This window comes from Lampetra fluviatilis, chromosome 24, assembly GCF_964198595.1.
Source record: "Lampetra fluviatilis chromosome 24, kcLamFluv1.1, whole genome shotgun sequence".
NCBI lineage: Eukaryota > Metazoa > Chordata > Hyperoartia > Petromyzontiformes > Petromyzontidae > Lampetra > Lampetra fluviatilis.
The window spans coordinates 2,810,111-2,882,199 of record NC_136298.1 but is presented as its reverse complement, the minus strand read 5'-3'; the positions used below and the strand labels follow the sequence as shown (position 1 = coordinate 2,882,199).

The 72,089-nt window shown below is 48.2% G+C and overlaps 2 protein-coding genes and 1 non-coding gene across 3 annotated transcripts; 2 read left to right on the top strand and 1 right to left on the bottom strand.

Moving 5' to 3' along the window:
- The first annotated feature begins 34,443 nt into the window (after positions 1 to 34,443).
- On the top strand, positions 34,444 to 36,568 carry LOC144941044 (complement C1q tumor necrosis factor-related protein 5-like). Its single transcript, XM_078867467.1, has 3 exons — positions 34,444 to 34,615; positions 35,160 to 35,231; positions 36,078 to 36,568. The coding sequence occupies exons 1-3, from the start codon at positions 34,444 to 34,446 to the stop codon at positions 36,566 to 36,568; spliced, it is 735 nt and encodes a 244-aa protein (XP_078723593.1).
- A 1,821-nt stretch (positions 36,569 to 38,389) lies between these two features.
- LOC144941043 (complement C1q subcomponent subunit C-like) lies at positions 38,390 to 40,231 on the top strand (the record flags this gene model as incomplete). Its single annotated transcript, XM_078867466.1, has 3 exons — positions 38,390 to 38,489; positions 38,813 to 38,884; positions 39,741 to 40,231. Coding segments are annotated over 3 exons (663 nt in total), but the record flags the coding sequence as incomplete, so codon positions are not given.
- A 24,578-nt stretch (positions 40,232 to 64,809) lies between these two features.
- Positions 64,810 to 64,881, bottom strand: TRNAP-UGG (transfer RNA proline (anticodon UGG)). Its single transcript has one exon. It is a non-coding gene; the product is annotated as a tRNA-Pro (tRNA).
- Between the last annotated feature and the right edge of the window lie 7,208 nt (positions 64,882 to 72,089).

Here is a 72,089-nt window from a genome sequence, read left to right as displayed (position 1 = left end):
CAACGGACACAGGAAATGGCTGAAATGTCAAATTGTTCCCGCCATCCAATTCGTAACTAAATTAAAATTCATTATTTCATTCACCTGTATAGTTTCAGTGAAGGTGGTAAAGCTGTACATGTTTCAAAGTTTACATATTTTGTCTAAACCTGTGGGGTTTTTTTTGGTCGTTATCTCACTGCACGCTCCGTTGACATTGTATGTGTGTGTTGTGCTTATGGTTTACAACGTGTGTGAGCATCTGTGTGTGTGTGTGTGTGTTTACAGAGCCTTGGTCTAGAGATAGTCAACGTGCACTTCATCTTCCTTGCATTTTTCCCACTCCATGTGGGGTCTGATACCTCCTCCCTCCCTGCTCCTCGCTCTCCACTCACTCCTGCCCTGGCCCATTGTCTCCACTTTATCCACTCCACAGTCCTTCACGTCGATGGTTCACCACCTGGAGCCGCCTCTCTCTCTTTGAGGCCAGGGGCCGGCAACCAAGATAACAAGAAGAGCCATTTTTTTTTCGAATTCGGCAAAACAACTCAATATTTCACGAGCGGGAATCGCTCTTGAAACTGTATTTCCATGGGAAACTCGACTTTCATGGTAAACTGGACTCCCATGGGAAACTGGACTCCCGTGGTAAACTAGACTCACATGGTAAACTAGACTCCCACAGTCAGGGGCCCGCAACCAAAATGACAAGAAGAGTATTTTTTCTTTCTTTCTAATTCAGTAAAACAAAACCTCAATATTTCAAAAGTCTCAACACAATCCTTAAAGAGCCGCATGCAGCTCCAGAGACGCAGGTGGCCAACCCCTGATCTAGGCCCTGCCTCTCGGTGTCCACCCTCGTGCTCCCACATTCATCACTTTACTCTTCCTTCTTTCCAGGTGGGTTCTCCTCTTAAACACGGCACGTGGTGGGAAGGACAGCACTGCATCCCTAGAAAGCCAAGCTCTATTGGCTGCTGCTATAGATTTCCACGTGATAAGGCACTTGGTTGAGCTATCAATTGTGGCCATGTTGCTTCTGAAAAAGGGCTATATAAGTCAGTGGGCCTTAAATGGTAAAGTGATCTTGATTTGAAGCTTTCGTGACTGCAGGAATCCATACTCTTTGGTTCTTTCGGTAAAGTCACGTAGGTATAAAATAAAATAAATCACGACGTTTCGATCATAACACAAGTGGTCGTCCTCAGGCGGAAAAAATAGAATCCACTTGTTTTATTTGATACCTCCGTGACTTTACCGAAAGAACCAAAGAGTATGGTAAAATAATACTAATTTTAAAAAGTTTAGTTTTAATTCCTGACCGTGTACCTCAATGGCAATCGCTTTCCAGAACACCGCCAGTGCTCCCTCCCGCCTAGGTTAGCTCAGCTTAATATGATCACCTTGGCGGGGGATAAAGGCGGTAGGGCATGTGTGATCTGGCCACACATCATCAGAATCTTGACAGGCGCTTGCTAACAGCGTATACCCGAATTTACCCAAGGGGGGGGTATTTTTTTATATTTGTAAATGTGTACTTTGTGTTTCAGAGTGAATGTTGTGCATGTATGAGAACATATGAGAGTGTATGAGGGTATATGAGACTGTATGAGAGTGTATGTGTATGAGGGTGTTAGAGGCAGTCGCCCTCCAGCAACAACAGAGAGCAGAGAAGCGACGCTCACAACAACGAGCAGAGCACCGGGTGGCTAAAGCGCAGAGAGTTGGCACAGTGAGGAACACAGTTGGTGCATCTGCCAACCATCTCAGTCAGTCAACCCATGGCACCTGGGTTTGTTCCTCGACCTCCTGCCAGTGGGCCTTCGACACTTCACGTGGCCTCAAAGTGCACATAGCCTGGCACATGATTGTGTGAGAGCATACGTGTGTGCATGTGTGTGTGACTGGGTGATAGTAGGGATCGGTAGTATAGTGGTTAGCACGTTGCGCCACGAACCCGGCAACCCGAGTTTGATTCCCGCTCACAGCCACACCAGTGACGATTATCTCAACCGGTCATGGACCTCCCCTAGGTCGACTCAGCCTCAAATGAGTGTGGTGTGTAAACATTGCTATTGGGGAGACAGAGGCGATCGGGCCACCCCCTCGTGTGCCGTACCGGCCTTCAAAGGGGGCTGCTACTCGCTAACAGCTCTTGCCCCAACACATCTGCTAAGGCTATACGGGAGGGATCTTTGTCTTTGTATACAGTGCCTGTATAAGTCACGTGTGTGACTGTGGTTATTAAGACTTCTCTCAGACGCTGGCTCAAGCTCTGCCGCCACCCGCAGTCACAGAGAATTGGCCAGACTGAGAGCGACCCAGGTATTTGTACCCCCAGTACATAGCTATAGGGGCTGCAATAGCAATAGCCGTGTTGTGTGTGTGTGCTGTGCCACCGTGCAGGGGCATTGGGGAAAGGAGGGGACCGAGAAGAGGAACGAACGCGGGATGAGGGCATCCCAGGGTCACACACGCAGCGAGTATTAGATATCCGCGGAAGCACCACCGCGCAATCGTTACAGAACCACCACGACCCAAGACAACACCCAACAACTCAGAATTGAACAGGGCAGCATTCGTGAAATAATATTGCTTGCGTTTTAGGTATCCGCGACCCAAATACAAACCCTCAGCAACTCAGAAAATAAACAGAGGAACAGGTAAGGCCCACTAAGCTATGCATCTCTTTTTTCAGAAGCGACCTGGCCACAAATGATAGCTCAACGAAGTGGCGTATCACGTGGAAATGTATAGCAGCGGCCAAATACTCTAAATGCACGTTTTTGTATTTGGAGGGAAAAACCGGATAATCCAAAGAAAAATCCACGCGACCACGGGGAGAGAGACACGCAAACTCCAAATATACAGCAGGCGTCAGGGTCGGGATCGAACCCACGACTTTCTCCATACCAGGCGAGAGAGTTAACACCACGGCACCACGGCACCCTCAATAGGAGGACTTCTTGTTTAGAATAATACCACAGCCTCCAAGTATTTTTGTTTTTTATCATTAACGAATCATCAAAACTTATGGCAGGCAGCCCATACATTACAGTCGACCTGTGTATCTTCACGGCCAGAGATAACTGTTACATCGTCCTTAAACTACTCTCAAGTGCTACTCTATCTGGGGAAAGTTACAGAGTTCCTGCTTACGTGTCACGATCACCATTGCATAAACACGATGGCTTAATGCACTCTCATCATCATCAATCTGGCATCGTCTTTCCGCTGCTAGATGAAGGACTTCCTAAGTCGTCTCGTTGCTGCACACAAGCTGATCGCATCGCTCCATCTCTGCAATGGCCCCGTCGCGTTACAGTATTGGAATGCACTCTCATCTGACTTAAAACCACAATGATCTTATGTAATTCCTGTGACTTGAGATATAGGTCTCATGGCAAAAGTACCTGCTTTACCCCACTGGTCTCCTTTGCAACAGAAACATGTGTCAGTGTTCACGCACACAGACACACACACCTGGCTCAAATAGAGGCGTGATCGTCCGTCGCTCTAAACGCGTACTTAGCACAGGTAACTTACCTTCACAGCGACCAGCGCGGAAGAAATCCGCGGCAGCTGAGGGCTCATTTTCAAAGCACGTCCATCAACGTGCGTCGCCACGGGCTCAACCCCCCCACCCTCCCTCCCCCCGCGCGGCACGCTTCGACTGCGCGCATCTCTCGCCCGAAAAGGGGGCCGCTATCGTTTCCGCAGATTTCCATCTGCTTCTGGATGGATACGCGCGTGCGCGGCGCGGGTGAACACGGCGTGCAGAGATGACGGAGCGACGATAATAAGCGCCCGCTTGGGCCTGACGTGTAAATACCGTAAATGGTGAAATGAGATGTGCACGTTTATACCTTTGCAGCCCTCTGTCAAACTCCGCTGCTGCATTGTCAGTTTGTTATGGGGGGTTGGGGGTGGGGGGTGGAGCGGGGTCGCACGAAGTCGTGGCCGGGAATTGAACTCGGGTCGCTGTGTTGGTGGTGGCGAGGCGAGCGAACCACTTGTGAACCACAGATCCCTAAAACAAAACTTGGGTTCAACCTGGGATTTGAACCCGGGAACATCTCAGAGCGTACGAGAAAATGGTACACCTAAACTGCAGGGGTGGGGAACCTTTTACCTGCCAAGGGCCATTTGGATATTTATAACATCATTCGCGGCCATACAAAATTATCAACATAAAAATTAGCCTGTTATATTTGGTCAAACATTTAATTAACTCACTCCTAATGTGATGGCTGGAACTGCTTCTCTTTGGCGAGGCGTGTGATGTTAGCCGGTATTGATGATGTTGCTACTCGCAACTGCTTTTCCAGGTTTGCTCCTAGATTTATTGAATTTCGAGTCCCGCCTGCGGTTGCCTTGGCAGGGCCACACCAAATGATTTCGCGGGCCTTACACGGCCTGCGGGCCGGACGTTCCCCACCCCTGCGGCCTAAAGCAACGAGCCACGCTCACACACGCTTGTGTGTGCGCGCAATTGCATTCAGGTTTGCAACACACTCGTACGTATTTATGTATGTTGGACGTATTTCGCATCGTACGTAGCCAACTGCTAATCGGAGGCGCGGCATAGTTTCAACGTAATTACAAACACATTTAATTTATAAATAAATACATACGCCGCCCCCTTCAATAAACAATTATATCACGGCAGTAGCCAGCTGGGAGAATGCCACGTGTACTCGATATAGTGTACATCTGTTACACAATTTCTGAGCACAGGCCCAAAGGCCCAGAACATCCATAATACAGCAACAGGCTCAGCACTTATCAAAGTTTTAAGAGCTAAGTGTGCACACACTCCTTTAATTGAGCGAGGTTATTATTTGAGGGGGGGGGGCGGGAGAAACGATGGGATGAAAATTCCAAAGTGGAACAGTGCGAGGGAAGAAGAGGAACGAGACGCGTTGTGACCTATTGTGTGGTGAGTGAGTGGATGAGTGATTGAGTGGGTGAGTTGAGTGAGTGAGTTGAGTAGGTGAGTGAGTTGAGTGGGTGGGTGAGTTGAATCGGTGAGTGAGTTGAGTTGATGAGTGATTGAGTGGGTGGGTGATTGAGTGGGTGAGGTGAATGGGTGAATGAGTTGAGTGGGTGAGTGAGTTGAGTGGGTGAGTAAGTGAGTTGAATGGGTGTGTGAGTGAGTTGAATGCATGAGCGATTGAGTGGGTGAGTGATTGAGTTGAGTGGGTGAGTTTAATGGGTGTTTGAATTGAATGGATGAGTGAGTTGAGTGGGTGAATAAGTGAGTTGAATGGGTGGGGAGTTAGTGATCTGAATGCATGAGCGATTGAGTGGGTAAGTGAGGTGAATGGGTGAGTGAGTTGAGTGGGTGAGTGAGTTGAGTGGGTGAGTAAGTGAGTTGAATGGATGGGGAGTTAGTGAGTTGAATGCATGAGCGATTGAGTGGGTGAGTGATTGAGTTGAGTGGGTGAGTTGAATGGGTGAGTAAGTGAATTCAATGGGTGAGTGAGTTGAGTGAGTGAATGAGTGACCTGCTGTTCCATGACAGGTCAGATAAGATTGTTGTGCAACGCAGATGAAGGGTTTTACTGCGAATAAGAATATCATTATAATAGGATGAACCCTGACATTGCCAGTCTTAAGTGATATTATTATTGTCCAGGCTTTTTTTGTTTGTTAACATGGACCAGGTTTTTGTTACCCCGATCAACAATTGAATTCGTGGCAGTGGTGATCGCGAGTGAGATATCTGGATGTTGGCCAGCTAAATGTCTATGACTTTCCGCCGTGTGATTAAAATGAGTGTGGTGCGTGAAGGGTTAGGTACTGTCGTCTCTAAAGAAGTGGACACACATTGTGAGTGGAAAATAATACATCATCAATAAAGAGAAGCAACACTGTTAGAAACAAAACAGAGGCTCGCGGAACACTCAAGTCAATGGTGAAGGAATCATATTGGTTGACCATCAACTACGGTACATATCGTGACTTATCAATTAAGCAAAGCTAGACATCCAAGCTTGCAGATTATGATGGATGCCAAATGATGGTCACTTGGTAATTAATGCGGAATCCCAGGCACAACGGTAAGCACATGTCCGAGGGGCGTCAACACACGGAGCAGAAATCTCCATCCTTTCATTTCTCAACGCTAGTAAAATAACTTTTGTCATTGAAATTATGTTTATTAAACTCCGTGTGTGTGTGCGAGTTGGAGAAAGCGATCTAAGTGAGTAGCACCTATGCTGGCCGACACAGCACACGAGGGGGTAAAAAACCAGCACCACGCCCGGCCGCATTTCAGAATATATATTTTTCAGAATATTTATTTCTCCTGGAAGAATCCCATTGGCATTTTTCACCGATGTCCAGTAGGACATGTGTCTGCCCAGTGCTGATGATACCACTCTGCACCACACTGGACTCACTTAATTTGCGAAGTTGACCTCGGAGAGGCCAAGGACAGGTTCACATTTACTGGTAGGAACCGCCAGGTTACACCAGCCCACTGGGGATTATTGTGTCCGTCCGTCGTGCAGGGAGGGGCTGGGTGGGGAGGGAGGGGCTGGATGGGGATAGGAGTGGCTGGGTGGCGAGGGTGGGGCTGGGTGGGGAGGGGCTGGGTGGGGAGGGTGGGGAGGGGCTGGGTGGGGAGGGTGGGGCTGGGTGGGGGATGGGAGGGGTGGGGCTGGGTGGGTAGGGGCTGGTCACCCCGTGGTGCCCTTATAAAACTCAACGTTTAACCTACTCACGTCGGCTTGTGCCCGCCCTCACAGTCGGGCATATTTGCGGAATACACCACGCCGCCGTTGACCCTGGCCATTGACCGAGCAACCCAACGTTCCTACCAGCTCCCTCCGCAGGACAATGTGTTTCTCCGGTGTCATTGGCCGTGAGCAGGGAACAAACTTGGGTTGCTGGGTTCATCCAGCCCGTTGTTTATTCAAATCTCTTGGCCCGCAGAACACTCGGACGATGCTAACATTTCCGCGGACCACACAGCCCCCGCCACTGGTGACAAAACGCATTCACTTCTCTCTGTGAATACCAGTACTTACAAAATGATTCATATTATAGGAACACATTTTAAAACGCAGCTATGAGGTTGTTTTTTTATGGGTGGCATTTAGATCTTAGGGTTAGGGTAGTTTCATCAGGAGAGTTTACCTCACTTTATTTTAAAATTAAATATCATGAGTAAAATATTAATTAACGACTGAAACAAAGGGGATAAAAAACGTCATTATTTCCGGATCAACGTGCGTTTGCATCACAGCCACATGCGGACGATCACCAAGAGGACTGTCACACACCACCCGTGGTCCACTGCCCGAGGTGGTTTAAATCTCGCTCTGTGTGCGAGAGGTCCGGGGTTCAAATCCCGGACGAGCTAAGCCCACAAGGTTGTGTTTTGTTTCGCTTGCAACACTACGAACTGGCACGCTTGAGTTTGATTCCCGACCACAACTTTCCTCGCCGCAGCAGCAGCTTTAAGCTAGCCACCCAAAACAGACGGTCACTGCATCGCGCTGCGCTTTCAGACGTGCTTCTGCGGCCGTCTGGAACGCACTGCCTGCCGATATTACAAAGTTACTGTAGCTATGCACTTTCCGATTCGCACGTTTGGCCACGTACGGTGAGAAAGAAGTGCAACATACATACACCCACACTGACACAGCATGGCAACTCCTTTACCCAGTGGTGGATTGACAAGGGGCTGTAAATGAATACGTGACAAACTAAACTGAATATGAAGGGTTTCCTTTCAGTCATTGACGACCTGGCTGAGACCATCAACTCGCTACACTTAACCCTGTTTATTCACGGCTGGCTGAAACCTGGGATTTGAACCCAGGATCTCAGCAGTGCCGGCTCAGCGCTCTGACCCCTGACTCACGTGGCCACTCGTCTCTAGAGATGTTTTATCATCGGTTCACATGCGGCCAAAGTAACTCGGGTTATGATACTCGACATCTGCTGACAATGGCTTCTCTCACCCACTTGATCCAGTATGTAATATTTGACGTCGCTCTACGCAGTATTTTAATATTCTCCATCATCATATTTGTCCACAGGTGTTATAGGCTGAGTGGTTGCAGGTAGCAGAGAGCAGTGCCTCGAAATTAATTGTTGTACTATACTCCTATGCCCGCATGAATATGCTCCACACACCTTCAGCGACCTGCACTCACCAGCATGGTGAAGTGTTGACAAATAACCTCCATGGCGTTGTGAGGCCTTCATCCAGCAGTGGATTGATAAAGGTGTGTACATGCGCACACGTAAGTAAACAAAGACCAGTATTGCTTGCTTGGCAACAAGACGAGAACAAAGGTCAACATATTTGCAATCTCAAGCGAGTGCTGGCAGGTACTCATCCTGGCAGACCTGAGCCAGTTGTGGAAATTCCTCATTCATATGGCGTGATCATGTATATCCATGGGACAATCATTAACACTGCTTTGTCTACAAAGTGGTTGCTCACGATTGGTCCCAGATGGGCTGATTGGAACCCTGTTCCAGGACTTTGAGACATTTGCGAGTCAAACGCCTTAACCACAGCGCCCCCCAGCCTAATCTCGTGTGCGTGCATTCAGGTAAATACAATATTGGTCCAGGTGGGGCCCTAGCCACTGCTCACGCTGCTTCTGGTGTAGAGGCCTCAGCGATTGAGGGCTCGGGAGAAGACCTCTACATTCAAGATAAATCAGCTCCCCATGCAAAAACAAGACAAATCCCCCCCCCCAAATGGGGCAAATCAAATGAAGACCGGCACGGCACACGAGGGGGTGGGTAGCCAGCACCACGCCTGGCCGCCTTTGTCTCCCTATAGTGGCGATTTTTACACAACGTGCCAGGAATTCATTTGAGGCTGAGTCGACCTATGGGGGGGGGTGGGTGCCTGGACCGGTTCAGATAATCGTCATTGGTGTTGGATCCCCGTTCATATCACACATTCACACAATCTTATCTCACACACACGGTCCAGCCAGGGCACCACAGCACAATGCAGCTCTACCTCTCCTGGACCAACACGGACCCCTGCTGTCTACCACCTGTACTACAGAACGGGACGTTCCTCCAATTAGGCCCCCCTCAGCCAGTGTTCCAATCATCCTAATAAAGCGTACGTGGTGCCATTTTGAAGGCAAGTTATCTGTGGGGTGAGTCAATGTAATGTGCATTCCTTTGTCAGCCAACTGCTGGATTAAGTCATCCCAATGATTGTGTGACTACGCTGGCGCTGCAGGTTGAAGAGGAGAGGGGGAGGTCAGATATAACTCGCCACTGATATTAGCAGTGACTGGAAATCAAACTGAGATCCCTAGATGAATAGTGCATTGTGCTAATCACTGCGCCACCGGTCCAGGTTTAGAGTAGAGAGCTTGCTTCATGGAAGACCTTAACAGGGGATTGGTGCGTACACGAAACTGAATGCACCATCATCACCATGCCGGCGTGAATGAGACAATTACGGTGGTCTGGTATACAGGAGGTCGTGGGTTCGATCCCGACCTTGACGCCTGCATATTTGGAGTTTGCATGTCTCTCTCCCCGTGGTCGCGTGGATATTTCTCCAGGTCCCCCAGTTTTTCTACACAAGCCACGTCATTGGGCTCTAATTTGTGGCCAGACCGCTTCTGAAAATGAGCTATGAATACAACAGGGCCTTTGCAATGTAGTGCAGCAACAACGCGCAGTGTTTTAATTTCGTCACTGTGCATTTCGAGGTAATAAAATAACGCACGGATGAGTTAGTCCATCTGTCTACATTACTTCAAGTGCCAATGATTTCCAGCAGCGTATGTGTAAGCAGCGAATCTAGAAATGGGTGCCAACTTTTCTAGGCCTCATCAGCAATGTGTCGTCTTTTTTACAAAGTCTGACGCGTTGCTGGGTGTTATAGGAAAACACCATGGGGCCCGTTCCAAGCAGTACAGCAACAATGCCATCATCCAAGTCACGGACTCGTACAGCTACAGTGATGTGGTCAATTGCATAAAACTCGCTAAATCTTAATTTGCACAGTACCGCTTTGATATAAAATACAATGTAGAAATTCTATCTACGGTATTTTATGGCAACTGCCAACAAGCGGCATCCCAATTCTAGGGGTCACAGAGCTCGCCGTTAATGATCCACCCATGCAGAGCCGGCCCAGCCACTAAGCGACCCTTGCAATTGCAAAGGGCCCCGTGGCCAGCAGAGGGCCCCCTAGAGTCACTGCTAGCTAGTGGGTGAAAAAAAATCATACATCAAAGGGGCCTCCAACCAAATTTTGCTTTGGGCCCCCAAAGGTCTAGGGCCGGTTCTGCACCCATGCAGCACTCGACTCACAATATTAAGGTTGAGAGTTCAAAAAAATCTCTGCTTGATATCAGCTCAGCCCATCATCCCTCTGTTGGTTGATAAACAATGAACACCACTTTGTGGACCATCGACGAGTGGTTGTTCTCTGGATAGACTACCACCAGCCATAATAATGTGGAATTTCCACGACTCTGGCCTAAGAGCTGCCGAGATATATGTCGACCGACGCTCGTTTGAGCAGCGAGACGCTGACTTTTTCTGCAAATTGTGTCCTTTTTAACAATTGTATCAAGGGCCTGCTATTGGGGTAAAGTCTCTAGCAGAGCAATGCATGCATCACTTGATGTTCGAGAACGGCCCACGGAGGCGAATATCAACACAGAACTACTTACGGATCCTTTAAAGTGATCGCTGGTTCGCACAGGCGGTTGCAGCATTCTAATTGCCAACTTTGCTCTCGACTAATAGTGCACGGCAGTCGAATCAATGTGTTTTTTATTGGATATATTTTTTTAGTAAACAAAAGCCCGGCACAGAGCACAAGCGGCGGAGGAAAGAGGTATTATTGATGCGCAAGACGACGAACAAATCAATGTTTTTAATTGTTAAGAGTTGGTATTTAGCTCAGTTAAGCGCAGAACTAAATTTTGCGTTGTGCACTCATGGATGACCGTTCTGATATCGTCATCTAACTATATCGGGCAGCAGAGGGCATTGCCGCAAAAGCCATTGTTCTGCTCTTCTGTAACGGTCTTCCATAATGGTCCCCACAACATCAGCATGGTGACATCAATCCCCGCACCTACTTTACCGGGAGTAGCCCCGCATTATGAGGAGGGACGCGAGGAGAAAGCTGTGGTTGAAGGGGGAGCTATGGATGACGGAGGGAGCTGTGTTTGACGAAGGTGGAATACACGAACTGGAACCGTCACCTGTCTCAGCGTGTCGGCGAGGAGAGTGTCCGTTACACTTCTGTGCCACCGCAACTTTGCCCGCTACCTTCACCAACCTGCACTGACCAGGTGAAGTATGGTCAAAAAGACCTTGACGACCCGTATGGCGTGGAGAGGCCTTCATCCAGCAGTGGATTAACAAGGGGTCGTACACTTACCTTTCCACCTATGCAAATATGCACCAACTTACCTATCTAAAACAACCACGCCTACCTATCAATCGACCAACCTTCCTAATCACCCATTAAAAAATACCTAATATTTATCCACTTACCCAAATACCGACATGCCTACCTTCATGTCGCAGCTCCAATTTGCACGGTTGGCTACTTATAATACGAAAGACGTTCAACATACACACCTATGTCCATTTACCTACCAACTTAACCAGCTAGACATAAAATAAAGTAAATCACGACGTTTCGATCGCAACACAAGCGGTGACGAAACGTCGTGATTTTATTTCTAACTACGTGATTTTACCGAAAGGACCAACGAGTATGGATTCCTGCAGTCACGAAAGCTTCAAATCAAGATTTAACCAGCTACTTTCTAATCAGCACAAACCTACCTACTTAACCACCGACCAAACAACCTACCTCATAACCTATTGATGCAATTACCCAAATACATAATTACCTACCTACGTCTCTTTACCTACCAACCAAACCAGCCACCTACCTATATGCCGACCAACCTATCGACCCACGTACATATCTAACTACAAACCAAACAGACGACCTACTTCATGTATGCACTTACCCAAATAAATACATACCTACCTAAAAGCCTTCTTAGCTACTTACAGTGGCGTAGCGTGGTTGGCATGAGCCCTGGTACAAGGAATGGAACTGGGCCCCTTACTACCCCCCCCCCCTCTCTCCATAGCCCAATGCATGGGCCCAGGTGCAGTTGCACCGCCTGCACACTTAACAGTGACGCCACTGCCTACCTGCTGCTGAAATACCGACCTAACGAGTCAACTTATCCGCCTACCGACATACATACTCAACCATTTACCCAACAACCCAAACAAATCCCCCGTATAGTCTTAACAGACTGTTTGGACAAGTGCTGTAAGTGAGCACCTTTGAAGGCCGGCACGGCACACGAGGGGGTGGGTGGCCAGCGCCACGCCCGGCCGTCTTTGTCTCCCTAGTGGCGATGTTTACACACCCCACCAGGTACTCATTTGAGGTTTAGTCGACCTAGGAGAAGCCTAGGACCGGTTCAGATAATCGTCACATGTGGTGGCCGTGAATGGGAACCAAACTCGAGTCCCCGGATTCGTAGCGCAATGTGATAACCGCTACACTACCGCTCCCTATACTCAACAACCCATCGACCTACCCACCCTCCCTCATGCCTCAATCATGCATTCAAGGTCTCTTCACTTTTACACAACCGGCATCAAAGCGTTATGCTTTGATGCCGGTTATATAACGTGCAATGTTTCAAGTCAGAAACTGACAATTTGTCATCATCATCATCATCAATGGTCAATCCACTGCTGCATGAAGGCCTCCCCAAGCCACCACCATCACCTCTTACGATCATTCTTTGTAATAATCGGCCCAACACCTGCACACAGACCCAGTAGACACCTTCTTGACCGCTTCTATCCCTTGGTTTCCACTCCGTTCGAATTCTTGACCATCGGCCATCATCTATTCTATTGATGTGTCCTGCCCTTGCCCCAATCACTTTTATATTTTGGTTATATTTTGTCATTAACCTGCCTACGTCTCTAATCTATGCTGTTCCTTCGTCTCCCCCTCTCTCTGTCGTTCTCACTGTAATTCCAAACATACATCTCAACTCCCCCGTGCTTCTTTTCTTCAATTTGTCACCGATATCTCTTCAAGTGCACCTTGCTTCGGGACGAGTGGCACACGGGATAGACGGTTCTCATGTGGGGCGGAAAGCCGAGGAGCTGCTCTCGTTGAGGCTGAACACACAACGCGCACGCGCAAAGCACAGTCGCCACACGAATACGGCATCCACACATTTATTTTTGCTCTTCCACGCGGACGAACACACGCCCTAACCAATACAGAACACAGCCCAAGCGTCGTATCGCCTACCAGAAGATAGACACTTGAGCCAAGCCGTCTATATAGATAACACAAACGCAGACGCACAGCTGAGGCCATCGAGGATAATAGGCGTTTGTTCTCATTCATTCGTCAATTCATGCTGTTGTGTCTTTGTGTGTGTGTGTCAATTGTAACCCTGCTAGCAGTTTGACCAAAGGTTGGCTGTCCCAAGTTTAATGTGGGGATGTGTTTTACCTACAGGGTTAACGTGTCGGGAAGCAGAAGTCAGTTCAGCAAAATCCAATGTTGCTCTGTACTTCTATGGCCCCACGTCTATATGCTTTCCGCCAATAGAAACCCACACTGACCATCGTTGTGAAGTGTGGTCAATTAACCCCCACGACCCAAATGATGTGGGGAGCCCCTCGTGGGCTGCAATGTTGGGGAATTTAAGGTTGCACACCACCATGTGTTCAGACGGACATTCAGCAGCTCAGTGGTGCTGTAATTCTTTGATAAACATAGACAAACCACCCGACAGACAAACAGACCACCAAACAGACATTCCGTATTTGGTCCCTGATGAAAGTCGGACCTAGACTAAAACCGATCAAGTTTTTTTTTTTTTGCCACGCACTGCCTAAGGCCAGTAAACATGAAATGGCCAAATGAGCATTTTTGGCTGTAAACTCAAGGAAGAGCAGTTGTTGTGCACTGCATGAATGGGATTGATGATATAGATATTAGGGGGCACAACACTGGAATGGGCCAGATATGAAGAGATCAGGAATAAGGCGACAGTGGTGGTGTCCATCTCAGACCAGTGGAAATAAAATCGGCTCAGATGGCCAGAGGGACATGTCGCAAGAAAAAAAGAAAACCACATCAGGAGAAAAGTGATGAACATGGAAGAGCATGGGTTGAGACCGAGAGGCAGGCCTAGACATAGATGTTTCAAGTGGTGGACCAGACGAGCTTTATTTCAGCCGGGTTTGAAAATACTACCACATCCGGCAGACCACATTTACAATTCATCTCACTCTGGCTGCGGTTGTGAGCTTACATGTCTACTCCATTCTAACGGTGACCTGGATTATATTCGGTGATTTTTTTTTAAATAATCTACACACAGATTATGAAGGGCGATGGAGTGGACGCAGAAATTGTCCAGGACAGGTACATGTGGAGAGTCTGGTCCAGGAAGACACAGATCCGAAGTGAGTGGGGAAAATATCAGGAAGATTAAATAATAACATTTGTGGCTGATACATTCTTAAAAACTAAAAACAATTTTTATTTTTCCAGATAAGGCCCACTGAGCTACATGGCTCGTTTTCAGAAGCGACCTGGCCACAAATGATATCCCATTCAAGTGGTTTATCAAGTCGAAATATATAGCAGCCAAATATTCTAAACGCACGTTTCTAAATAGGAAGGGAAAACTGGAGGACCCGGAGAAAAATCCATGCGACCACGGGAAGAAATTCCAAATATGCAGGCGTCAGGGTCAGGATCGAACCCACGAACTCCTATATAGCAGACGAGGTAGGTGTTTGTTCATAATTTTGGAAATATTTTTGGTTACCCCTGCTATGTATGGCAAGGTGATGGTTTTGATTGGATCCTCAGATGGCTCCTTTCTCACGGTTGGGGTGATGGCTTTGCGGATTGTGTAGTCAGAGTATCCATTCGCCTTGAGAGCCTGGTGTACGTGTTTGAGTCCACTGGTTAGGTGTTCATGGTCGGAGATACATTGAGCTCTATGGTGTAAAGTTTTGATGAGGGGATTCTTCTGGGATGGATGGTGGTGGGAGTCAGGTTTTAGGTAGGCATCAGTATGGGTTTCTTTCCTTTAGACAGAATGGCTCATTGAGCCATCTGGTCTCTTTTGATTAGGGAATCCAAGAAAGGTCACTTGCCATCCCTTTCTACCTCCATTGTGAATTTGATGGCTGGGTGTATGGAATTGATGTGGTTGAGGAATTGGTTCAGAGCCGTCTGGCCATGTGGCCAGATGACAAACGTGTCATCCACGTACCTCTTCCACAAGGACGGACGTTCTACATGAAAAAATTGGCTACAACCGGAAATAAGGGAGAACCCATTGGGGTGCCTTCAGTTTGTTTGTAGAATGTTCCATTCCAGGTGAAGTATGTGTAGTGACATCGCGGATGTCACTGTGTAATGCTGGCTCTAGAGAGGCGCGGCGTGTGATATATTGACATCGCGGGCACCACGTATATGCAGAGGTGTGGACTCGAGTCATGTGACTTGGACTCGAGTCAGACTCGAGTCATGAATTTGATGACTTGCGACTCGACTTGGACTTGCATAACAATGACTTTGTCCCACCTATGAGATGTGGACTCGAGTCATGTGACTTGGACTCGAGTCAGACTCGAGTCATGAATTTGATGACTTGCGACTCGACTTGGACTTGCATAACAATGACTTTGTCCCACCTCTGCGTATATGTGGGTGCAGTACCGGCTCTAGAGGGGCTCGGTGAGCGCTGACCGACAGTGCTGGATGGCACCACGCTCTGCTTACACTTACAGTGCCGACCCCTATAGGATGGGGTGTCAGGGTGCCGGCCGAGGGATTGGGGTTACTATAGGCCATGATACTCTGGTTGAACCTAGAGGACACGTGACCGGTAAAATCTACAAAGAGGCCCCAAGTGGGGGCGAGGGGTGGTCACGTGTTGGGGTCGAGATTCTGCTCGAGGGTTCGAGAAGGTGGGGGTGGCTAAGGGCGGAGCAAGCCCCGCCACAGAGGACGTAAGCCGGGTCCCTGACAGGGACCGGCTGCTGTTGTTCATCCTCAAGAATCTACGTTCTACGTCCTACAAGAGTCACCAACACATGGACCGGGACCCAAGCTGAGGTCCGGTCCGTCGTAGCTAGTTCCAGTGTAATTAGTGCAGTTAGCCTGGTGGTCCACCACCATAGGTTGTTATCTTGTTACGGGGTAGTACCCCATGTGTTGGTTTTAATACATTTGTCGCCTCCAAGAAGTACGTCTGCGACTCAGTTGAACGCACTACATATGTATTGGTGAGGCAGTATCTCACCAAGGCTGGTACATCACCATTCAATCCTTAGGACGCTGTCTTTCCGACAGCTCTGTTCTTCACCTGAGGACGGCTGCTTGCCTTGTGGCCGAAACGTCGTGAGAATTTGTATTATGTTCTATTTTTATCATTTTATTATTTCCCTTCTACGTGACTTTACCGAAAGAACCAAGAATATACATTCAATCATTGTTGGACCAAATCTTAAATTATTGCAATGGTATCGGGCACAGGTACTTTGTTGAACTAAGAAACTACATCGAAACTAACGAGCAAATCACCTGGGGACAGTGATATATCCTTAATTTACGATACCAGGTCAGCTGAGCAAAGTACAGAGGAGGTGGTCTTACCAGTGAATGGCTGTAAGGTCTCAGACAGATATCGGGCCAGTTTGTAGGTGGAGACGATGAGACGAAGGGGTGTACCTTTTTATGGATTTTTGGTAAGCCATATAATCTGGGTGGTCTAGCAGCAGAAGGTTTTAAGGAAAACCGTTTGTTCTGTTCAATTAATGAAGCCGAATCAGTGATGATACTGTTTGTTTTCGTAACGAGGCTGTTGGTGGGATCTCTTAAAATGTTTGTATAGCTCACATCATTATGTAGGTCCTGAATTGTGTTGTTGTACACGGTTTTGTCCATGATGACCGTGGCATTACCCTTGTCGGCCGAGGTGATGACGATATCATCCCTCTTTTTCAATTGAGATAACTCAAAACGCTCATCCTTACTGATGTTGCTGACTGGTATCTTAGCGCTTTTGAGGGTTGCATCGATTTCAGATCTTGTCACGTCTGCAGCGATGCGTCCCAACCCTTAAGGGCTACATCGACCTGGGCAATGATGTCATCCACTGGTATATGTTTGGTCTACATTACAGACTGCCAGTACACTCGCTCAGATTAAGAACCAGGCTACAGTCTACATGGTTGGTTTTTGGTTTTTATTATTATTTTTTACCGAAAGAACCAAAGAATATAAATTCCTGCAGTCACGAAAGTTCGCTGCTATATTGCTGGATGTTCTATAAAATTAACTGGATCAGTTAATTTAGTCGACACAGGTAAATAGTTACAGCCTTCTGACAGAACTGCGAAAGGTATTCGAGTCCCTTGGCCATGATCCAGTCAATTGTAATGCAGAAGAGGGCCAGGGCAAAGGTACCAACCTTTATGCACACACGACGACGTCATATAAAAGATTCATATAGGTGTCTACCCATCAGGACACGTGATGTCGACCTAGATTTCAGCACATAGAATGAACCAGGAAAGAGGTGGAGTTACCACGGCTCCCACATTCGTTCATAACGCCCCTCTGTCCACAGAGCCGAAAGCAGCGGCCTTAATGTGAACGTAAGCGATGTCTGCCGACCTTGTGAAAGGTCACCTTTCACAAACGCAGGGTTTGATCTTCCCCGAAGTTCATGGTCCACCCTAAATCGCATCCACTACACAAACCATGGCAGTAGTTGGGGATACCTTAGAAACACATGGAACATTTAAAACTCTCCATTGTGTCGACTGTGGTCATCCAGAACAGACCGTACACTGTATAACGACGCAATGCCCGATTCGCTCCTGACGCGATTGTCGGGCTTGGCCACCTGAATGTGAAATTATAGTCGTTGCTCTGTATCTACATCAGCCGTACAAAAAGAGAATATGCCGTGGGAGCCCCGAGAGTGACCACGTCCACTTCCGATCGTGCATGTTCGTAAACCCAGGGTGCTGTGGTCGACGGCGCCGCACGAGCTGAGGGTGCCGTTGTGCGAAGAAGTTCGCCTGTAAAAAGAAAGCTCTTCCCAGGCATTGAGAGGAGCGAAATGGGCCGGCAGCCAAAGCCGTCCCTAGGGTACACAGCGAATTGGGGCGACCGCATCGTGCCCCGCGCTTTGTGGTGGGGGGGGGGGGCTTCAACGTCACGGTGTCAGATGTAAAACTGCCGGTGCAGTTTACAGGCGTTGAGGCAGTGGCGTAGTAACGACATTTATCAGCTCAGGGGGTGCGGCAATCGGTCAGGTGGGGCCCCAATATTTGATTTGTCTCGCACGGTCGCACCCAGGCTATCATATATCGCGGCTCCTCTCGCCCTAATCACGTCGTCATGCTCACGGTCTCGAACATTTAATGCTGTAGGGCGCTCAGTCATCGCAAAATGCAGCCACTGCAGCTCCGTAGTACCACTTTGCAATATAATTGACACGCATCTAATGAAAAGATTGTCCCAAAAATGTGAAATAATGTTTAAACAGTGTTTAATTGAAGCTGTTCTTCCTTTACACTGCTGTTGAAAACATATCTCATTGTGGTTGTCAAGGGGGCCCCAACTCGTAGCTTTGGCCAGCAGAGGAGACAAATGCATTGTTATTGATTGTCCCATGGATATATATATATGATCCATAGATTGTAAATATTTGACCTTTGTTCTCGTCTTGTTGCCAAGCAAGCCATACTGGTCTTTGTTTACTTACGTGTGCGCATGTACACACCTTTATCAATCCACTGGTGGATGACGGCCTCCCAACGCCATAGAGGTTATTTGTCAACACTTCACCATGCTGGTGAGTGCAGGTCGCTGAAGGTGTGTGGAGCATATTCATGCGGGCATAGGAGTACAGTACAACAATGCATTTTGAGACACTGCTCTCTGCTACTTTGCAACCACGCAGCCTATAACACCTGTGGATAAACGTGATGCTGGAGAATAAGTACACTGCTGCGTATAGAGACGTGAAATATTACATACTGGATCAAGTGGGTGAAAGAAGCCATTGTCAGCAGATGTCGAGTATAATAACCCGAGTTACTTTGGCCGCATGTGAACCGATGATAAAAATCTCTCGAGACGAGTGGCCACGTGAGTCAGGGGTCAGAGCGCTGAGCCCGCACTGCTGAGATGCTGGGTTCAAATCCCAGGTTGCAGCCAGCCGTGAATAAACAGGGTTAAGTGTAGCGAGTTAATAGTCTTAGCCGGGTCTTCAATTACTAAAGGAAACCCTTCATATTCAGTTTAGTTTGTCACTTATTAATTTACAGCCTCTTATAAAGCCACCAATTGATGAAAGAATTGCCATGCTGTGTCAGTGGTGGATGTATCTATGTATGTTGAACTTCTTTTGCATCGTACGTAGCCAACCGTGCTAATCGGAGGTGCGGGGAGAAGGACAACAAACTAACACACAAAACGCAATTTTAAAGATTTTAGTTTTCAATCTAGATGTGAAAGTGCATAGCTTCCAATTGTTTCCTAATATCTGAAGAGCGTTCCAGACGGCCGCATAAAAGGCGCATCTGAAAGCGCGTGATGTGGTGACCTCTTTAGTTCGACACAGCCGCTACGATTACCAACAGCAGCAGCGGCTATAACGGGGGTGGGGCGCTCCCTGTTGGCTGTAGCGCGGCTCGCCCCATTATTTCGGCTGTCGCCGGCCCAGCGGGCGGTGCCGGGCGATAATGTGATCGGTAATTCGCTGTCAGCGAGTCGTCAGCGCAGCGCGTTGCCATCCTGCAACTGTTACCAGCGAGCGTAGAGGTGTGGGAGGAGGGGGGCAGCCGTGTTGAGAGATGATGAGACGCCGGCTTTTGCCAGCTGTGCGGGTGGTTCGTGGACAGATACGGAGGCATAATCTAACAACAATCGAATACCTTGCTGGACAGAAAGGTGACGATGCAGCCCTGCAATTCTTTTTTCTGGCGGAAGTTTCAAACGCTTCCTGCATGAGAGGAAGCATTGGAGAGCCACTCTAAGACGGGTTTTTTGGCCCCACTCGCTAAACGTCTCTCAAAAGCTTGATGCATCTTATGGGTTTCATTTGGAATGTTATGCGAGCGTGCGTCGCCCTTTTGTCATTCCACTGCCGGATGAGGGCCTGCCCACACCGTGTAGGTCACAGAGGTTATTTAGCATACTTCACCACGGTGGTCAGTGTGGGTAGGGAATGGAGGGGCGAATGGACAGAGCATAGTACAGTCCAACAATGGATTTTGCTCCACTGTCCTCTGCTAACAATGCACCATTGCTTATACATGTTGGTCAGCTATTCAGGCGCTATCCAGGATTCATCCTAATTAGCTTCCGTAATCTGATGCGAACCGGCACATTTAACGTGATTTTATCATTGTCATGGAAATTAACACATTGGGTAAAAGCACACTCGGAAGCTAAGCAAGTTAGAGCACAGTTAGTACTAGCATAAGTGCCTGGCTGGGAATGACAGGTGTTATAGGCTAGAGTTGCAAGGAGAAGGCAGTATAGCAATGGTTTCCTGAATCAATCTGTGAGGAGCTTGAAATGCTATTCCTCTGTACTATCTGAGGTTTCTCCACAAGCCGCGAGTCAATTCATGGATCTGGCCAAACATCACCATGAAGGATCCTGGATAAAAGTACGGGGTATAAATAATATTTGTTATATTAAGAGTTGGACATATTTTAACATGTAGACTGGCATTTATAAGTATCGTATGTCAAATTAAACCCATCACAATATTGACCCTTGGCAGGCTTGAACATCCACACACACGTGTTGGTAGGTAGGCAGACAAAACAGTCGATATTCAGGGATGTAAATAGTTTGGTAGGTATGCATGCAGGTGGGTGACTAGGCACGATAACAAGAACATGTGCAAGTTAAGTAGATAGGCAGATTGGTAGGTAGGTATACAGGAAGGCATATAACTAGGTACGCAGGCTAATTAGCAGGTAGATAGTATTGGAAGTTAGATATTAGTTTGATAGTGAGGAAGGCTAAAAGTCAGTTAGGAAAACATTTTATAGAACAGGCGACGGCAGACTGATAAAAGCACACACACGCCACGCACATGAACTCAAGCACAAGTTTGATGGACGGCTTATTAGAGCGCTCATTATCACTGGCCAGTCTCGAGGCTTTGTCTGCCCCTGAGCAATTTCAGCCACTGAACACTTAGCACATGCACGAGGTGAGTTCTCCCTGGCACTTTAGGCAGCTCATCTCTCACTGCGCCAACACATGGAGCCCCCAGGGCAATGGGAAATAGAAGGCACAACAGCAGGAGGCCGAATTGAGGTATTCACTTGTTAACAGAAAAAAGAGCATCTTAAACGACAATTTACATAGCGACAAACACTTGCCCCTAATGAATTAGAATGCCAATTTAAATCCAATTTGGGGAAACTAGGAGGTCCCAAATGAAATCCCCCAACCCCAGGAGAAGCATGCCCCACCAACCCGAATTTTAACTTTAACTGCCCGCACAAATCAGATGTGGAGGAGTGTATTTGATTGATGCTCCTGTTGCTCTCTCACTGGCGTTCAGTCACTCGTCGCGACTTCATTGCTACTGCTATTATCATTGTTTGCATTAACTTCACACCTTGTACAGAAACAAGCGTTGTGAGAATACATTTTCACTGCAGGCCTATTTTCATTCACAAGGCTTGTGTCTGTAGATATGATCTTTGTCTGACCTGTTGTTATTACCATTGGACGATCCTAAACATCTGCGACATGTGTCTGATTGTCTTTTTATAATTCCCAGATTTCGCACATACTTTGGACCTAAAGCATTTAATGTAGCTGCTCCAAATTTTGGAACCACCCAGTTTTGTCTCTTGGCATCGCCATTCTGCCAACTCTGTCCTCTGTCCTGCTGGACATCTGTGAAAAGAGCTTCACAGCTCATTTGATTTCTCCAGGATAAACACAGATTGTGATTCAAATTACTATTACAATCACTCAAGTTCAAATGTGAATGTGATTTTACAACATAATTGTTCTTATTAATTTTGTTTTATCTATAAATGTGGAATGATTTGTTGTCTGCCAGCCGAGTCGCCCTTGAAAAATATATTCTTAGCTCAATGGGCTTTGCTCAGGAAATAAACGTCTGATTCTGATACTTCAGCATAAATCTATTCTATTTGATTGACTTTTTTCCCTTCATCAAAAGTTGTGTTTAACCACCATACCGCAAAACAGAATGTCGAACTGATGGGTTTTTGAGTTTGGTTAACCGACTTCCTAAGACTGGTTTAAACCGGTATGGATGATCATTTTTGCATAAAAGTAGCAAAACAAAGATCTCCAGTGCAGCAGTACTATTTTAGTCATGGCATCAGTGGCTGTGATTGTAAGTGGAGGCAGGTGACGGAGGTGTTAGTTGCCGTGCTGGCTTCTTCGCTTTCCCCGCACGGCAGTTTCAGCAATTGCCGAGTGCAGCAGTCCCCGAGATACGAACGTCCGACTTACGAACATCCGCACTTACGAACGAACAGTCATAAGATGTTATTCTTTTTAACCATCTGACTTGCAAAGTTCGGTCGTACTTATGAACTGAACCGCGGGACTTTTTTGTTCGGCGGAACAGTCCTCCGTGAGATGTAATGAGTCCCAGCATCCCACGTGATGCACAACAGTGAACCGTGAGACTCAAGGTTAGTAAAAATATAACTTTTTTTTCATGTTACTTTATTTTAGGTTTTCTTTAATTCACTCAACAGTATTTATAACAGCATTACATGCTAATGTACAATATTTCGTCTTATTTATGAGTTTAACATTGCCTACTATTTTTATTAAACCATAACACATTTTATATGTACAAATAACTATTGAGTTCCGAGATACAAAAACATTTAATTACGAACGGGTCTTGGGAACGCAACTCATTCGTAAACCGGAAGACTGCCTGTATCTTAAATCCCCCACGGGGGCAGTTGGACACTCGTAGGCTCTCCGGCAATGGAGGAGAGAGCCATCTGCAGGAGCAGAATGGGTGCCCAGAGAGGGGTTCCCATTGCACTGGACTGGAAGTCAGTTTTTTCAGTTTTCAGTTTCATTTATTAGGTATAACCCTGTGAGCCATGCGGCTCTTGACTCGGGTGCAACCGCAACAAAACAAAAACATGAACAAGAAACATCTTAAAGTGACTACACGCAACAGAAAAATCCTGGAAAAAACAGCAAAGTCTTCCAGAAAAAAACACCGTATTTCAACGATGTGTGCAAAAAATCCCAGTGGGATGCAAGTCAGCACTAGCGCGAGGCCGGTCGCCCATGCACATGTGGCCTGACAGCACTAGGGCCACGGCAGTAGCCGGGTCTGGCCGGAGCAGCCAGCCACATCTTCAACTGTCTTGGTGGCGCTGTGTGGGGAAAGCAGCAGAAACGGGGAGAGAGGAATGATATCTCGACGGGTCCAGCCGCCACCCATTTCACCAATGCACTGTGGCCAACCCAGTGAAGTGTAGTCAATCAACCCCCCGTCTCCCAGCATTGGACTTGATACAATTACTTTGTTTTATCATTATTATACTTTTAGCTCAATGGGCTTCACAATACACGTGATGTAGAACACGTTCATAAAACAATAGTATATATAAGACAGAACTGAAAAAACCTGGAGAAACTATAGAAAGTATGTATGTTGAACTTCTTTGGCACCATACGTAGCCAACCGTGCTCGCCGGAGGTGCAGGAAGGTGGACTGAAATCAAAGAGATTAACTGGATACGGGATTGAGACCACGTCGAAGTGCTTTGGGAACCTGGTAATGAAAAGTAAATATTCCACTGTGCCTATAGAAGCAAGCTTTTGATCAGCTCGTGTTACCACCTGTTATGAAAAACGGTTCAGAAACATGGTCATTCATGAAAATATAGAAGAACTTTAAAATGAATTTTAAAAAACGGTGCTATGCATGCTTGTAATTACACTGTGAGAGAACGAGGGACACATGGATTTCAGAACGTATACAGGTTAATGACATCATTCAAACTTTTGATTTAAAGCTTTCGTGACTGCAGGAATTCATATTCTTGGTTCTTTCGGTAAAGTCACGTAGAAGGAAAATAATAAAATAATAAACCGAGAAGATGGATTCTGGTTTAGCAATCATTGGAAGGATTTGCTAAACCATTTCGGTTGATTGTGTTCACGCTTACGGTGACTTTCCGACCGCATTCCATTCTCTTCTTCTCCCCCCTCCTCTTTTCCGAACATAGATGGACTCGTCCATCTGACCAACTGCCAAATCGCTGTCCGTGGTGCTGTCGTTAAAAAACGCCACTTTTTTCAAATTTTCTTGCTGTGAATTTCACACCTGATGATGATTGCTTGTGTTGCAGTCGAAACGTCGTGAGAATTGTATTGTTTTATATGTTTATTATTGTATTATTTCCCTTCTACGTGACTTTACCAAAACAACCAAGAATATCATTCAAACTGTAAAAAAGTGGCATTGAGCAGGAGACGCCATGTCTAATATATTTAAAGGAAACGGTAGAATGTATCTTTTAAAAAAGTACGTGCCAATAAAAAATGACGCAACGATCTAATAATGAACAAATTAAATTCCAACAAGGCTGTATGTGTAGTGGGTAGCTTCGCTGTCTGAAACAGACAATCTGAGTTTAAATCCTGCAATTAACGAATAAAAGCTGGAAAAGGAGGGGACAAGCTGTCTAATAGATATGCGAGTGGGCAATTTCAAATACAGAGCACAAGGTGGAGTGGGACATCTTGAGAAACCTCAACAATAAAGGAAAAACCTGGATTTGACATGATAAGTCCAGAGCTGACAAATATAGATTGGAGTGAGAGAAAATGAAAGAGGCATAAAAATATATATATATCTCCTTTTCCTAATTTTCATAACATGTTTGACCACCTTGTTCTATTGCCAAATTGTACAAGTGACTTGACTTAGCCACTTGTATGTATGTTGAACTTCTTTCACATCGTACATAGCCAACCGTGTTAATAAGAGGTGTGCGGGAAGGACAATGAACCAAACACGTAAAGCAGTTCTAAATTAATTAATTTTAAATGTATATGTAATAGTACATAGCTCCAGTGGCTTCCTGATATCGGAAGCCAATGCAACTTTGTGAGCACCGGATGGATATGTTCGGATCTTGCAGTACCCATCACGACACGTGCCAAATAATTTTGTACATGCTGCAGCTTGCTAATGTTTTTGCCAGACGTCTCATAAAGTAGCGAGTTCCAACAATCGAGCCTTGTCGATACTATGCCGCCATGTTGGCTATGTAATGACTCAATAGTGGCCATGTGTCGTAGAGCCCTGATATTAAAATTACAGGACCTGACTATATTTTGCACCTGGTGCCGATGCTCTTTTGATTAGTAGAAAGCTGAATCCTAGAGTCTGCGATCGCCACACCTGTTCTTCCCACAATTATTATTTCGTTCTTTCGGTAAAGTCACGTAGAAATAAATGTAATTAATTAATAATAGAATACGACGTTTCGATTGCAAAACAAGCAACCATCATCAGGTACAAATGAATGAGAAAACAAACATAGTAAACTTGAAAATATAATGCAATACAACACAGAGAGTCGGCCAACACAAGTCAACACCCCACCTGGTTGATTACGTTCCTCCAAAGATTGTTAAATTTGACACAGACAGACACACAAGCAGAGAGAGACTCACACAGAGAAAAACAGAGAGAGACACACAGATAGGCACACAGAAAGACAACGTCTCCTCCCACAATGTTTGTCGCCTCAGTACCAACCAGCAAAACCTCAGATTTTCCTCAATTAAGCAGAAGTTCGTGTTGTGCAAAGCACACGAGCACCACTCGTGTGCAATCTTCGAAGTTACCGAGGTTCTCCATATCTAACTTTGACTTCACAGCGGTGTATAATTGTTTATCGGTATATTTATGGAACTTGATGTCATGCGATGAGATGACATCGACCATCAGAGAGACGCATGTTGAAAATCGGAAGGGCGAACTGTAATCGACCATGTAGGTATAACTTAATCCACCTCAGTGCCATTCCCGTTACACCAAACCTTGACCTTAGCCGCCCGATAGGCATCTTATAGTCGATGGTGTTGAAGGCGGCTAAGAGATCGAGGCCAACCAACACTGCAGCACACCGGTCATCCATGATCTTATAGAGGTCATCAGTGATCTTTAGTAGAGCCGTCTCAGTGGTGTGGAACTTCTGGTACGCCGACTGCAATGGGTTGAATCTGCCCATTCCAGCGACGCGGGGAAGTAACCACCTCGGACTAAGGCACTCTATGACATTTGAAAGCATACTCAGGTTTCAAATTGGGTGACAGTTTGCAGGGTCACTATAGCCGAGCTTTTTCGAGAGTGGTGTTACCTGCGCCAATTTGAACCGGTCTGGAACACAGCCCTCGCTGAAATAAATATTTTCCAGGTTGACAATCAGCAGCGCAAGCATGTCTGAGCATAATTTGAAAATCGACGTGTGGATGTAGTCGAGAGATGATGTCTTATTTGACAGCCATATGATGAACATCTGACACCTCAGCCACTGATCTTGGTGCCAGGGTCTCGAGTTTGGCATTGGTTCCAGGTTGATCAAACTCAGATGGCAGCCCGGGAGAATGTGTTGCCTTCAAGTTAGAAACTGCCATCTTGACCATCACTAGAACGTTGCAAGTAGGTTGACTAGTTGATGGATGGTTGGAGTGCAGCAGACCCTTCATGATAAGCCATAGAGTACGAGGTCACGAGCTGACTCATTGACACGAAGAGCTCAGAACGATCTGCGAGACTCAATAATGAGTCAGTTGTCAGATCTGCAGGTGGCTCTGTAAGCGAGTTGGACAGACTTAAAACCAAAGATGCTCCAGCCTCCTCCGGGTCTGCTTTGCTGCGATAGTCTCCGGAGACAGCCAGTTACTGCACGCTTTCCCCGTTCTCTTTGTGCTTGTTCAGATGACCACGATTTCATCAAGAACAGCAGTGATATAATTTTCTAATTGAGCTGCAAATGATCGACCATCGATACAGGATTTAGACACGCCAATGAAGACCGGAACTTCTGATGGCAAGCATTGTAGTCCAGTCAGTGGCGTCACTAGGGGGGTGCGGGTGTTGCGGACCGCACCGGGTGACACCGTCAGAGGGGGTGACACCAAAATGACTGTCTATACAATATTTGTGCAGTGTTTCGGCAGAAATGTATTATTATTTTTATTTAAAAAAATATCCCTGTAGTTAGTTATAACAACAACAAAAAATTCGTAAGCCCAGCTTACATGTACAATATACCTACAAGGCTAAAACTGTGATAATTTACTTTTTGAACCTTCTAATGCGCTCCGGTCGGAGCTGTCATTATTACCCAATTACAATGATGCTTCGAGTCACGTGGTTTCGTCTACACGCGCTACAAGCACGCGCTGTTGTTTTCGTTGCTGCTCGTGTATATATAGTCGCTGATTGTCACATTTTCTGTTGTTTTAGCTACAATATTTTTGTAATTAGTATTTGTGAAACTATATGAATAACTTTTTGGAGAATTAAGTAGTAATTAAAGGAAATATTGTAATTTAAAGGTGTAATTTTATTTTGCTAGTTGTTTATGTCACTACTATTGCCATTACATTCAGTGATATACGGTTATTACGATTTACGAGTAACAGTAGTACAAAAAACATTACTAAGGATTCTGTATGGTCTGAAACGGGCGGAGGACCATGAGGGGTGACACCAACCCTAGTGACCCCACTAAGTCCAGTCGTTTATGGTCTTTGTATGACATCATTGTGACGGATGGGCGAATAATCTATTCGGTAATGCTACTCTCACGTCACGTGACTGTGATCTGAAATACCCCACGTCTCCACTAACAATGTTGGTCACAGTTACAGCATCGGCGGATGTGAAAAATATGCTCCAGTATATTTCTGAAGTGACATGTTGCACCACTAATGTGCTGGGTTAAACTGTGACTGTTGATACTCTCGGCAAGATCACGAGATTTTACCACAACAACTGGTTCGTTCGGGACAGTTCAAATCACCGCAGATGATGTAGCAAGGGCTAAGTGACCTACAGTTTAGCAGACTGGAAAGCTCGGAAAATAATTTAAAAAATAGTTTTAAGAAAATGGTTTAAGAAATGTATTTCGTACAGCAAATTATTAGTTGGCATGGCAACCCAGTGCCCCATACAGAGAGTGCTCCCATGGCAAAGTGGCACAGAGACCTCCCCAAGTGGGCCCCGCCTGCTGACCGATGGGGCGACGGCGACTGGGCCTAAGCAGCAGGGAGGCCAACCGACCGCCAATGGTCTAAATTTTTAATTTACCATATAAAGTAGGGATCTTTACACATCGCGCGAGATACTGATTTGAGGCTAGGCTGACCTTGGGTGCGGCCCAGGACCGGTACAGATTACAATCGTCACTCGTGTTAGCCGTGAGCGGGAGTTGAACTCGGGTCGCTGGGTTCATAGTGCAGCACGTTAACCGCTACACCACTGCTCCCCACACGTACAGACTACATGCACAGAGAAACACACGTGACGCCAGCCTGTCCATACAATGGGCTATTGATGATCCAAAGCCAGAAAAGGGAATTTCACAACATTTCTCTGATGAAGCCTGAATTCCCAAATGAGATTTTACCTCCATATTTCATCTTTAAGAAAATAAACTTCGGAGTGCACGTGTGTCCAACATACACGGGCACATAAGGACACCCACAAAAAAATCACACGCACACTGAAACACACACAAAGACCACCCATATTGCATTTAACTGAATGTTGGGGAATGCTGTTCGCGAGCACCTATGAAGACCGGCACAGCACACAAGGGCGTGGGTGGTCAAACACCACACCTGGCAGCTGCCTTCATCTCCGGTCCTTCTATTTACACTCTGCACCAGGTATTCATTTAAGGCTGAATCGACCTCGGGGAGGCCCAGGACCGGTGGGAATATTCGCGACTGATGTAACCTTTAACAGACTGTTGGGAGAAGCGCTGTGATCGCAAACACACACATACTGTATAGACACAAATGATGATGATAAACCCACGCAATGATACACATACATGTGTAGGACTCGTACTCTCGTTGTCTTTCTAGTCTCGTTTATTCACGCGTAGAGTTCACACCTCCTCATCATCGCTCTGTGTCTCTCCATTCGCTCTGATGCACAACTCTCCATTAACAACACTCCATGTCTCCCCGTTTCTACCGTACACTGTATCCTCTCTATCCACTACTACCGTACACTGCGTTCTCTCTATCCACTGCTACCGTACACTGTGTTCTCTCTATCTACTCTACCGTACACTGTGTTCTCTCTATCCTTATCGTACTTATCTCTGTTCAATGCTGCTCCGTCTCTCTCCCGGGCACCAACCGCTCCAGCTCCAATCCCAACCAAGACTCCTGTCTCTCCGTTACGCTGTCCCCTATATCCCCGCACCAATCAGTCCCAATCAATTACTCCATCCCCCGCTTTGCTACTCGCCCCCAGGCCCCCAGCCTCACGTGACGATGTTTTTGCCGCCAGGCCGGCGTCGGTTATTAACCACTCACCCTCCTGACCAATCACTGGCCTGCGTCCTCAGTCACCCCTAACACCTGTCGTGTCTCTTAACGACCCCCCCCCCTTAATGCCACAACAACAAAAACCGTGTCCTCAGATGCTCCCACTGTACTCTGCTCGCTTGCCTAGCAACAGAACGCGTGGCACGTCATTTCAAGTCCTACACATGTGTACAGCCAGTCCTCTACTTACGAACATCCGTACTTACGAACACCCGCACTTACGAACCACCTTCCTTGATATATTTTTTTACCATTAACTTAAAATGCGAACTCACACTTGCAAACTGAACCGCGGAACTATTTTGTTCAGCAGACCAATCCTTGGCGAGATGTATTGAAGAAGCCTCACGGTGGGAGTGTTTGTGTGTGTTCGTGCGCATGTGTGTGTTTGAAAGTGAGTGTGTTGGGGGCGCATCACACACAACATCATGGATGCATGCCGGGTCCAAGCAAAAACATCTGCTGGACTACATAGTGACGGATCAGTGGATGCGGGCCCATGTCATTGACACCAGGACCTACCGTGGAGCTGATCTGCCCTCTGACTATCGACTTGTCATATGTAGGATGTGCCTGCCATTCTTCCACTCCGGTGGTGGGTGTACACCCAGGACCCCATTCCAACCTAAGGTGGCCTGGTCTCAGCTAGCTGATGAAAGTTGCAAGCGAGAATTTCATCATCGCTTGCGGCTGGGGTTGGCATTGTCCCCCACTCCTCCAGACGTCGAGGGTAAATGTGCAAGGTTTAGGACTGTGACTCATGCAGCTGCAATGGCTGCTTTGGGTATGCGGTCCAGACCTCTCCAGAGACCCTGGCTGACAGAGGAGGTGTTCAGGATAGTTGAAAAAAAGCGACAGGCCCACTATAATCGTCTACAGCATCCCACGTCAGAGAATGAGGAGGCTTACCACAGCCTTCGCTCGGAGGTTCGGAGAGCCGTATGGCGCTGCAAGGATGGGTGGTGGTCGCAGGTTGCTTTGAAGATGGAGTCTGCCTCAATGTAACGCGATCACAAATCCCTATTTAACGACATCAAAAAAGTAACCTGCAGCTCCACACCTATTACCATCATGAGGGGAAAAACGGTGATCATCTCTCCGACCCCCACGAACAGGTTAGCAGATTTGCTGAACATTTCTGTGAGGTCCTGGGGGAGGGAAAATCCCTCGACATGGGAAATATCGTGAGACAAAGTGGGGATGACCCTGCGGAGGCTGCGGTGCCTCAAATATTTGAAGAAGTCACCCCCTGTGAGTGGCTGGCTGAGGTGCCATCTGTTGAGGAAGTACTAAAGGCTATCCAGAATCTGAGACCAGGAAATGCACCGGGCAGAGATGATCTCCCAAGCGAAATGCTGAGGGAGGGTGGCGTTTGTGCACAGACTGCCCTACATGATATCATAACAACAGTCTGGACCACTGGACAGGTTCCGCAGGGCTGGAAGGATGCCCTGGTGGTCCCCCTATTTAAGAAGGGGGACCGCACAGACTGCAACAACTACAGGGGCATCTCACTCCTCAGTGTGCCGGGAAAGGTCCTGGCAAGGATTATTCAATATCGCCTTGCTAGGCACGCTGAGGAGAGGCTTGCGGAGCCTCAATGCGGTTTCAGGAAAGGGCGGTCCTGCACAGATGCAATATTTTCTGTCCGTCTGCTACAGCAGAGGGGTAGGGAATTCCAACAAGACCTACATCTCTGCTTCATTGACCTGGTCAAGGCCTATGATACCATCAGTAAGCCTGGGCACTGGGTTGTTCTTCGTGCTTTCGGAGTCCCTGACCCTCTGCTCACAATCATTAAGGACCTTCATGATGGTGAGCGGGCCCGGGTAAAACTACGTGGCCGGGAGTCGGAGCCATTCGCTGTACACCTTGGGGTGTGACAGAGATGTCCTCTGGTTCCCACATTATTTAACATCTATTTTTACCACGTAGTTCATCAGGCCTGCAATAGCTGTACCGGAGGAATTTCCATCTGGTACAGATATAATGGGAAGCTTATCGATGCCCAGGTGCGGTCAAGGGATGGCTCCCTATTGCTCAACAATGTTACGTATGCTGATGATCTGTTAATCGCTGCTCACTCAGAGGAGGAGTTGGAGGCACTGCTGCTAGACCTGGAGCTTGCCACTAAGAGGTGGGGCCTTACCATCAGCCCCACCAAAACTAAGCACCTGCCAGGTTGTTTTGTGCCATCGGACACTCCACCCCCACAACTCCCAATTGGTGATGGAGTGGTTGTGGAAAGAGCGGAGAGTTTCCCATATCTGGGCAGTGTGCTTATGACCGGCTCCGGTTTAACAGCAGAGGTCTCACTCCGAATCAGTTGAGCGACATTATCTTTTCATCGGTTGCGTAACGCTGTGTGGAAGCTACCTGGTCTGTCGCTCTACACGAAGCTTCAAGTCTTCTCAGCATTCATTCTCTCCCTTCTCTATGCTTGCGAAACGTGGACTCCCCTAATGGAACATCTTCGCCAGTTAGAAACATTTAGGCTGGCCTGCCTACGATCCATACTGGGTTTAACCAGGCTGGATTGTGTGAGGAGAAAGTCCCATCGTGAGCTCCTCCGGCAGGCAAGGCTGTGTTGGCTGGGCCATGTAGCCCGCATGCCCAGTCACCGCATGCCTAAACAGCTTTCGTTCGGCACGGGCTAGAGAAGAGATGAAGTGATGTGGTATAGGAGGATGTGGAGCTGAGTGGACTTGCCGATGACTGGTACCAGCGGTGTCAAGATTGTCCTCTGTGGAGGAGGCTCGTAACGGACGCTACTGGGCAGTTGGAGGCAGCTGCCCTCCAACAACAACGGAGGGCAGAGGAGCGACGCTCACAACAACGAGCGGACTGCCGGGTGGCTAAAGCACAGCAAGTTGGCACAGTAGGGGGCACAGGTGGTGCATCAACCAGTCATCTCGGTAATTTCAGTCAGTCGACCCGTGGCACCTGGGTCTGCCCCGTAACCTCCTGCCAGCGGGCGTTCGACACTTCACGTGGCCTCAAGGTGCACATGGCCTGGCACAAGCGTCGTGGGACGTCACCGCCACTTAGTGGCGAATGGCGGTTGTTGTTGTTTAGGGGTCAGTAGTGCAACAGTTAGCGCGCTGCACTCTGAACCCGGGGACCCGAGTTTGATTCCCGCTCACAGCTAACACGAATAACGAATATCTAAATGGGTCATTGGCCTCCCCTAGGTCGACTAAGCCTCAAATGAGTACCGGGCAAGGTGTGTAAACATCGCCACTGGGAAGACAAATGCGGTTGGACGAGGTGCTGGCCCCCCACCTCTCATGTACCGTGCCAGCTTTCATTGGTGCTAATTGCTAACAGCACTTGCTCCTGCAGTCTCAAAAGGCTAACAGGGTATAATGTCTTGGGGCGCCCATCTGGTATGTGGAGGGGGAGGTGTTTGTCTTTATATATTCGTGTGCTGATTGTTCATGGTAGTTTTGGCTGAAGGCGTGACCCGAATGTATAAAAGGAGGGCCAGGGACAAGGGAAAACCTCAGAGAGAATTTGGCAGGATCTCAACGCAGAAGCAAAGGCCAGATGTGCAAAGTAAGTCTGTGTGTGTGGATGTACCATTCACGTGTTCTGTAATTAAACCAGGCTCAAGTAATTACATTTGGTTCTTCGTTTGACAATCCAGATTTAAGATTTAAAATAGTTTGACTGTCATGTGGCTGACATAAATTGTGTAATTATCCTGCGGAGCATTGGCGCAGTGGTTAAGGCACTGCGCAATGAAGCCGAATGACCAAACTTCGATTAATGGCCATGGCTAAAATCAGTAGCGAACGATATCTGATCCGTACATTAGTCATAGTGGGTTGGTGAATGGTGGTGCCCAGGACCAGTTAAGATATCACTCACCGGGGTGTGGAGTCGAACGGAGGTTGCATATTGTGGTGTGCTAACCACCGAGCCACTTCTCCCCATTCTAAAATATTAGGAAAATACACGGGAGGTTCTCGCTGGTCTTCACTCATCTCTGGGACGAGGTGTTACTCACCAATCAACAGCTTACCCCCATTCTCTTCTGAAGAATATACACTTCGTTCGACTCGGATCTGGAGTTTAGGCAAAGGATAAAACAAGTAGTGTTCATTCGTTCGTTCGTTCCTCAATCCGCTTGTCCGGGTGAGGGTCGCGATGGCAGCATGTTGAGTAGTGGCGGTCCAGACCTCCCTTTCCCTGGCGACAGACCCCAGCTCTTGCTAGGGAATTACCAGGCGTTTCCATGCCAGCCGAGCGACATCGTCCCGCCAGCATGTCCTGAGCCAGTCCCGGGGTCGTCTACCAAATCAAGTAGTGTATATTACAAAATTGCTCTATTAATGGCATATGTGTATATATGGATTGAACAACATAATTTATATTTTGATTTAAAGCTTTCGTGACTGCAGGGATTCATATTCTTGGTTCTTTCGGTAAAGTCACGTAAAAGGGAAATAATAAAATAATACAAATATAATGATGATTGCTTGTGTTGCAGTCGAAACGTCGTGAGAATTTTTATTGTTTTATATTATTATTATTTTATTATTTCCCTTCTACGTGACTTTGCCGAAAGAACCAAGAATATAACATCATTTATATTGTATCTTGTGACTAAACAATAGGTCCGAGCAAATAAATTACTTTACTCACAAAAAATCTACCAAAACCCTAATTTAAACCCACTGATAATAAAACCAACTTATATTTTTTTATGCGAGATATTTCTGCGAAAACAACAATGCTGTGGCTCAATCAACTGACTGGCCGCTCCCCAGATGTCCGTCTTATCTCTGCTGCTCGCCTCGGCTCTGCTCTCCGTGACCACGGAGCTGGGAGAAGGAGCTGGTGCCCAAGAGGACAGAGCCGTGTGTGCGGGGATGAGCGGGATCCCGGGGACCCCAGACCAGCACGGGGCCCCTGGGAGGGACGGCAGGGACGGGATGGACGGTGAGGGGAATTGATTCACAGCCCACAGCTGTCATTGAGATGCGCTTCTGCAGCCGTCTGGAACGCTCTTGCTTCCGATTTTAGGACGCCACTTGAGTTATGCACTTTTGAATTGATTTTGAAAACGCATTTCTTTAGAACTGCTTTGTGTTTAGTTTGTCGTCCCTTCCCCCACACTTCCGATTAGCACGGTTAACTACATGAGGTGCGAAAGACGTTCAACATACATACATGCGTGACTCGTTAATTCACTCAGGTAGGAGAGTGCGTGGAGGGGAGTAGAGTGAAATGAGAGGTAGGTGGTGGCGAGTCCATGGAGAATCCTGATAACCGTGAGAGGGATCTTGTAGTTGATGTTGGATTGGATTGGGAGCTAGTGATGGAATTGGGCAGCAGAGGACTCATAATCAGAATCTTCATTCATCCTGGAAAAATGCAACAAGCTAGTAAGTTTTTTTTCACAGATGTCCAGTAGGGGTTGGTCAGAAAGTTACAACAACAATGTCTCGAGGGGTTGCTGATCCGTTCTTTGTTCTTTTCGCAGGTGTGATGGGAACACCTGGAGCTAAGGGAGACCGCGGGGCTTCAGGAGACAAAGGCGTGAAAGGGGAGCCAGGTGAGCAGGGGTTTTTCCAGATAGGGTGAGTCGTGCCCTGATGGCTGCAGACTTTTCTGCCACGTGGTGATTTGTCTGCAATTACGTCAAATATGAAACGAAGCCTCTTCTTTGTTCATTATATTCGTCATGTAACATTAGTTTTTTTTCGTAACATTGTTTTATCGTCATTAAAGAACCCATAATGCAATGTGGATTTAAAAAATTGAAAAAACAACATAACGTGTGTAAGAAACTCGACAAAATGCACGCTTAAAATCAGTGATCAAACGAGGGAGTTCGGGCTCACTGCCAATACCTCAGTAGGAGTAATCACATCACGTTTGTTGATGAATAACATCGGCTGGCCTGACATCAAACTGCAGCAGCAGCCAACAACTGTATATGACTGAGGGAGTAAATGAGCTGCTACGTTCAGATCCTGAAGAAGCTCCTAACATGCTGAATTTAATGCCAAACACAGGGGTCATTCTGCAAATATATTTGAGGTGAAATTAAAACGTCTATTGAACCCGATGATGTGGTAATCAAGTGCTCAAGTGATTAGGACATCGACCTGTGATAGCAAAAAAAAAGTTTAAACAAAACACACCTCAATTGTGCATCTTATTAAGAAGCCACTGGAGCTATGTACTTTTAAAATATAGATTCAAAACTAATTTATTCAGAAATGTTTTTTGTGTTTTCATTTGTTGCCCCTCCCCCGGACCTCCGATTAGCATGGTTGGTGTGAAAGCAATTCAATATACATACACGTGTCGCACAGTGCCAACAACGGAGATTTGTGTCATCCATCTCACAGTCGAACACGTTGACACTTGACCTTGTTACCGTGTGTCTGTCTAGGTCTCCCGGGAAAGCTGGGCCCTCTTGGCCAATCAGGGCCAATGGGGCCTCCAGGAATCCCAGGTGAGAAGGGTGGCAGAGGCGATAAAAACGAGAATGGTGTGGGGCCCAGGTCGGCCTTCTCGGCAAAGGTGGCACTTTACAAACCGGCAACCGGATGCCCCATGAAGTTTGACGTCATCATCACCAACTCACAGGGGCACTACAACCCCATCACAGGGAAGTTTACTTGTGCATCCCCTGGCACCTACTACTTCACCTTGTTGATGCACTCAAGTGCCAGTGGCCATCTCGTGGTTATGATAATGAAAAATGGGCAATTGATATCCAATGTATTTGGCCGCCCAGACGAGGAAATTAGCGGTAGCGTTGTGCTGCGCCTTGAGACGGGAGATCAGGTATGGCTCGAGATGAAAGCTCCGTACATCAATTTGGTAATTGACGAAAGCAGGGACGCGCTGTTTAGTGGCTTTCTCCTTTTCCCCGACTGAATTGACTTCCATTGTCAGGGAATATGAAGTGAACACATGCACATCCTAATGAACATATTCACGCATGCATAAATGCATACATCTTGACGATGGGAAATCTTTAATTCCTGGATACAAGTGATGATCAAATTCTCGCTTCGAACTTTCAACATATAATGCAGACCGTGCCTCACATAAATGGGGTCTGTTTTTGGATGCTTGCTTCCACAATGGAAGAATGGCAGGCATATCCTACAGATGAAAAGCTGATGGTCAGTGGCCAGATCAGCTCCACAGTATGTCCTCATGTCAAGCAGATAAGCTCACGTTGACTGTTCCACATTGCATCGTGCAACATATGTTTCTGCTTGGACCTGACACACCCGAAGTGTTATGTGATGACAGAAATGGATGTTGGTCGTTATGAGCCCATGGGCTGCACAGCAATACAGCAGCCGACTACCATTATTATTGAGATGATTTGTGTTATGCTTTTCAATACTCCCACCTAAAGTGCAGCAGCAGAAACGGGGAGAGGGGAATGATATCTCAACAAGTCCAGCCGCTACCCCATTCACCAATGCACATTACAGGTGTATGTAGCCACCACCACCCGTTATATGTCAGTATGTGCGTGCATGTGTGTATATGTTGGTACATATGTCTTTGTGCATATGTATGCCTGCGTTTGCATGTACTTGTGTTTGTTTATATGTTTGTGTAAATGGATGTTTATATAATTAAGTGTGTGATGTTGATCTTAGTTGAATTATGCTGGCAGGGCCACTAATAGGACATAATGGTTGGCGTCGCCCGGTATGTGGGGGATCGTTATCTTTGTATATACGTGTTGATTGCTACGTTATTAATGAGTGTTTTGTTGACCGCAGGAACACGTGACCCAAATGTATAAAGGGGGAGCCATGGACAGGGGAGAACCTCAGAGAAAATTTGGAAGGACCTCGAAGCAGAATCGGAGGCCAAATGTGCAAAGTAAGTCTGTGTGTGTGTGGGTCTATCGTTCACGTGTGTTGTGATCATAACAGGTTCAACTCATTATATTTGGCTCTTTGTTTCACAATCAAGATATGATAATGAAAATATCAGTAATTATCCTGCTCGAGTTTTTAAGAATGAGCATTGGCGCAATGTTTAGGGCATTGTGTGATGAACCCAATAACCCAAGTTTGATTAATGGCTATGGCTAATTTCAGTAGCGAACGATATCTGATCCGTACATCCCTACATTAGTCATAATGGGTTGGCGAATTATGGTGCCGAGGACTAGTTAAGATATCACCGTGCTCTGACATCTCACTAAGGTTGCATAGTGTGGTGTGCTAACCACTCCGCCACTTCTCCCCATTCTAAAATACTTGAAAAATACACGGAAGTGTTTCACACAAATCAACAGCTTACCCTCTCCTCTTCCGAACAATACACACTTTGTCTTACTCGGACCTATAGTCTAGGCACAGGATAAAACAATCAGTGTATATTACAAAGGTGCTCTATTTATGGAATAAGGCCTCTCGATTTATATCTGGCTTGAACGACAATTTATTTTGGAAATTGAGAGGCCTTAAACCACAATGGATCACTTTTGTAACATATAATTATATTTATTTTATCCTGTGGCTAAACTATAGGTCCGAGCAAATCAACTATTTTCCTAACCAAAAAAAACTAACGCCCTAATTTAAACCCTGTAATAATTAATTAAGTCCACCAATATATATTTTTTAAAACGACAATGCTGTGGCTCCCCAGATGTCCGTCTTATCTCTGCTGCTCGCCTCGGCTCTGCTCTCCGTGACCACGGAGCTGGGCGAAGGAGCTGGCGCCCAGGAGGATAGAGCCATGTGTGTGGGGATGAGCGGGATCCCGGGGACCCCAGGGCAGCATGGGGCCCCTGGGAGGGATGGCAGGGACGGGAAAGACGGTGAGGGGAATTGATTAACAACTCACAGCCCTTATTTTAGATGGGCTGCTGTGGCCGTCTGGTACGCTCGTCCTTCAAATATTAGGTAGCCACTGGAGCTATGCATTTTTAAATCATCTAGATTGAAAACTAATTTCTTTAGAACTGCTTTTTGTTTTTAGTTTGACTTCCTTCCCGCAGAGGACAGAATCAGAATAGTTATATATCTTGGATAAATCCGATGAGCTATGATACTCTTTTTCACAGATTTCCAGTAGTTGTGGGTCACAAAGTTGCAACAACGTCTCGATGGGTTGCTGATCAGTTCGTTGGTCCTTTCGCAGGTGTGATGGGAGCACCTGGAGCTAAGGGAGACAGCGGCACTTCAGGAGACAAAGGCATGAATGGGGAGCCAGGTCAGCAGGGGTTTACCCAGACACGGTGTGTTATGTCCTGATGGCAGCGGACTTTTCTGCACGTGGCAATTTGTCCATATCATGTCAAATATGAATAGAAACTTCTTATTTGTTCATTAGCTTTGTCAAATCATGTTTGTTTGTTTTGTAAAAAAAAAATTGGCATTAAAAAACCCAGAATACAATGTGGATTTCAAAATAGAAGAACAAACAGAAAACGTAACAAGCTCGATGGAATACACCCTTAAAATCAGAGATTGAACGAGGGAGTCCGAGGTCGCTGCCCTATCACGGTCGGGGTAATCACATCACGTTTGTTGATAAATAACATCAGCTGGCCTGACATCAAACTCCAGCAGCATACAGCAACTTTATATGACTGGGTGAGAAAAGGAGCTGCTCCATTCAGTATCTGAAGAAACGCCTAACATGCTGGGCATTATGCCGAACACAGGTGGTCAATCCGAAAATACATCGGAGAGGTGACATGAAAATGTCGATTGAACTCGATGATGTGGCAATCAAGTGCTTAAGTGTTTTGGATATCGACCTTTGATAGCAAACCAAAAGAAGACGTTTTAACTAAACACACCTCAGTTATGCATGTTATTCGGAAGCCACTGGGGCTATGCACTTTTAAATCTAGATTTAAAACTAATTTCTGTAGAACTACTTTTTGTGTTTAAGTTTGTTGTCCATTCCCCTGCACCTCCAATTATCACGATTGGCTAGGTACGGTGCAAAAGAAGTTCAACATACATACACGTCTGGCTAAGTGCCACCAACGGAGATTTGTGTCACCCATCTCTCAGTCGAGCACGTTGACACTTGACCTTGTTACCGTGTGTCTGTCTAGGTTTCCCGGGAAAGCTGGGCCCTCTTGGCCAATCAGGGCCCATGGGGCCTCCAGGAATCCCAGGTGAGAAGGGCGAACGAGGTGGAAAAAGCGAGAATGGTGTGGGGCCCAGGTCGGCCTTCTCGGCAAAGATGGCGCTTTCCACACAGGCAACCAGATGGCCCATGAAGTTTGACATCATCATCACCAACCCACAGGGGCACTACAACCCCATCACAGGAAAGTTTACTTGTGCATCCCCTGGTGCCTACTACTTCACCTTGTTTATGCACTCAAGTGCTAGTGGCCATATCGTGGTTATGATAATGAAAAATGGGCAATTGATATCCAATGTATGTGGCCGCCCAGACGAGGAAATTAGCGGTAGCGTCGTGCTGAGCCTCGAGACGGGAGATCAGGTATGGCTCGAGATGAAAGCTCCGTACATCAATTTATTCAATGACGAGAACAGGGACGCGCTGTTCAGCGGCTTTCTCCTGTTCCCTAACTGAATTGACTGCTATTGTCAAGGAAGACAGAGTGAACACATGCACACACTCATAAACATATTCACACGTGTATGAATGCATACAAGACAAAAAATAGGCACCCCCTATTGTCTTTAACATACTTAAGTTGAAGATGATGTTGGGGTCCAGAAAATATGTGGACATGTTTCTGGGCATCAAAGATTAGATTATCATGGTGCTAGAAGTTTTTTTTTATTATTAAAGAGTGGTGTCTGATCTTGGGGCAGCAACCCGCAACCACCACCCATATCTTACTGTGCTGAATGGCTTTCCGAACCTCTGAGCAAAAGCTTTGGTAAGCCTCCTCATTCTCGGGCATAGACTGTTGCAATCAGAGAGAATAGATCTACCACTATCTTTCAGCTAGCTGGAATGCCTCCTCCTTCAGGAATTGTTTGGAGGTCTGGATTGGCTACCCAATGCTGCCAATGCAGCGGCACGAACCACAGTCTTGCAAAAGAGGGGAAGCTTCAATTTACAGCTAGAAGTGATGGTCAAATTATTGCTTCTAACTTTCAACATATAAATGGGGTCATTTGTGGATGCTCGCTTCCACATTGGAAGAATGGCAGGCACGTCCTACAGATGAAAAGCTGATGTTAGTGATTCTAGATTTGAAGCTTTCGTGACTGCAAGGATTCATACTCTTAGTTTTTTCGGTAAAGTCACGTAGGTAAAAAAATTAAATTTAAATTAATAAGAATAAAATAATAAAAATCACGACGTTTCGGAGGCAACACAAGTCTCCGTCATCAGGTGGGACCGTCACAGCCAGATTTCCTGTATCAATTGAGGCAGGGATTCCAAGATGCAAGTTCTTAAATACAAGTTAAGGGGGAGGAGAGGGGGGGGAGCATATCAGAATGTGGTAGCCAATGAATGGAACGTATTGGGAGGGGGGGCGGGGCTAAAAGAGAGCACGAGGTGTAAGTAGACGTGGACGTGTTTGTGCGCAAGCCCCTGTTGGTGCACATGATAGAAGAAAACGAAAATGTCCATGTTGTTTTTTACCAGTGTTGGCTGACAATCAAATACGAAAAAGGAGAGTACTGTTAAACGCTGGGGATATTAACACTCGGTAAAGTAAAATAGTACCTGTCAGATAAGATGGTCCAAAAATGTGTAGTTAAATCTTTTTTGCATGGTTAATAACATCTTTCCAATTATTACTAAGTTTGTACCCATCATCAAGGTTGAAATTATGTCTGTGTTTGATGTCTGATGTTAGTGGCCAGATCAGCTCAACAGTATGTTCTCATGTCAAGCACATAAGCTCACATTCACTGTTCCACATTGCATCGTGCAAAATGTGTTTCTGTTTGAACTTGACACACCTTAAGTGTTATGTGATGACAGAACAGCATGTTGGTCTTTACAAGCCCATGGGCTACAGAACAATCCTAGCAATCTTCTACCATTATTATTGAGATGACTATTCCTATGCTTTTCAATACTCCTACCAAAGTGATAGGGTTATGAGCCACCTTCGGCATTAACACAAGACATTGGCTGCGTCCCTCAACACACACTTATAAGACATACACACGTGCGGTTCAACAACGTGCAAAGAAAGACAAAGGTTTCCCATGTAGCCTTATCAGGCTTTTGAGACAAGTTCTGTTAGCGAGCACCTATGAAGGCCAGCACAGTAAACAAGAAGGCGGGTGGCCAGCACCACGGCCGACCGCCTTTGTCTCCCCATTGGCGATGTTTACACACTGCACCAGGTACTCATTTGAGGCTAAGTTGACATACGGAAGGCCTAAGACCGGCTCAGTTTTAATCGTTACTGGTGGTGGCCGTGAGTTTCTATCAAACTCGGGTTACAGGTTTGTAGTGCTGTGCGCTAACCGCTACACTACAGCTCCACACATGCAAATACAACACAGACGACACTCACAGCGGATGCTTATTTTTGATTATTTGCGATATTAACCACGAGATGATGTTATAAGTTCACGTGGCCCCTGCTACCACTATAGGCCGCTACATTTAACGCAAAAATATATTCGAACATATTAGATTTTTACGTGTAAATGTTCAGTTTTAACCGTGTACCGCCCAATTGCCTTTTGTTGCTTAAAGTCACATACACCTTAATTTGCGTTTCTGCTCTGCTTAATATTAGGACCCCGTGTGATATTGATTTGCTCTCTAATGGCGTGGATCTGTGTTGTTTTGAAACAGAGGCTTTAGGTTTCCATGGGATCTAACCTCAGATAAATAAACCTGTAATAATTAATGTGTGTCCGTATGTATGTACGTGTGGCAACTGGTGGATTTTATTCGTTGATGTGATCGTGCTGTGGCAGTGGCAGGAGAGGTGCCAATAAGTAATACATAGTACAATGCACCAGGAATACTCTAGCCAAAATGATTATCCATCATCATTTAGAGTATTTGATTGCTTTTAATTGTCACATGATATGCCACTTTATTGGCCTATCATTTGTGTCCAGGTCGCGTCTCAAAAATAGCTAGTTAGCTCAGTGGGCATTACCTCATAAATTAGTTTAATATTCGTCGCGACTATCGCTACCAGACATTACCACTATGGGTTCAAAGGTCATTGCACTGACATGGGCAACAAGGTTATAAACCTCTTGTGCCGCAGATCATTCTGAACATGTTTCTATTATACTACTGCGCAGGCTTTCTCGGTTGTGCTGTGATGTGTTGTCAGGTTGTACTGCGTGGTGCTCAGCATGATGTCCAGCATGTTGGGAGCTTCTTCAAAAACAAAATAAAGCGAAATGTCGGGACACCATTCTGAACAATACACGGGAAAACCCGAAAAACACGGCAGAGCCATTTGCTCCTGTCATATTTTGTAACACGAGCCCCATAGCCCATGAATCAAGGGGGGGGGGTGTCAATGTCTGGAGTGGCAAATGCTCCAAATGCTCCAAATGCTCCAAATATACACCATGAGCAGAAAGATCAGTGTAAACACTGTCCGTGTCATAGACACATTTGCTATGTATTGCCATCTTCCACAGTTGTTTCATTTTATTCCCCTCCCAAAACGATAATGTCCATCAAACGTACTTCAGATGTTGATGTTTTTTTCTCATAAAAAGCTACCACGCTAAAATTGCTACCATACATGACGTATTTGTGATCAATAGAGAATTTTGTTTCAATAAAATGTCTGTGAGCATTTGGCACCCTATGGAAGATAAATCACAAACAGTATGCAGTATGATGAAAAAATAATATAATTTATCCTTTCCGGCATACATCTTGATTCCGGCAGAAATGGTTCCATAAACATGTACAGTATTTTGGAGACAGCTTTTGTACAGCACATGCAATATACACATTTGTGTTGTTAAATATACATAATTTTTCACAATCTTAGTCATGAGATGGCAGCCTCCATGCAGCCCACTCTGGCATGCGAGAAATCACGACCAATGCCATCAACCCAGCGTATGCATATCGATCAACAATCTCCTCGTCTCAAGAGTGGCAACGCAACCCTCAGTGGTATCAATTTCCAGGCCCATGGTCCAATGACCGTTAGAGCAGTGGTTCCCGACCTCTATGAACACGTGGGCCATTGTCAATCATAAACATGTTATTTGTGAACCACCATGCACAAATACCGTATATTTCTAAATTAAAAAGAAAGGATTTCTAAATGAAAAATACTAAAAAAATTGCACTGTAAAATTATACTTAAAAAGCCATAAAAATTATGAACTTGCCTTTATTGACTAATAATATGAAATTTAAACAGTTCCGTGGACCACTTCCCAACGGCGTTGGAGACCATGGTTTGTACGTGTGTACGTTGAAATTATTTTGCACCATACATAGCCAACCGTACTAATTGGAGATGCGGGGGACAGACAACATACTCAACACAAATCGCAGTTGTGAAGAAATGCATTTCCAATCTAGATTTAAAAGTGCATAGCTCCATTGGCTTCCTAATATCGGAAGGAAGAGCGTTCCAGACGGCCGCAGAAACGCATTTAAAAGCGCGCTATGTGGTGTGACCGTCTGTTCGATGGCTCGCCAAAAACCGCTGGGCACACCTACGTTCGGCAAGGTCTCTAGAGTGGGTAGACTCTGCCACCTGCTGGATAAATAAAGTTATACATTCTGACGATCACAACAGCGTCGGCTGCCAGACTTTGCAGTAACGTATTGTTCGGAAATATTGCACAGTACATGATGACTTTTATCATGACTTAGGCTGGATCTGCATGGCTCAGAGGACTGATACTGTGTCGCAACGAGCACCGCTGAGATAGTTTTAATCCAGTTAAGCACGTGTGGTTACACCATTTTCTCAAGTTTGATGAGTTGATGGTTTCAATCGAATCACCACGGACTGACCAAACAAAATATACAATTTTGGTTTTTACTTAAGCTCAAAACATTTGAATAGAGAATTAATATTTCAGTGCATTGCCATTTGATGAACACTCTTTGTGGAGTTTATACAAGTTGTGCCTCATGTGTGGTTTTAAAAAGCAATTCTGACATCACGTTTCAGGATGGTTCTTCGACACAAGGTTGTGCATTGCTCACTGTAAGAGTATTGAATGGATATTTCTTCTTAAATAACGCCGATAGTTGCGTTTTTACACGCTTTTATTTAACTCACTCTCTGTTGTTGTTGTCGTATCCTCAAATCGTGTAACTCAATTTAACCCACTTTCCAATGTCGTATCGACTGCAAATTTGGTATGCATATGTCATACTGATGAAAATACTATATTCTATCATTAAAAATAAAATATTTTTAAACCATATTTTTTATGTGTTATGTTTCGGCTTGGGTCTAATTGTCCACGCTGAACTAACGTTGGCTGTAAATCACCACGGTCACGTTATGGCAAGCTTCGGGGCCACTTCCTGGAGTCGTGGAGTTTTGCCATTACGAGTACGGTACATTTCATTAAAGCGTGTTTTTAAAAAGGTATTTTTAAATATTACTTATTTTCAACGGTTTTACTTAACTTGACTCCTATGTTTGTCGTGGTCAAATCTTGTAATCAAAATTTAGTCTACTTCCTTTTGTCCAAATCAATTGCAAATTTTGCACACGTGCTCAGATCCGGTGACAATGCATGGCTGCATCAAATCGGCATCAATTAATCAATTATTTCTCTACTTTAAAGCAAATAACATTTTATATGGACGCCTTATTTATATTTCTCTGTGTAGGTAAAAAACGCCGCGGTCCCTAAACTCTCGAATCGCCTGCTCCGTGTGAACGAGTTAGGGGCCGTCCATAAATGACGTCACGCGATTTTGGACGATTTTTGACCCTCTCCCCCCAATCGTCACACATCGCCCCTAGGTGCGTGACGTCATTTATGGACTGCCCCTAAAGAGTGCGTGGGTTCGATCCCGACGCATGTATATTTGGAGTTTGCATATCTCTCTTCCCTGGGGTCGCGTGGATTTTTCCCTCCACATTTATAAACACGCGTTTAGAGTAGTATTTGGCTCCTATACATGTCCACGTGATAAGCCAATTCGTCGAGCTATCATTTGTGATCACGTCGCTTGTGAAAAAGAGCTATATATTACAGTGGGCCTGATCTGGTAAAAACAAATGTTTTATAGTTTAGTGTAAGGGTAGTTTAACAATCCTGACAATAATTACAGCACCAGGATTGTCAGTTACGTTTATATATTGTGAAGCCAGGGCTAAAATAAAATAATATAAATACTGTAGTGTTCTTATACACTAAGGATATCCCTATGGCTATAGTGCTCGACTTATAATAAGGTTGCGAGTTCATATCACATTCAACTCCTCTCATTATCCCTCTGGGATCACTAAAATGGGCATCACGTTGTAGTGGATGTCAACAATTGTTTTTTTTTTGTAACAGTTGACCCATGCCATAAGAATGTGAAGTTTCGAATGAGCTCCACAATTGAACCAGAAGACTTGTCGACTTTGACCTAAGAGTTGCCTGGAATTCCAGAATCACTACAAGTTGCCTCTACTTTATTGCAAAGTGTGGGGTTGCATTTTCTGTATCGGGCCGCATGTGTACCTTTGTGGGAAATGTTGCAAACATCCACTGTACTGTAATAAGAGCTGTACCTAGGGTGCACGGCGAATCGGGGTGACCGACCCGGGCCCCGTGCTTGGGGAAGGGGGGGCGCGCTTCAATGTCACGGTGTCAGATGTAATACTTTCGGTTTAGTTTGAAGGCGTCGGGAGGGGGCCCACAGTGTGTGAGTTGCCCCGGGTCCCGCACCCCCCACTATGGACAGCTCTGATCACTGTAAAAAAAAAGTGTTCCTGGGTAGTGTTATTTTCCAATTGCTTATGCCTCAAAAGTACAGAAAATGGCTATTATTCCCCACAAACTTTGCTTTTATGTGACCAGGACAGTGATATTTTGAAATGTACCTATTTTCAATGAGAAAAGTTGTGCATTTCTGTCATTCCTTCACATAAAGTCCTGGTCACAAAGGGAAAGTTTGTGGGGAATAATATACATTTTCTATACTTTTAAGGCATAAGCAATTAGAAAATAACAATTACTGCCCAGGGAAAAAATCGTGTTAATTCGATGCTCCGTCGTCAAAGCACCCCACCATCGCCAACCCGGACTGACCAGGACAATTTTCACAGGGTATGGAGGCTCTCGTCCAGCAGTGGATTAACCAAGTGCTCTACATGCACTTTAAGCAAAGTGAATAGCTTATTTGTTTAATGTAACATTGACATCAATCGTGATACCAATCTGAAAATCTGTATTGCATATACAGTACTGTATTACAGTTTGAATGGGCACAGAGGTGACAGTTGTAATACACTGTATTTCCTGAGCAGTACAATACTTAATTTTGAAGCACTGTTGTGTTCTGTTTTGCATACTCGTTTTTATTTTCCCATCTTCCCACCACACCTGTCACGGCTTAAGGAGGCCTTTTATCCAGCGTGCAGATTGGTACAATTCTGTAAACGATCTTCGACTGACTCATTTGGAAATGTCTTCTTCCGTGTGATTAACGCTTTCGGACTAAAGTTGAAAGAGTTAATGCATGATTGTCCGTCTGTACATCCGTTTGTCAAGTTCCCGTACAAAAAATATATACTTCCAAGGACAAGCACATGTTGAAAAGCGCCAAAGAAACCATGTGTATGAAATGTTTCATTCTTTTGTTTCTAATCGGTCAGAGACAATATTTTCATAGGAAGTCTCAGACCACAAATATCCGCACGTGTGTGTAGGCGTATGTGTGACCTTACGTGTACGGTCGTGTGTTTTCCATTTCCTGTTTGTCAGGTACTCTATTAACCATTCCCGCGATAACCGCTACCCGATTAAACCTTGGTACGACAGCTGTTACGCCATACACAATAAACCAGCTTCCATCTCACGCAATTGTTTGAACGAGTGTCGTTTATTTTGAGCAAACGGGGTTTGCTAAAACAAATTGTGGATACCGAGGTCTGATGCGGACTCCCTCGGGGTTCTGTCCTCGGGCCCCCCGTGCGATTTTGCGGCCTTCGACGCCTCCCATTGGCCGCTTCATTGAGAGGTCAAACACCATCCCCTACGCAAGGGACGCCCGACTCCACACCTCCGTTGATTACAACCGACGCCTCTGGACTTGGAGAGGGTCTCTCCGACCCCCCTACCCCCGGCATTGCAGCGGTGGACGCAGACCCGCGAAGGTCTCCGAATCCCGTAGCCGTTCCTGGTCGGCACCATGCAGCGACTCACCCGTGTCCTGCGAGCCGATTCATTGCCGGCTCCGCTGTCCGATTCTCCGACCATATCAAGTTGGTCAGCGTCACTCTCAACTCCACCTCATCCTTCAACGGCCACGCAAACCGCATCATCAGATCTTACGATGACAATACCACCTTATTGCCTTTCACTATTTATGTCCACTCATCGCCACCCAAATCACAAATGACCTCGCCTGCAGCATATTCGGGGCTCGCCTAACTACTCGGTAACCTCAAGAAACGTAAACGGTTGCAAAGCTATTTCTCCTGTATCGTCCTCACCACCTGTCATCTTTGGCTAGATTCCCTCGCTTCCCTCCCTCTGCTGGATATCCCATCGCCAGCAGTGTCAGCTACAATATCACCTGCCTTAAACCCTGCACTACAGCTTACGGGAGAACTCAGCAGTGCGACTCACAACCTCCATCTCCACCTCTCAGTGCCAAGGACCCAGGACAGTCACTCCCGGGCGTCGTTTCTCCGTGGCAGCCCACTGCGTCTGGAACGCCATCATCGCACTTGCCACACATTCGCAGCTGCATTCGATCCACGCAGGTCACCGATCTCTTAAAGGCCTTAACCGCTCTCGTTTGGGCCTTAGGGCGACACCGAGCCTCATGTCCGTGAAACATTGTGTACGCAATAAATATTTACTTTATTATGAATAATATTAAGTTTAAAAAAAAAGTATACCTCCTTTAATGTAATTCGAGATGGAACGATTATTCAATGAAATAAATCGACTTACATTGGTAATCGACACTTTTTTTCTGGTCAGTTGCGACCCGATTACTTAACCCGAGGGTGACGCAGCACTTGTGGCCCTGTTCTCTGTGAAACTGAACGCGTTCTTTAAACACGTTTTACAAGCACACAACCTAGTCGGTCAGGTTGTTTTTCACCTGCAGAAGCCGAGCCGCTGAAGTCAAGGACGTGGGAGATCGAGCCACAAGTGGATGTCACGGTGACGCGCACGTACAGACTCTCACACAGATATGCAAAGACAAAGATCTCCCGTATAGCCTTAAAATAATTTTGGGGCAAGTGCTGGACCTAGGAGAGGCCCAGGAATGGTTCAGGTAATCGTTACTGATATTGGCAGGAATCGAACTCTAGTCACCGGATTTGTAGCACAGTGCGCTAACCGCTAATCAATGAGGTAACCGAAGCACACAGAGAAAACTCACGCGCGAGAGCTGGAAACACTTAATCCCCGTACAGATGGAAACAGATGGCGATTAGTCAACTTGCTGTCCTGCCTTCTGGCGAGCTATGGTCTGGCACCACGTTAAAACCCACGGGAAGGGAGTTTCACTGGACTACAGCCGTGCATAGCCACCACCGCCAGGCTGTGTTGTGATTCGGGTCTAACCCGATTTTAAACCGGCCAAATTGATCCAAAGGTTGCGCAATATTTTGGAGGCAGAAAGCGGAGAAAATATGCACGTTTTACCCTGACAGCTACCCGTCGGCTTTCCTACTGCTGATTAAATACTTCCTGAGACAATCGCATAGCGAAACTCATACAACCAATACATGTGCATGATTTTATAACCTGTTAATATAACGTCATCGCTTTTTGTTTTTACCTCATCCTGTATTTTGATTTTAGCATTAATATTGCGTTGCTGTTGTTTGCCCCGTGATAAATGTCCTTTAAACAGTGCCTTCTAATTTAGTTATACAGTTTTTCCTGTTTTTATTTAACTCAGTTTCAATTTTCTCTACTAAAATACATTCTCTGTTGTTATGTGTCCGTTTTACCCAGGTCTCCCTTGAAAAAGAAAGTTTGGTCTCAATGTGCTCTTACCCGGCGTTTATGAAGGATTCGTGTTTTTAATTGAGACGTGTTTGCGTTATGACGTTGCCCATTCAACTCGTTCTACTGAGTTTGCGCTAAAACGACACAAGGTGAACAATTGCAAAAATAATTTAAATCAGTCTAACCTCACCACTGACTTCGTCAAACAATTCATCAGCTATGATCTATCAACTGCTGGATTGAACGCCTCTCCTATCCATCATCGTCCCTAACAAGCCTGCACACGAGCTGATTTCATCCATTTTTGCAGGGGATGGGTCCCCTAACATTCAATACGATGTATTAAACGTGCGTGTATGTGTTCTCTAATTAACTCATTGCACGGTCGTGGTGGTGGTGTACAAACATCAACGGAGATTTGGGATGGTCACGCCATCCCTTCATGCGCGGTGCCGGTCTAAATAGGTGCTTTCCAACAGTATCTGCCCCAACAGTCTTTACTGGAGAATAGGCGGAATCTGTCTTTTGTATGTATGTACGTTGAACTTCTTTCGCACCGAACGTAGCCAACCGTGCTAATCGGAGGGGCAGGGGAAGGACAACACACCAAATACAAAAAGCTGTTCTAAAGAACTGAGTGTATCTGTAGATCACATGGGGACGTGCCATGTATCAATGCAGTAGGGCGTTTTCTTTTTTAAGCGTGGCACTTTGAAAGGGCTTTATGGAAATAAAAAAATTTGCAGAAAACATTAGCTGACAAAAAAGCCCCCTTGGCTGAGAAAACTAAAATAAAAATATATGACGACAAAACCACATCCTGGCTGAGTGCAGAGTGGGTCACAAACTACCCGTGACTCACTCATTCACATCCGTATACACTTCCTAATCTCATTGACAATAACTGCCAACAGTTCACACACAAACCCACATACACTGAGCGCACAAAGACAAAGATCCCCAATGTAGTCCACGCAAGCTGCTGGGGCAAGTGCTGTTCGCACCCTATGAACTCCGGAACTGCTGCAGTCAGCCTCACGCCTGGTCACCTTATCTGCCCGTCTGGTACTCATTTAAGGCAGAGTCGACCTAGGGGAAGCACAGTTTAGGTGTTCATCACTGATGTTGGTGTATAGCATAGCGCCAATTACTATAAAGACAAATATCCCCCGTATAGCATTGAACAGCTTGTCGGGCTGTAAGGGAGCATCTATGAAGGCAGGAACGGTACACGAGGGGGTTTTGGTGGCTAGCACCAACCGCCTTTGTCTCCCCCAGTGCTGATGTTTACACACTGCACCAGGCACTGATTTAAGGCTGAGTTGACATAGGGGTGGCCTAGGAAGCGGTTCAAATATTCGTCACTGATCATGTCCTGAGCGGGAATCGAACTGGGATAGCTGGGTTCATAGGGCAGCGGGCTAACCACAGCTACCCACGCACGTACAGTGCGTGGGTAGCTGTGGTTAGCCAAGATCGTATACCATGTAGACATGGCTCACATACAAAACCCTACCATATGAGGGGGTTTTTTTTACAGCCATTTGACAATCTACTGCAGGATGAAGGCTCTCTCACGCAAGTGTCAGCCATGCGAGCTCTTTAACCATCCTTGATCGCGCTGATCAGCGCAGGTTGGTTAAGGGCCGTGCGTGGTATGCCCAGAACCGACTTGGGTGTGTTACTTGCTGCTCGCAGTCAGCTGTGGTCGATAATTAATTAAACTCATGCAAACCTGTAGCATTACCGAGTTTTTCACGGATAAGGGTGGAGATGCATACAAAAATCAGCAGGGTGCGCACAACACAATACATGTTAAATAATATTTAAAACAAATATTAAACTCTCAACAGAACGAGTCATGTCCTGAAGCAAACACTCCGATATTGCTCTCACGCCCTAGGTATTATCACGGATAGCTGCGACGCAGCATAGCTTAATATTACTGGTGTTAAATTCGCTCCCAATATCTGTGTTGTATAGAAAAGACGAATTTTACAGTCACAAATGTAACGATGTTAGATGTACCTGATGACGACTCAAGCGAGGAGCAATTAATTGTGCAGTGGAGAGGGAATGGCTTCTGCCAATACTGTACGCGCTGTTGCTTTGGCAGTGGTGCACGCGCACAAATAATAGTCGTAAAAATACTCAAAGCGGTATTATTGACGAATGTGTGGAGTTTTCTGTATGTACATGCCCAGTCCTTTTGTCGATCCACTGCTGGATGCGAGCCTTCACACACATTTTAGTTCTGGGCTTACCACGTTTACTACCAATCTCAAATATTGTACTGTATGAAATAAATACATTTATTGTTTAGCTCATTCATCTTTCCAGATAAATGTAAGTATTCAAAGTCTATCATTCCATGAGCTTTGCAGACCAACATTAATCCGGCAGCATGTTTTTTAAGCAAGCAAACTCTGCACCGGTTTCGACATTCATGGTCTCATCAGCAGTCAGGCTTCTTAAAAAAATATTTTTGCTGGGTTACCGGATGTTATTGTCAAGAACATTCCCTCTAAACCAACGGGCCTCGGTCAACGTAAAAGGTAATTATGTATTTAAAAAGTCACACTGCTCATGTGTTGTATATGGACTGTGTATGTATGGTATGTATTGTATACATACACACCATATATATTTCCAAGTATATGTATGCAGACTGCTAGGGAAAGTTCTGGTTAGGGAGCACCTATTAAGGGTGGCAGGGCGCAGAGAGCGTGCCGTCGTTAACAGCAGGGCCATGTTCTGATACCGCTACTCACTTGTGCTATGTGTGACTAGGAATCAAACTCGGGTGGTGGGGATCTTCGTGTGTCGTGTGAATATCATTGTACCACCATTTCCCCCCCCCCCCTCCCATTGCACACGAAAACAAAGACAAAGTTCCGCCCGTAAAGCCTTAACAGACTGTTGGGGCAAGTGTTGTAAACGAGCACCTATTAAGGCCGGAATGGCACATGAGGGGTTGGGTGGCCAGCACCATGCCCGGCCGCATGTCTCCATAGTGGCAATGTTTTTACACATCGCACTAGGTAATCAATTGAGATTGATTCGACCTCGGAGAGGCCCAGGACCGGTTTAGATTATTATCGTCAATGGTGTTGGTTGTGATCGGGACGCGAACTCGGGTCGCTGGGTTCATAGCGCCACGCGCTAACCGCTACACTACCACTTCCCCCCACCACACTCCCACACACATCCACTTGCGGATACAGTATATGAATTAACTCTTATGAATGAAACGTTGCTAAACTGTGTTAGGATATCCTCAATCGGCAGCAGCAACAATGAGAGCTTGTGACACTCTCCACCCACCTCTCCCATCCGCCCAGTCCAGCAAGCCATGCATGGCTCTCTCCAAAAAAACATACGTCAACCTTCCGAATAAAGCGCGCTATCAGGCGGATGGGCAACAAGCGTTCGACTGTGGGCTGTGGTCCACCGTTTCCGAAACGCCATCACAGCACACACCCTGCACAGTGTCCAGTTTCCACAGTTAAATTTGTCAGCGAGTTGCAGCATTTTAACAGATGGGACCATGACTGCAGCATTCTAGCGTCAAATTAGATAAAGTTGCGACACTTCTCAAATGTGAAAGACCCAATGTAAAAAGTACCTGCTTTTGATCTTCCACGAAGCTCATGGTCCACCCTTATCCACATTCTTGAAAACCATGGTAGATGCGGATACCTAATGCCCAAATGGAAAATTCAAAACTACCCAGTGTGCGACTGTGGTTATCCAGAACAAACCGTACAACATATAACACAAATACGAAGGAGACATTGCAGCGGGGGTGGCCATTGGCTGACATTTCTTAACTGGTAGAATTATACCATAATAGTTTTTAAAGAAGAGAGTTTCCATTAAATGTCATGAATATCTCACAGATTGGGCCAATTGTATATTTTATATACTGTCAGCCAAAGGCCACCCCCATTGGCAACCCTACACTTCTTATTCTACTCCACTGCTACCCTACACTTCTTCTTCTCCACTGCTACTCTATGCTTCTTCTTCTGCTCCGACCGACTCCTTTCAGCTCCCAGCACAACTCCCCGTCTTGCTCTGACGCTCGCCTATTTATCCCCCTCCTCATTAATTCCCAATTAATTAGTTGGCGTCCCCCCTAACGCCCCGCGCCCCCGGCCCCCCGCTGCCACCTGTCTCCATTCCCGGACTTGGAGGCGCCACCTTGTACTCAGCAACAACAACCGGCCAATCACTGCCCTGCCCCATAATTGCCTAACGGGCCGTCTCCAACTCACTCGTTGGCCCCCAGCAACAGCAGCATGTCCCGATTCGACCCCACTGTTCCCAACCCGCACGTGTGTACAATTACCCTCCTTGGCGCGCATTAAACCACTACATATATATGTATTCACTGCATTGCGGCTCTTGAAATATTGATTTTCGTACCGAATTACAAAAAAATGTCTGTTCTTGTTATTTTGGTTACCGACCTCTGGACTAATCCCACGGGGGCGAATGCCCCCATGGCAGAGGCGCAGGCCTGGGCCACGCTCTCAGTGAACGGCGCGGTCTGCAGGTGCCCTTCCAAGGGCTCGTTCTGGGTCGCCTGGGGTGGTGGTGGTCACGGGCCCTAAGGAATACTGTGCTGTCTGGTGCACGAGCGCCACCAGAGCCGCCAGGTCCAGCAACGTGGCACCTGCTTAGCTGCTGACCCATAACAGCGGTTGTCTGCCATGAATGTACGCCATCATCCATAGCATACACCTAAATTGCACAAACACCTTCTAACAGCACACACCATCCATAGCATACACCATACTGGCACACATTAACAGCATATTCTACCCATATCACACACCCTCCAGTAATGCACGCCGAAGCTCTATGTGTTTGCACGTTATCTGCGAATAAACCATAAAGTTGAGCTATACTTACCTCGTCCGAAGTCCTTTTCAAATGGTGGCAGCAGTGGGATCCAGAAACGGCAGGAAATTTTACCAGCGGGAAAGTGGGGAACTAACTCGGCCACACCAATTGGGTCTAATGGATATGTAATACCGTTGAGGACTCTTGGACGCCAGGGTTGAGGCACACGTATTTATTCCGCAACAGTTGTCACAACCGCGGACATACAACACTGGAGGGGGTATCGGCCCCCTCACCCGGCTAGCTGGGAATACACTGCTAGCTATCTCTGACCTACCTCCTAGTCCTCCACTAACGGGCTAGGGGAGGCTGTCTGGCCCGACACTGGTAAGTCGGGCTACGGTACCCGGAGTCCCAGAGCACTAGCTCTGGTTCTCGGGACCACGCCGCTGGCTCGGTCCTGCGCGGCCCTGACAAGGGCGGCGTCCCAGGGGAGTCCAGGGCTCTAGCTAGACGATCTTCGGTCTTCACTGGTTTAGCTTTAACATTCTGCCCCGAGCCCTCTGACACATCCCCCTTTATACTCAACCCCCGCTGAGGGGTGGGGCCCCGGGCTGCCTGGTGCGGACGTCGTTGAGAGCACCCCCCCCCCGTGCACTCACGTAGCCCCGCCCACTGTGTTTGTTTCCCATAAGCTGCCATGCATAACGGCTCTCTCTCTAACACCCCTACATCAACCCCCCCCCCCCCGCATAGCTTGCAGCCGTCCCGGCTGCCAACATACAAAAAAAAACGACAATAAAAGCGCATTTACCCCCTGACCGCGCGTGTGCCTCACTATTTTTCAACAATAACAAGAACAACACAACAAGAACGCAACAGCAAGAAGAGAAAACAACCCGACGCACCCCCCCGATTAAATACGAATTCCGTAAAAACAGTCTATACACAATTTGCAGGGAACCCACCACACACACAACACGCAATGAACACAACCTATGTACACATCTTCCTGCCTCACAACAGTCTGCGCATTTTAGCGCGTGTCCGTGCAGCGGGCCCCTCACACGGGGTAACCCCGGGTGGTGGACCGTCAGGTGGCAACTGTCCGTCTCGGAGTGAGTCCTCATCCGACGCCGCGTGACCCTTGGCATCCCCAGGAGGGGTGATCGGGCGTGAGCCCGTCATTCCTGATGCACCTGGAGGTGGCACAGCCGGCAAGGCATTAGGTGAGCGCGACGGAGACGGACCCAGTGAGTCGGTCGACCCCCCACATGTTTGGCCACGCGTGTGTGAAGTGGGGATGTGTACCGCAACGAAGGGTTTTAATCTAGAGGGGTGGACAAACCACCGCCGCTTCCCCCACTTGATGCGCACGCACTGCGGTCGCAAAACCTCGACCACCTCCACAGGGCCCCGCCACGGCCGCACCAGCTTAGAGGAGGTTGCGAGTGGCACCTGGGGACAGTGCAGCCATGCCTTGTCCCCCGGCTTCCACTGCAGCATGTGCGCCCGACCCAGTCTGAGCCGCTCATTCGCTTTCTGACGGAGGTCAGAGTTTTGCATGGCAGCATCCCGTGCCTCTGTCAATTTGGCCAAATTAAATTTTACATGGTCAGCCAATTTAGTTTTTCCCTGAGGCGCGGGGATCTGCAGCTGGGCACGAACAGGCGGGTCAGGTTCGCGGCCGTACATGAGGTAGAAGGGTGAAAATCCCGTAGCTGCGTGGGGGACCATCCGGTACGCCGCCAATACCCCTTGAATTTGCAAGTCCCAATCGGTCTGTGAGTCCGACACCTGCTGTGACAACATTGACGCGATGGTCCGATGCAGACGCTCGACCATCCCGTCAGTCTGCGGGTGATACGGGGAGGTACGAATATTCTTCGTGCCCAGGAGCTCACAGACTTCTTTGAGCAATTTACCGGAAAAATTTTTGCCCTGGTCGGTCAGCAGCCGCTCCGGAGCACCTTTGTCCAGGACATAACCCTGAACAAAAGCCTCCACGATGGCTGCTGCCGACTGGTTGGCAAGGGGCCAGGCCATAGGCCAGCGTGTAAAATGCTCCACACCAGTTAACAAATATCTATTGCCCCTGGGTGTGGCGGGGAATGGGCCCAAAATATCCAGCGCGACGAGTTCGTTAACTCTGGACACTTTGATTGACTGCAAGGGTGGGTTAGACACACGTGCTGGCGGTTTTCGTTGCGCGCACCGAGGGCATGACCCCAGTAAATCCCCGACATCCTTCGTCATGCCTGGCCAAAAATAATCGAGTTGGAGTAAGGCGAGGGTCTTTTGGGTCCCCAGGTGTAGGAGGCGCTCATGTGCGGCCCACACCGCCTTGCCCCGCAACCCCGAAGGGACCACCAGCCGATGTCGATGGGATTTTCCGTCCCAGTGCATCAGCAGACCATGCACCAATTCCCATGCGTCGGCATCACCCCTGCCCTGCCCAGCACAGCCGACGCGACGACGCAACCCGAGGAGAGAGGTATCCTCCATCTGGAGGCGCCCCCATTCATTGACGGGCATCCCCAACAGGGAATCTTTTCCCTGTTGTGCGATTGAATTTGGAACCAATGTTTCGTCGTGGCCGGCGGCCGCCAGGACCGGAACCGGTATGTCCCCTGCTGGCCTGCAACGTCCCGACCCCAGGAGGCATGCACATTCGGAGGTGGTTGGCATGCGCGACAGAGCGTCAGCATTTGTGTGGCGAACGCCCTTACGGTAGGTGGTTTCAAAATCAAAATCCTGGAGGATCTCCAACTATCGGGACAATTGTCCCGATGGCTGTTGAACTCGCAGGGCGTACTGCAGTGCCGCATGATCTGTGCGGACGGTGAAATGCCGACCGTACAGATATGGGCGATACTGTTGGATGAAATAGACAATTGCCAACAGTTCCCGACGGGTGACACAATATCTTTGCTCCGCCGGAGACAACACCCGACTGCCGTACGCAACCACCCGTTCCACGCCGTCAACCACCTGGGAAAGCACGCCCCCAATACCTGTGTTGCTCGCATCGGTGTCGAGCAAAAAAGGCTTAGAAAAATCGGGGTAACTCACGGGAGGAGCTTTTACCAGGGCGTCCCGAAGGGAGCAGAAAGCAGCCTCCTCCTCCTGACCCCAGTGGAACCGAACCCCTTTTGATGTTAAAGCGTGTAGGGGTTTCGCAATCGTCGCAAAATCTGCGACGAAACGTCGGTAATACGACGCGAAGCCAATAAAACTCCTGACCTCTCCCACCGAGGTGGGAGTCGGCCAGGAGCTGACGCACTGCGTTTTGGCGGGATCGGTAGCAATACCTGAGCGCCCCACAATGTGTCCCAAATAACGCACCGAATCGCGTAACAGATGACATTTTTGGGGTTTGAATTTCAAATTAGCAGCCCGCATCTTTAGGAAAACTGCCCGCAACCTCTGGAGATGTTCGTCAAAAGTTTTACTAAAGACGATAACGTCATCCAAATAAATCAGGCACGAATCCCATTGCAATCCAGCCAAAACCAATTCCATCAAATGCTGGAAAGTTGCCGGCGCTGAGTGGAGTCCCATCGGCAACCGGTTGAATTGGAACAGGCCGTGCGGTGTACGGAAAGCATTTTTAGGCTTTGAATCATCGTCCAGAGGAAGCTGCCAGAATCCCGAAAGTAAATCCAATGTGGAGAAGAATCGCGCTCCCGCCAAGGCGTCCAGCGATTCGTCCATCCGTGGGAGCGGGTATGCGTCGGCAACCGAAATTTTGTTAAGGCGCCGAAAATCAATGCAAAACCGCAACAAGCCGTCCTGCTTTTTAACCAGGACGATCGGCGCTCCCCAAGGGCTGGTGGAAGGAGAAATGATGTCGGCGGCTAACATGTCATCAATAGCCGATTTGACATGGTCCTTTTCGGCGGGACTTAACCAAAACGGATTCTGGCGTATTGGCGCGCTGTCACCCGTGTCAATATGGTGACGCAGCAGATGAGTGCAACCCAAATCGTATTTGTCCCGACTGAAAACGTCGGAAAATTCCCGCAGTAGCGTTTTAAGCTGTTGACGCTCTGAATTTGACAGGTCCGTCGATCCCGCACAAAGCGCCTTGAGCCACCCTTCATCGCTGTCCGAATGTGGTCGCGGCACAGGGACAGCAATCACGTGATTCGCGACGGGTTCTTCACAGGGCACCGGCATCGCGTGAGCAAGCACGGTCCCCTGCGGGACCACCACCGTCTGCGAGCCCACATTGAGGACCGCGATGAAGGGGTCTCCGTCCCCTATTACTATGGTCTGGGCCGGAAGTAAATGAGGTCCACTAACCCCGGCCCTAGATGGCCCCAGCAGAACCCCTTGGGCCCCAATGCCCTTAGCGAAGGGCCGCCGAAGTTTCAAAGGAACCAACATTTGTGCCCCCGGAGGAACGCGCACCGTTCTATCTACAAACGCCGGCACCGTTGCGAACGCCGTCCGACTCGTACCGGGGGATGGCAGAAACGCCATGCGTCGGCCCGACGGGAGCTCAATGCATCCCTGGTCGATTAATATCCTAATCGGCATTTTGGCCAGGAAGTCCGTCCCCAGCAGGCACGGAACCGCCAGCGAGGAGGAAACAAAAATCGGCCCAGACAATTTAATATCCCCGATACAAATTAGGGCTCGAATCTGTCCGATGATGCCAAGTGAGCCCCCGTTAGCAACAAAGAATGGTACGTTAACAGGCATCAAAGGACGGCTCTGGGCAGGGAGAATATTGTAAATTAACTCCGAAATAATGGTCGCCGATGCTCCCGTATCGACCAGGATGCACACCTCGACCCCGTCGATGTGCCCCACAACGGCCGACGACCCCGACGACGCGGCTACAACACGATGGGCCAACACGGACCACTGGTTGGGTTCAATCTGAGTACCCAGAGCGGTGCGTGTTGGTGCGATGGTGCGCGATATTGGCCCCCCAATCGGTGCGGTGTATGAGTGTGTGGTGGGTGTGTGCGTGGGCCAAACATGTGAGGTGCCGCGACTCGCCGGGTTATGATGATGGAGCTTGGGAAGAGAGCCGGTGTCCCGTCGAGGTGTCGTCCCGCGCTGCCGAGGAGAGCGGCACCCCGAGGCGACATGGCCCTGGATGCCGCAGTTGTAGCAGCGCGGGAGCGCTGGTGACGACGACGGATGATCGGGATGGCTCGAGCCGCCCCGGTCCGCCCGTACTCCCGCTCCCTGCCGCCGTTGATGGTCGATGGCGCAGATCTCCTCCGCCGGGAGGGTGGCTGCGGCCACGGTACGCCCGCTCGCCGCCTTGCTGGCCTTGCGTCGTTGCGCGAGCAGGTTTGCGTGGAGGAGTCGTGCTGCTTGGAGGGAGCACATCTCCGCGTCGTCCTGTGCGACGATGACGATCTCCAAGTCGTCCGCCAGCAGGAGTATCTTCTCTGTAACCATGGCGTCGACACCTTCGTTGTCCATCCGTGGAAAGGCCGCCTTTGCCAGTGCCAGGAGGCTTGTGCGGTACGCCAGAGGCGACTCCTTTGCCCCCCGCTGGCGATCGTAGAAGAGTTGGCGACAGTCTGACGGCGGACCGTAAACTGCAGCCAGCACCTGCATCGCCGTCTGCAGCGTAGAGCGCCTCTCCTTCGGTGCCGATGTTAAAGTGGCGAGGGTGTTGCTGTCGAGGAGTGCTGGCAGCGCGCGGAGAGCCTCGGCGTCCGTCCACTTCGCCATCTCCTGGTGAGCGAGGAAGCGCCGCTGGAAGCCGCCGTTGGACGCGATGCTCAGGCCGGCCACGCCCTCAACTGCAGCTGCGGTGATGGCGGGATTTTCAAATTGGTGTTCCGCCGAAATGGCGGGAAGGCGCTGTGGTCGTCGGCTTTCGTCGCCCCGTGGCGGTCCAGCAGCCCCCAGCTGTGTGATGTGGTCCAGCATGCTGACAGCGGCATGCAGCAGCTCCATCAGCTTGGCGTGCGCCTGCCTCAGCCCCTCTGCCGACACCTCTCCACCCTCCTGTTGCTGCGGCGTAGCCGTATCTGGCCCCGACTGCTCCGTGCTCTCTTCACCCGTCCCGGACTCTCCGACTGCAGCGGTGTCCTCCGCCCCCGGTATCCTGACCCGAGCTGACCGGCGCGTGTCCATGTTCATAGATTTTTACTTCTGACACCAAATGTAATACCGTTGAGGACTCTTGGACGCCGGGGTTGAGGCACACGTATTTATTCCGCAACAGTTGTCACAACCGCGGACATACAACACTGGAGGGGGTATCGGCCCCCTCACCTGGCTAGCTGGGAATACACTGCTAGCTATCTCTGACCTACCTCCTAGTCCTCCACTAACGGGCTAGGGGAGGCTGTCTGGCCCGACACTGGTAAGTCGGGCTACGGTACCCGGAGTCCCAGAGCACTAGCTCTGGTTCTCGGGACCACGCCGCTGGCTCGGTCCTGCGCGGCCCTGACAAGGGCGGCGTCCCAGGGGAGTCCAGGGCTCTAGCTAGACGATCTTCGGTCTTCACTGGTTTAGCTTTAACATTCTGCCCCGAGCCCTCTGACACATCCCCCTTTATACTCAACCCCCGCTGAGGGGTGGGGCCCCGGGCTGCCTGGTGCGGACGTCGTTGAGAGCACCCCCCCCCCGTGCACTCACGTAGCCCCGCCCACTGTGTTTGTTTCCCATAAGCTGCCATGCATAACGGCTCTCTCTCTAACACCCCTACAGATACATTCCTAGCTGCTGGAGGTGATTGGCGGGCTTTTGCACGCCGGTTTGAAAAGCATTTCAAGCACTGGACTTGCCTAAAGTACTTAATTGTTTGCCTATGGGCCTTAGAAAGGTGCCAGCTATTTTTAAGCGCCTGATGGAAATGGTTTTGGCAGGCCTCCAATGGGACGTTTGTCTCATCTATTTGGATGACGTCATTTTATTTGGCCGCTCCTTTGAGGAGCATCTGTGTCGGCTGTGTCAGGTATTCAGTAGGGTTCGGGACGCTCATCTCAAGTTGAAGCCATCTAAATTTCACGTAGTCCAGCTGTCAGTCCGTTATTTGGGCCATGTGGTCAGTTTTTTGGGTGTGGCGACTGACCCGGCAAACACAGCCTGTGTAAAGAACTGGCCCACTCCCACATCGATTTCAGAGGTCAGGAGGTTCATTGGCTTTGTGCCCTATTACCGTTGGTTTGTGCCTAAGTTAGCAACTATCGCAAAGCCCTTGCACACCTTGACAGCCAAGAACGAACGGTTTCGATGGGGACCAGTGGAAGAGTCAGCTTTTCAAACGCTGCGCTCACATCTCACAGATGCATCACCCTGGCTTATCCAGATTTTTCCGCTACTTTCATCTTGGATACTGATGCCAGTGATGTCGGTATTGGAGGAGGGTGCTCTCACAGATTCAGAACGGGCAAGAAGTGGCTATCGCATATGGCAGCCATGTTTTATCACCGGCTGAACAACGTTATTGCGTGACTCGTCGGGAACTGATCGCGGTTGTGCACTTTTTACACCAGTACAGACCTTATTTGCATGGTCAGAAATTTGCAGTACGTACTGAAAACGCCACGTTACCGTATTCCTTGAGCATTGACCAACCATCAGGACAGCTAGCAAGGTGAATAGAGTGGCTGCAGGAGTACGAAATTTTACACAGGAAGGGCACGCGCCATGTGAATGAAGATGCCCTGCCATGATTGCCCCTATCAGGTCCTTGTTTATGTGTGGAGGAAGCAGCCGAATGCAGAAAAGCTGTGCCTGACACGCCCGACATTGTTGCTCCAGTGCAGTCTCAGCCTAAGGCAGATGCAACATTTTTGGCAGACTATGATCTGGGCTTGACACTACAGGACTGGATACGGTTGCATGGAGAAGATGCATCCCTCACACCTCTACACGCCATTGTGCATGCTGCCGTTGATAACCCTGATTCTGCTAAAGCAATGAGTTATGTCAGCGAGAAGTGACTTTTGATGCGATGGGACACACAACCTCTCAAAACTGGTGCGTAGTGGTCCCGACTGCTTTGCGTGAGAAATTATTCACAGAAATGCATGTGTGCCGTCTCTTGCATTTGGGAGACTGGAAAACTGCACTCACCTTATGCATCCGATACTTTTGGCCAGGAATCACAGCGGATGTGTGTCGGTGGGTGGCTGCTTGCTCTAAATGTGCGCACCGTAAGCCTCGCGCCCACATTCCACAAGCACCCTTGCAGTCCATCCTGGTGTCTAGAGTAAGCGAATTAGTTGCTTTTGACATGTAAGGCCCTTTTCTCCGTACTCCGGAGGGAAATACATTTTTCTTGTAGGAGTTGAGTACACTACCCAATGGCCCATGGCGTGGGCCATTGGTTAAAAAGACAGCACAATCAATAGCTGAAGCTTTTATTCAGGGATATATCGTAAACAAGGGGGCTCAGACGTATACAAGGGGGCTCAGACAGAAACGCACCTCACCATACCATCCTCAGAAAGATGGTATGGTGAGGTGTGTATTTTCTTTTTACCGAGGATATCACAAACATCCTGAAGCAGTTTTGAGAACAAATGTCGTTCCTGATCAATCAGGAATAGTTCCAGAGCCCCCTTGTCTATGATTTATCCCTGAATAAAAGCTCCAGCTATTGATTGTGATATCTCTCGACCCAATGGCCCAAACCATGGGTGGATGGTATGGCACAACTATTGAACCATACGATTTAGAACCGTACGATTTCGCACATAGTATGCCAGGTCGTTAATGACAAACAAACAGATTGGGATGTACACGCTCCAGCAGTCGTCACGGCCTACCACCAAGCACTGAATGCGTCCAGGGAGTTTTCACCCTTCTTCCTTATATATGGCCGTGATTCCGATCCATCCATCCAGAGGTAATTGGTAGATATTGCTACTCAAGCAGCTGCTTGGCCAACGGCCCTTTGTCACTCCATGACAAATTTAAAAGAACGAGAAGAAAAGGCAGGGAGAAGTCACTATTGCACCTTTTGCAGGCGGGGACAGTGCATAGTTGTGTAATGGGTTATACGGAGACGCACACTGTAATCTGGAGGCACCACGTTTATTATAAGGCCCAACGAGGCTGCTAATTTCCCATTACAACGGTTTAACTAGACCCCAACCGGGTAATTAATGGATGAACGTAGGAGTCCCTCCTGATTGACCATACCTCAGCATGCTGTGCAGCAAAAGTTGGGAAGATAAAAGCCAGGGCCAGTTCAAAATTGACTTGATCTTTGTCGACCAATCCCCAAAAAAATGGTTTTTGGACTCGTCCGGGATTTGAACCCAGGACCTCTCACACCCTAAGCGAGAATCATACCCCTAAAGCCTAGACCAACACTTCAATAATCTCATAAGATGTAACTTTGCTGAGAGATAATGAACATTTTTGTCACAAATAAGTTTTGAAAATGTTCTTAATACTAAGATGTTGGTAGAAAAATCATTGTGATAGACTTGTACAAAAAGCAATATCACTTTGCTATAACAAAAACTGTGAAATGGGAACCAATATTTTACGACATTTCCAACTTGACTCACCACACACTCTAACAATCTATTGAGATGAATACAACTCAGGTCGCAGGAGTTTTCGTGTATTGTCCTTAGGATGGCCGACTCATCCCAGAAAAATAAAACTACCGGGCTTGGAATTCGGAACTTCTTGCATCCAAAGCGAGAACCATACCCCTAGACCAGGGGTCGGCAACCAAAATAACAAGAAGAGCCATTTCTTTCCAATTCGGTACAAAATTCAGTATTTCAAGAGCCGCAATGCATCTGAGTACATACTGTACATACGTACATATCGTCAAGAAGCAGCCCGTAAAGAGCCGCATGCGGCTCCGGAGCCGTAGGTTGCCGACCCCTGCCCTAGACCAACAAGCTACCTTTGTGTCCACATAACGCATAAATACGAGTACTTGTATACGAGGCTTCATGTAAAAATCATAACTTTTGAATAGTAAACTGAAAGAGAATAGCACAATGAGTCAAGAATTTGCCCAGATTGAGTCAGGCACAAACTCTTTCAATGATGCGATTTCTTAAATTGCTTATTTTACACGAATTTAGATTTTAATCATGGAATCATCATTGGTGTCAAGATATTATCATGATTGCTAATTTATGGATTAACGAAGTAGTCCCTACGCTATGTCATTGATAGCATTGATTGCCCATACCTCAGCATGCTGTGCAGCAAAAGTTGTGAAGAAAAAAGCCAGGGCCAGTTCAAAATTGACCAATCCCCAAGAAAATGGTGCCTGGGCTCGTCCGGGATTTGAACACAGGACCTCTCGCACCCAAAGCGAGAATCATACCCCTAGACCAACGAGCCACTCTTCTTCAAGCAGTGAATAATGTATGAAAATGAGGTTAAATCAACACTTCGATTATCTCATGAGATGTAACTTTGCTGAGAGATAATGAACATTTTGTCACAAATAAGTTTTGAAAATGTTCTTAATACAAGATGTTGGTTGAAAATGCATGGTTATAGACTTGCACGAAAAGCAATATCACTTTTCTATAACAAAAACAATTATATGGGAACCAATATTTAATGACATTTATAACTTGACTCACCACACACTCTAACAATCTATTGAGATGAATACAACTCAGGTCGCAGGAGTCTTCGTGTATTGTCCCTATGATGGCCGACTCATCCCAGAAAAATAAAACTACCGGGCAAAGAATCCGGAACTTCTTGCATTCAAAGCGAGAACCATACCCCGAGACCAACAAGCTACCTTTGTGTCGACATAACGCATAAATACGAGTACTTGTATACGATGCTTCATGTAAAAATCATAACTTTTGAATAGTAAACTGACAGAGAATAGGACAATGAGTCAAGAATTTGCCCAGCTTGAGTCAGGCACAAACCCTTTCAATGACGCGATTTCTTGAATTGCTTATTTTACACTAATTTAGATTTTAATCATGATATGATCATTGGTGTCAAGTTATTATCATGATATAAAGGCAATTGCTAATTTATTGATGAACGAAGGAGTCCCTACGCTATGTCATTGATAGCATTGATTGCCCATACCTCAGCATGCTGTGCAGCAAAAGTTGTGAAGATAAAAGCCAGGGCCAGTTCAAAATTGACCAATCCCCAAGAAAATGGTGCTTGGGCTCGTCCGGGATTTGAACCCTGGCCCTCTCGCACCCGAAGCGAAAATCATTCCCCTATACCAACGAGCCACACGTTTTCAACCTGTGAATAATGTATAAAAATGAGGTTCAATCAACATTTCGATTATCTCATGAGATGTAACTTTGCTGAGAGATAATAAACATTTTTGACCCAAATAAGTTTTGAAAATGTTATTAATACAAGATGTTGGTTGAAAATGCATGGTTATAGACTTGCACGAAAAGCAATATCACTTTTCTATAACAAAAACAATGATATGGGAACCAATATTTAATGACATTTCTAACTTGACTCACCACACACTCTAACAATCTATTGAGATGAATACAACTCAGGTCGCAGGAATCTTCGTGTATTGTCCTTATGATTGCCGACTCATCCCAGAAAAATAAAACTACCGGGCTTGGATTCCGGAATTTTTTGCATTCAAAGCGAGAACCATACCCCGAGATCAACAAGCTACATTTGTGTCCACATAACGCATAAATACGAGTACTTGTATACGAGGCTTCATGTAAAAATCATAACTTTTGAATAGTAAACTGAAAGAAAATAGCACAATGAGTCAAGAAGTTGCCCAGATTGAGTCAGGCACAAACCCTTTCAATGATGCGATTTCTTGAATTGCTTATTTTACACGAATTTTGATTTTAATCATGGTATCATCATTGGTGTCAAGATATTATCATGATTGCTATTTTATGGATGAACGAAGTAGTCCCTACGCTATGTCATTGATAGCATTGATTGCCCATACCTCAGCATGCTGTGCAGCAATAGTTGTGAAGATAAAAGCCAGGGCCAGTTCAAAATTGACCAATCCCCAAGAAAATGGTGCCTGGGCTCGTCCGGGATTTGATCCCGGGACCTCTCGCACCCAAAGCGAAAATCATACCCCTAGATCCACGAGCCACTCGTTGTCAACCAGTGAATAATGAATGAAAATGAGGTTCAATCAACACTTCGATTATCTCATGAGATGTAACTTTGCTGAGAGATAATGAACATTTTTGTCACAAATAAGTTTTGAAAATGTTCTTAATACAAGATGTTGGTTGAAAATGCATGGTTATAGACTTGCATGAAAAGCAATATCACTTTTCTAAATCAAAAACAATTATATGGGAACCAATATTTAATGACATTTCTAACTTGACTCTGTGGGGGCCGTTGGCCCCCGGGGTCCCTCCCGCCTGCATCCCCTATTCCGTTTACGTTACCCCACCTCCCTATTACCCGCTACGGTTTCGCCGGCATTCGAACGCGACGCCCCTACTGTTACAGCCTCGCGCCGCGCTCCCACGCTGCGAGCATACGTGCGCACAGCATCATCAATCAAACCCAACACTCCCCCTCTTTACACCGCTACGTACAGCTCTCGCACACTGCGAGCGTGTGCCCGTCTATAGCCCTGTGCGGCACTCGCCTCCACGTCGAATAACCACGTTACCAATGCGCATCCGTATCCGACACGTAACGAACGAATGCGCACTCACGCACACAGCTCGCCGCGGCACTCACTCACCACTGAATACTCGCGTTATGATCGCGCACCTGTATCACACACGGAGTGAACACACGCGACACCCACTCTCGCACCGCTCTGCGCAGCGCTCCCCCGAGGCGAGCCGCAGCACTACAGAACCACTGTGTACACACGCTCACCCACGCGCTCAGCTCCGCGCAGCGCTCACTCACGTGGCGAACCACTGTGTACACCCGCGCACCCACACGCTCACACTGCTCGACAAGATCACGCGAGGCCACGCTTCGCTATTAATGATTTATTATCTGCTACCTGGTAATTGATGTTAAATCAGTGAGTCGACGAGGCTGGCCTGTTCCACTAAACCTGTACCTATTCCCTATCTATCGGCTATTATCCTACTTCACCTCCCCACTCACCGTCAAGTGTCCACGGCGGTCCGCTGATCCTTGTGCTAACAGCGTACCTCGGTGCGTCGCACGGACGTCCGGGTCGCTGGCTGGAGCTGCTGCTGGTCCTCTGGCGCTGGAGACAAGAGAGCGATTTCCCCTTTGCGCCCCCTATTTATCCTCCCTACCTCAAAGGGATGCGGCTCTGAACAAATGGGCTCGCACCCCTCTGGCACGCGCACAGCGGTTCTGGTGATCTCGTCCTCGCAGCGTACCGCGGTGTAAATCCTAATTAATCCCTTACCCTCCCTAACAATGGGGCCTGCGCGCTCAAGCACGCGCACCGCGGTTCCGGGCACCTGTGATATGCTAATCAATGTGCGGCGTTGCGCAGCGCAAATTCCAATCAATCCCTTTCTCCCGCAGGCCCCCATTATTGAAGTTCATGCGGCGGTGTCCATCACCCCGGCCCGCTGCTGAAGTTAAGCGCGGAGCTTCCGCATGTCCCCACCACCTGCCCTATCAATTGCGCACCCTAAACTACGCCGCCCCGTCTCTCCTCTGCCTGCCTCGTCGACCCGTGGGGGTGTGTGTGGGGGGGAATGCGCCTCAACCGCGGTGGCCGAATGCCCCACGCCGCGACCATACCATATTAAGGTCGGTCGCAGCGCCGCGGCACAACGTAGCGTCGGGGGAGGTCGTCCAATTTCCTGATCGCCGGAAACCGTGAGAGTTAATACCGATAAGGGTTTCTCGGATAAAAACTGGTCAGTCAGGTGATCTCCCCTTCCAGCTCTATGGGTGGGGGAAAATGCGTGCGGGTGTGTTCATGTGAGGTGAGGTGAGGGGGACGAGGGGTTGGCTCCGTTGCTTGGTGGTGGCGAGGCCGCAGATGGGGCGCCTGCTGAACGGCTTCGTGGTGGCGGCATCACATAGCCCCCCGAGGTGCCAGTCCCCGTCCCGGGTTGACTGGAGGATCTTGCTTGGGCCGCGCCCACGAGGAAACGTTGTGGGGTCCGGGGGATCCGTCCGGACCTGGTGGCTGGTCTCGGGGCGGGTGGCTCCATCCTCTGTAGCTCCTGCGGCGGCCTCCTCCTCCACTCCAACGGCTCTCCCCGTCCTCCGGCACCTGTGGGCCGGGGCACAAACTCAGCAGCGGAAGGGTTTAGGAGCCGTCGTCCGCGTCGTCTCCTGACTGGATCGGGGCGTCTCGGGGGCCCGGCGGGGCCCATGTAGGGTGCGAGGCCCCCCAGCACGAGGGGTGCGGGTACTCCGAGATTTCGGGGCCTTCGGGTGACGGGGTTCTCTCTCGCCGGGGCCGCTTTCCACGGTTTTTAGCGGCGGACGTTGACCACCGTCTCTCGATCCCTCTCCCCGCCATAAATTAGTACCGTCCAGGGGGAGATCTGTCGCACCACGGTCCAGGGTCCCCGCCAGTAGGTCGTCAGTTTCCCCACCTGCCCAGCCCCGACGCGAGGGGTGTGTAGCCACACCTTAGCGCCTGTCAGGAATAAGGGGGTTCCATGCGGGGTCGGGTGCCCTGTTCCTGCCGCCGATGCGCGGCTTCCCCTTCCGGGTATGCTCGGCCTCGGGCTTCTCGCAGGGTCTCCAACAGGTGTTCCACAGGGCGGCTTCCCTCCTCCGGCTGGGGGGAAGGGACGCCGAATAGCAAATCTGCGGGTAATCGAGACTCACGGCCGAACATCATTAAAAACGGGGTTTGTCCCGTCGACGTGTGTACGGTGGTGGCGTAGGCGAAAATGGCGTAGGGGAGGTGTTCGTCCCAATCCCGTTGATTTGCGGCTGCCATACGTTTGAGTTTCCCCGCTAGGGTCTGATTCATGCGCTCCACCATACCGTTCGCTTGTGGTTGGTACGCTGTGGTTCGGTCCTTCTGGATTCCGAATTCTCGGCACAGTGCCTGGAACAGCTCGGCCTCGAACTCGCTACCCTGGTCAGTGAGGACTCGTTCTGGGATCCCGTGCTTCAGTACGTAATGTTCCACAAATGCCCGGGCCACCACCAAGGCCGTTTTATCAGGGATGGCCACTGCCACGGGGTAGCGGGTGAAATACTCTACTGCGACCAGGATATACCGCTTGCCTCGATGGGATCGCGGGAATGGCCCCTGTAGGTCAATCCCGACCAGCTGATTCGTGCGGCTGACGCGGAGCGGCCTTAGGGGTACCTGGTATCGTGCCGGTTTCGGCCCGCACTGCTGACAGGCGCGGCAGCCCTGTACCCAGGCCGCCACGTCTTGTGCCAATTTGGGCCAGAGATACTGGCGACGCAGGGTCTCTCGAGTGCGTCGTTCCCCATCGTGGCCCCCAAGTGGGTGGTCATGCACCAGCCGTAGCAGCGGGGGCGCACCTGGGCAGGAACACAGATACACCCCGGCTGGCCGGCCTTGGTTGACTCCCGTACCACTCCGTTCTGCACGCACAACCGGGCATACAAACCGCTCCAGGGTCCTGGTAGGGCGCTCTTTTCCTCCCGCAGTGCCGCCTCCACTGCCGCCAGATCGGGATCTCGCTGCTGGGTCTGTCTCAGCTGCTCGTCGTTCAGGCCCGGGAAGGCGCAGCCAACGTCCTCCTGGATCCGTCCGATCAGGGCGGGGTGATCCGCCGGATCCCGAGCCGTGGGTCCCGCGCTTGCCGGGCGGTCGACGGGATCCTCGGTGCCACCTGTGAGGGTCTCTGTGGTGCACACTGCACTCTTTTTCGCTGGGGGGGGGTCAGTGGCCGCGGCCCCTCGGGGGTCCGTTGCCTGCCGGCAGCGTCCCCCCGTGAAACACGGGCAGGCCTCCTCCGCCCTTGTCTCGGCGTACACCGTGGGCCGCCTCGACAAGGCGTCCGCGTTTCAATGCGTCCGGCCAGTCCAATACTCGATTTGCAGGTTGTACTCCTGCAACTGCGCCAACCACCGGGCCATCTGCCCCCGCGGCTCCTTGAATGTAAGAAGAAACTGCAGAGCATAATGGTCAGTGCGTACGCGACATTTCCTGCCGTACAAATACGGCCGGAACTGCTCACATGCGAAAATCACGGCGTACAACTCTTGGCGGGTCACGCAATAGTTAAGCTCGGCCCCACTCAAGGTCCGGCTGGCGTACGCGATTACTCGTTCCGTCCCATCCTGTACCTGTGACAACACCGCGCCCAGCCCGCTGCTGCAGGCATCGGTGTCCAAAATAAAATCGGTGGTAAAATCGGGGAAAGCGAGGGTGGGGGCGTGGGTGAGGTGGTCTTTGAGAGTGGTGAAGGCCATCTGGCAGGCCCCCGTCCACTGATAGGGGTGCTTAGGGGAGGTGAGTTGGGTGAGGGGGCGTGCAATCTCGCTGAATCCCTTTACAAATCGACGATAATAGGTGGCGAGCCCCAAAAATGATCTGATCTCCGTCAGATTCCTTGGCCGTGGCCACTCCACTACGGCGCGTACCTTCTCCGGATCGGTGCGCACGCCTGCCTCGCTGACGCGATGCCCGAGGTACCCCACCTCGCGTTGTGCGATGTAACACTTACGGGGCTTGAGCTTGAGATGAGCCGCTCGCAGTCACTGGAACACCTCTCGTAGCCTGGACCAATGCTCAGACAAAGATCTACTGAACACGATCACATCGTCCAAGTAAATCAGGCACTGTTCCCATTGCAAACCCCGCATCACCAACTCCATCAGCCGCTGGAACGTCGCGGGCGCATTGGTGAGTCCGAACGGGAGTACTCGAAACTCGAATAGTCCCATCGGGGTGGTGAATGCAGTTTTCAGCCGATCCTCCTCCGCCATCTCCACCTGCCAGTACCCGGACGCGAGATCGAGGGTGGAAAAATATCGCGCTCCGGCGAGGCTGTCAAAAGTGTCGTCGATGCGGGGTATGGGGAAGGCGTCGCCGAGCGTGACTGCGTTCAGTTTACGGTAATCGACGCAGAACCGGGTTGACCCATCCTTTTTCGTTACTAGTACCACTGGGGCTGACCAGGGGCTCGCCGAGGGCTGAATTATGTTATCGCGAAGCATGTCCCCAACTGCCTCTTTGATCTGGGTGCGTTTGGGTGCGCCCACTCGGTATGCAGGGAGTTTGATGGGTCGGGCTGCACCGGTGTCAATTTGGTGCTTAACAAGGTCGGTCCAACCCACGTCCGAGTCGTGTTCACTGAATACGTCGGCATACTCCCGCAGTAACTCGCGCAGCCGATCGGCCTCTCCCTTAGGTAAATCCGCCCATGGTACATGTAACGCGTCGAGCAGGGGAACGACCTCAGCTCGGGGAGTCGGGCCGACTCACCAGGCCAGGTCCTGGTCACCCTCAGGACGACCGGGGTCCTCAGCCCAGAGTGCGAACACCGAGTCGTTAGAGTAGCGTGCGTGCAGGAGGTGTACGATGGCAATCGGGGTGCGCCGTCGCAGTATCGCTGGGGTACTGTGGGGGTTAAACATCCGCAAAAACAATCGGTCCCCATCTGCGTTTACCAACGTGGCGGATCCCACGACCCCATACCGTTTTGCCA

Coding starts and splice junctions, on each gene's coding strand:
- LOC144941044 (XM_078867467.1), top strand. CDS start 34,444: ATGTCCGTCTTATCTCTGCTGCTCGCCTCGGCTCTGCTCTCCGTGACC. Junction 34,616..35,159: donor CGGCAGGGACGGGATGGACG/GTGAGGGGAATT, acceptor TTCTTTTCGCAG/GTGTGATGGGAACACCTGGA. Junction 35,232..36,077: donor AGGCGTGAAAGGGGAGCCAG/GTGAGCAGGGGT, acceptor GTGTCTGTCTAG/GTCTCCCGGGAAAGCTGGGC.